General features: G+C 39.9%; 2 protein-coding genes across 2 annotated transcripts in view; one reads left to right on the top strand and one right to left on the bottom strand.

The window, feature by feature from the left end:
• Positions 1 to 19026: 19026 nt before the first annotated feature.
• LOC148502871 (cytochrome P450 2G1-like) lies at positions 19027 to 58249 on the bottom strand. The gene is made up of 9 exons (XM_088449319.1): positions 58070 to 58249; positions 50773 to 50935; positions 49443 to 49595; positions 39382 to 39542; positions 36481 to 36657; positions 33614 to 33755; positions 32834 to 33021; positions 21121 to 21262; positions 19027 to 19208 (listed from the first exon to the last, which is right to left on the bottom strand). The coding sequence occupies exons 1-9, from the start codon at positions 58247 to 58249 to the stop codon at positions 19027 to 19029; spliced, it is 1488 nt and encodes a 495-aa protein (XP_088305445.1).
• A 13788-nt stretch (positions 58250 to 72037) lies between these two features.
• The window catches only part of LOC148502870 (cytochrome P450 2B1-like), a 7901-nt gene continuing 7849 nt past the window's right edge, over positions 72038 to 72089 (top strand). The window contains exon 1 of the mRNA XM_088449311.1: positions 72038 to 72089. This exon is cut by the window's right edge and continues 39 nt beyond it. Coding sequence (XP_088305437.1) covers positions 72053 to 72089 — 37 coding nt within the window. The 5' untranslated portion in view covers positions 72038 to 72052.

Raw genomic sequence — 72089 nt, 5'->3', positions numbered from 1 at the left:
ATTATGCACACCCATAAAACGCCCATTTTGACCTTTAAGCACGCCTGCGTTCGGACCTCCACTCCCCGTTTTCAAGCACCTTCCCCTGTTACCACCCACATACGCCTCCTCCTGTCACTCAAAATAGCAGGCATTCGCTATTTAGCGAACAAACGATTTTAGGCCGCACTAACTGGTTCGCGCATGCGTATTAGGATCCGTACGCATGCGCAGTTGGGCAAACATCGCTCGGAACGAACGAGCGGCCGCTTACGAGTGGCTCTGAATCAGGCCCAGTGAGAGTCCACTGGGTGGGTGTATTGCCTCCAGTAGCATGAACAGCAGCAGCATCGAACAAACACCAGCTCATTCAGAGGCAGGCTACTCTCTGTATTACTGGATTCACTAAGAGGCATACCAGTGTTAAACACTTAGAAACACTTAAGCTGCATACACACACAACAATTTTTTTAATGAACGATTTTAGTAAACGATTTTTTCCCTTAAAAATATTTACTAAAATCGTTTACTAAAGTTGTTCATTTACTAAATGTCATGAACAATTTTTATGAACTACAAACGATTTTTGCATATTCCCTTAATGAAAATCGTTGAGTTGACAAGTCTGACTGAACTACAAACTACAAACGACAAACTACAAACATGAACGCGCATGAACGATAATCGTTCATCATTTGACTCAGAAAGGGAACGATTTTTGCAAACAATTATCGTTATACGATATCGTTTAGCGATAATCATTAAAAAAATCATTGTGTGTGTATGCAGCTTAAGAGATGTTTTGCTTACTTGGACTCTTCTTGGGATTTCTAATTTCTGACAACGCTACAAATATTGTGAGAGCTTTGCAGCTGGGTTATTTTGAACATGTTTTACTCACACAATCAATCTGGTGGTGGTGATTTTTTTAAAAATGACAGGGGTGTGCAGGAGATGCAGCCCGAGTAATGTCTGGACATTTTCGGCATTCACCAGCTGCATGTAGGAGAATGCAGCACCTGCAAGAAAACTTTAATTTGCCCTGCCACCAGCTAAAGCAAGAGTTAGTAACAAGGTGGAATTCCACCCTTTATATGCTGCAGCAGATGGAGGAACAGCAAACAGCTAGCCAAGGCTACACAACAAGCCATGATATAGGGAGAATATATCTTATTCAAGTGCAGTGGAGAAAACTTTCCGTGTTGTTCAAGGTGCTGTAACCCTTCAAAGTTTTCACCTGTGAAGTGAATTCAGACACAGGGTCTGATTCAGCAGTGCACTGCTTATTGCAGATTCCCGATTATAGAGAATCTGTGTGTGCGCAGGACCCATTCTGTGAGTGTGCAGAATAGGTCCTGCATAGTTGCACACAAACCCTTGAATGCCTCTGCCTGACTGACAAGTAGAGGCATTTAAGGGGCCATGTGGGGGCAGGGTGGGTCAGGGTTCCTGGAAACGGGGCAGTGTTTACCCCATTTTCTGGGAGTGGCCAGCCCAGGAACTGTGTTGGTCAGTGCAGTGTCCTAGGCTTGCAAGCCGGCCAGTCTAAGTAGGCAGAGGCTTACTCAGCTGGCCAGAGCCCTGGTGCTGTCCACCATCGCAAGCATCGACCACTGATGCTCTTGATGGTGATCCCAGCCTATAACCTCTACCGCAGTGCTAGGATTGCAAATGCAGCAGGGGGTGTTATACACCTCCTGCTGCATTTGCATAATAACAAGGATCGCAATTGTAAAGCTGCCTGAGATCCTTGCTGAATCAGGCCTACAGACATCTTAAGACAGGTAATTCCCTTAAATAGACTTTTGGAATAGTAGTTCGATAAACTGAAGGAGGAGCTGAAATTAAGTGATGCCGCTAAGTGTGTTGGACTTTTAGATCAAGTCCTTTATTCACTTTGTGATGATCCAGGGTTGACACAGATCTGAAGAGATGCTGTGCGCTGTTGGCAAGCAAGTTGTTCTGCTCAAGTGGAACGTGACACAGCAATGTCTTCTCCTTTAGTTTTTCCTGCAACTGCAGCTGCCACGAAAAAACTAAGCTTTCCTAAGAGACCCACTCATGATGCAGATGAGTCAACCCAACATTTTGACATCTGATCGGGTCTAAAGAATTGCCAAAAATTAGTGATAACTCTGCTGTGACTCAATTTGATATGATCATCATTCAAAGAATGGTTGAGGATTATTTTAAATGATAGCATCCAATTAGGCATGTCAGACAATCCCTTTGACTTCTGGGAGAAAAACAAGGCAATTTGGAGGTCCTTTCACAAACTGGCTTTCCTTTACTTAAACTGCCCAACCTCCAGTGTGTACTCAGAAATAACTTTCAGCACAGTCGGGAACCTTGTCAGTGATCGGCGTATAAGGCTATATCCTCAAAATGTGAAAAAGATGATATTCATCAAAATGAACTACAAATTCCATGAGGAAGGCATTTACCGGCAATTACATCAAAGTCCAGAGGCACCTGTAATGGTGGATTATAGTGGGGATGAATTAATATTGTGTAAAGATGATGTACACACTAATGAAGGTGAAGATGAAACTGATGGTGACATCTTGCCTCTCAGTTTGTACATAGAAATCATTGCCAGCAATATCAGCTGTCCATTGGTAGCTTGTTTTGTGGGGGCCCAAACAAAACAATCACTTTAGCCACAAGTCTCTGTCGTTGAAGTGATTGGTTTGTTATACAACATAAAGGTGTGTGGGAGGGCTCAAGGACAATTCCATTTTGCACCTCTTTTCTTTGCATTATGCGCTAATTGGGGCATTGCTGACTGACATTTTTATAGTTTATTAATCTGCCGCCCTGTCTGCCAATGCTGTATGGCAATGTTTCATAGATGTCCTATATTCTTTTAAACTGTGTGCATTTGTGCCTCTGCTCTGTCTCTTACATTAGCCAGCCAGCTAGCTGCAGCCTTGGCCTATATTAGTGAAAAGTAGAGATGTGCGCCGACCCCAGTGTTTTGGTTTTGGATCTGGATATCCCCTGGTTTTGGATCTGAATCTGGTTTTTGATTTTTTTCCTCCGTGTTTTGTTTTCGTGTTTTGGTTTTGGTTTTGGATCTGGATTTTTTCTTAAAAAATCATAAAAACAGCTAAAACCACATAATTTGGGCCTGTTTTTGTTCCTGTAATATTATTAACCCTAATAACAATGATTTTCAGGCACTTCTAGGCATTTTTAACCACCCCACAGCTCACAACATTGATTTCACTATTTTTCACATATATAGGCCAAAGGCTGCAGCGAGCTGGCTGGCTAAAGTAAGCAACAGAGCAGCGGCACAAACACACGGCAGTTTAAACATTGCCACACAGCAGTGGCAGACAGGATGGCAGTTTAATAAACTATAATAATGTCCGTCGGCAATGCCCCAAATTGTGCCAAATGTAAAGGAAAGAGGTGCAAGATGGAATTGCCCCTCCCACTCACTTTTATGTGGGCTATTAAAAAGGACATGCACAGTTTAACAAACCAAGCACTTTAGCCACTAGGACTGACACTTTCGTGGATGAACTCCTTGGTTTGTTTGGTCCCCACAAAACATTTTTTGGAAGGACTTCATTCAATTATTAAGGAGGAGGTTGATGATGAGGGTGTTGGTGGTGGAGATTGCATGTTATGGTCCAAACTGCTGGTACAGTAGCTGATACTGGACTACTTGTTATTAATTTACAAATTATAATTTTGTTAAACAACTTGCATGAACTCGCTGCAAATGACATAACAGGGTGATGGTTAATGTCCCTTCCTCTGCTAACTTTTGCTTTACAAAAGAAACAGATGCCTTCACAACTGTTGTCAGAATTTAGATTAAAATAATTCCACACCCAAGACGTTGCTTTTCTGGCTTTCTTTTTATCATTAGCACGAACTGCTGCCACTGGTGGCTGATTTAAACAAAGCACAGATCCTTATCATCAATATCCACATTAGCATCAGATAAGACACAAATTTCCCCCTTATCCTCCTTTTGCACTTCCACCACACTATCATCCTCATTTTTTATTATTTCATCATCTAATACTAGCACAGCTGTCATGGCGTCAGTGATCCTCTGTGAAACTGGGTGACAGCTGTTATACTAACTTCCTCTATCAAAGGACTGTTTAATAGTCAATTGTTTTTTTTAATTACTTCCAATCATGAATGAGGATGTAGGTGATGATGCAGGTGTTGGTGTTGGAGATCGAAGGTGCTTGGATCCCACAGAGAGGGAGCAGTTAGGTGACAATGAACTTGTTACGTTTTGAGTTGTGGAACTTGGCGACATACACTTTGATATTTGATGAATGTGCTCCAATTGATGCAACAAGGAGGAGGTTCCTATGTGGCTTAGGTCCCTCCCTCTACTCACTCTTGCATGGCAATGGGCACATATGGCTTGACAACTGTTGTCCGGATCAGGATGGAAATAAATCCACACGTGAGAAGTAGATTTTTTTGTCTTTTGTCCCGGCATGACAACAATGGGCTTTGGCTTTTTAAAACCATGGGCAACAGCTGTTGCCTTACTTACACAAAGGACATACTTGGCATCAACATCCTCATCACCAACACCAACATCTTCATCATCAATATCTTCATCATCCTTAGCGCCTTCATCCACCAAAATATCCTCCTCCTCCATGTGCAATTCCACAGAAGCATCCTCAATGACTACGTGTGCAAGATGTTGACTGGCCCTTCCCCACATTTACAGAAGGCACACAAATGTTAGAACTTGGAGGATCCTCCAGTACACTAGTATTTAAGTCGGGCTCACACATGGCAACCGTGGACACACTTACACTCTCCTCGGGGATTTGTGATTTCGATTTCTCAGGGCACACAGTTGTTTTTTCCGGAGGTGTCCTAACAACTTTCACATTTTTTTTTGGACCACCACCACTACTACTACAAGCAGAAGGGCTATCAGAATCAGCAGTCTTCTTTATAAAGTAAGAAGGCCAAGGCCTTATCCTTTCCTTGCCACTTTGTGTAGTGAATGGCATATTGCCAGTTTTTTGTTTATCTAAAGGCAAATATCCTTTAAAAATTTTTTTCTTAATTTCAGTAAACCTGCTTTACCATATCGATGGTGTGACTTAAGCCCTGGGGCATGGGCCTTCCTAGAGTTCGAGGAAGTTGACGGCCTTGCACTGCTGGTGGCAGCTAAAACATGTGGTTCTTTGCCTTGCTCTCCTGTCATGTGACAGCCCTCCATATTTTTTCTGCAGTCTACAAGCAGTGTCACAATCACCAATAGTGTAGCCAAGGTGTGGTTACAAAATTCACACATGTGCAGTTGTGCGCACACACAAAATTATTAGAAAAAAATGACAAATGATTATTTATAATTTTTGTCAGCTCCAGAAGAACTTGGCCACAGAGTAATGATTGATCACGACTGTAGTTGGGCAGCACAAGGTTGCAACTTGCGTTGCTGGCTGGCTCTTATGCACTACTGCGGTTAAGGCAAAAACCCACCCAAACAAACAAGAAAAAAATATAACACTTTTATTATTTATTTATTTTTTTAGAACGACTGAAGTCAGGCAGCACAAAGTTGCAACGTGCGTTACTGGCTGGATCTTGTGCACTACTGCGGTTATGGCGAAAACCCACCCACACAAACAAGAAAAAAATATGACACTATTATTTTTTTTTTTTTATGAATGCCTGTAGTCGGGGAGCACAAGGTTGCAACGTACATTGCTGGCTGGCTCTTGTGCGCTACTCTGGTTAAGCCTGTTAATGGCGCATGCACACACAGGAAAATATAAAAACTTTAAAGACACTTTGATTTATTTTTTTTGAGTCCAGAACTTGGGCCCAGAGCAGGACACAGCACAAGCCCAGGACACAGCAGACAGCCCAGGTGGATCTCTAGACAGCACAGTGACAGCACCGTGACCAGTGACCAGATTGGATCAGCACAGGCAGCACAGTGATAGTGACAGCACCGTGACCATAGACCAGAATGGATCAGCAGACAGCACAGTGACAGTGACAGCACTGTGACTAGAGACCAGAATGGATCAGCAGACAGCACAGTGACAGTGACAGCACCATGACCAGAGACCAGAATGGATCAGCAGTCACCAGCCCAGGACACAGCAGATAGCACCAGCACCTCTCCCAACCCTACACTACCCACCCTCCCTGTTCACTTTACACAGCCGAGTGGAAATGGCATCCGTCGCGTGGTCCTTTATATACTACATTGATCATAGAGATGAAAACTCGCAAACCGGGAGATTTCCGTCTCTATGGTTTTGCCTCGGTTTCGAGAACCGAGTAAGGCGGGAACCTCCGAGCCTGCTTGGATCCGACTCGGATATGCTAAATTCGGGTGGGTTCGGTTCTCTGGGAACCGAACCCGCTCATCTCTAGTGAAAAGTAGGGAAAATAATATTGTGAGCTGTGAGGTGCTCAAAATTGACTGGAAAGTACTGGAAATGAACATTATTGAGGTTGATAATACCGTAGGAACAAAAGTAGGCCCAAATTATGTGATTTTAGATGTTTCACCAAGTTTTGAAAAACCAACAGATCCAAAACCTAAACACACGAAGGCAGTTTTGGCCAAACCAAAACCCGTTGATGGATTAGAACCAAAATCAAAACACGGGGACCGGTGCACATCACTAATAAAGGGGAAATCTGAAGTTGTACCACTTGTCTGCACTGTAGGGCACAGTGTTAAAACAACAATCTAATTGGTTGCTAATTCTAGAAGGCTTGTACTTGTAGAGTGGATGTTAACTCTTAGGATTATATTTAATAAGAATCTTTTCTGGCCGAGATTGCGTTCTTGTGTGAGTTTCCCTTGATTTTGCAACTTGGAGATTTACTTAAAGCAAACACGAGTGCAAAAACACAATTCCGCACAAAAAATATGTCAAAACACGCAAATTGAAGTTAATAGACCATCGAACCAACATGTGAGTACTTTCCGTAGAGAGAAATACAACTCACGGATTTACAAAGAATCGTGTTTAAAAACAGAATAGAAGAAATGAATATAAGTGCATGTGAGCTGCGTGTTCTGCCGAAGCACTGCACATATCAGTGTGATCTGTGCAGTGCTTCTGTGTTTAAAAGGTTAAAAATCAGTAAAAAAAGAAGGGGACCAACCTCCTCCAGGGAGAAGGTAAGTATGTATTGTGGGTGTGCATGAATGTGTGATAAAAGCATAAATTATTCGGTGTGTGTGTACTGTGTTTTCTTTACAGTGAGGGTATAGGTGGTTCTACAAATGCCACAGGACAGGCTTGCTGAGACCTGTAGTACCACTGTAAAGAACAATATTATTTCTTTCTTTTACAAAATTTACCCCCACACCAACCGCTACCGGGGCTGGTTGATCCTCGGAAGGATGGACCCCATTTTATTTTTGAGGTCACCACTTTCCGAGGACTAACAGCTCTGGGCTGACCAGTTTGAGACTGGTCAAAGTTTTTGCAGAGGGACCACATGCTGTGTGTCTCCATGCTATGGCATTACCACTATGGCTGGTTCAGCCTAGTGCAGGGTATAGGAAACTAGGGGGAACCCCACACTGGTTTTCCTCACCCTCTTTTTTCTGTACTAGAACAGGATGAAAGGTCCAGGGCTGGTTATACTTTTGGGGGGACCCCATGCCATTTTTTTTTCTGTTTTTTAACCCTTTCTTTACACTACACACAAAGGCACTGCATAGATCACACTGATCTGTGCAGCGCTCAGTGGAGTATATTTAGAAGAGGCAAATACACTGAACTCGCAAATGATATAACACGATCATTATCACCATTGAATCGAAATAGACAGGCAAACACAATTCTTAGTAAAGTAAACCTGTTTGTTTGAACCTGAAAAATATAGTCAAGTCTGAGCGATGCCCATAGTGTTTTTTAATGACCAAGCACAAATCTTAGTAAATATACCCCTTAGTCTCTCACTTGGATGCTGATCCAGTGGCAGTTGTAGTTCTCACTGTGACACTGGTGATGGTTGTCTCTACTGTCGCTGCAGGCTCCTCTAAAGGTGCATATACATGTAAGGATTTTTTTAACGATTTAACTATAACGACGTCGTTATCGTTCAATCGTTCCAAAAAATGTTCAGTTCCTGAATTATAACAATGAACAAAAATCGTTCAAGCACGCTTTTGTAGTTTGTAGTTTGTAGCTCATTTCATACTGACCAACATAATGATTTTCATTAAGGGAAGGAACATTTTTCATTCTTTGTTGTAATAATCGTTCATTACACTTCAAAAAATCATTCACTTTTCAAGGAAAAATCTGACAGAAAATCTGACAGACAATCTAACAGATAAAAGTTGTTTACAAAATCGTGTATGCACCTTTACTCTGATGTTTTTAGTATTTATTTTTAGTTCTGTCTAGAGAATTCTAATTCTTACATAGGGAGGACATTAAATTAGCCACAATAATCCATTTTCACACTTTAAAGTGCATTAAAGAGAATTTCGGGAGAATTTTTTTTATTTGCACTATTCAATTAGCTCAGAATTAATGCACGATAATTCTTCATAGGATTTCACACAAAGTTCTTTTCACCACCTCCAGAACAGGTGAAAAGTTGGGAAAAATCCCTATTTTAAGGTAAAAATGTCGGGACTTGGTTCAGAATCACTGGGCCACCCTCCTTAATGAGTAATTAGGCAAAATATTTTTTGATTAGCTTAGGGGTGTATTTACTAAGCCTTGGATGGAGAGAAAGTGAACGGAGATAAAGAACCAACCAACCAGCTCCTAACTGTCATTTTCAATCACAGCCTGTGACATGTCAGTTAGGAGCTGATTGACTGGTACTTTATCTCCATTCACTTTATCTCCATCCATGGCTTAGAAAATAGACCCCTGTGCAAAGTGCAGTAAAATGGGTTAATTGATGTGGGACAGGTATATGAAGGTGCTGTATGAATGGGACAGGTGTTTTTAAGATTGCAGGTGGGTGTTAGAAGTGTATTTTGATTTTTTTTTAAAAGTGGCTAAAATTACACAAATATTTTTATGCACCCCTAATTTAAGTAGAACCTTTATTTTGCAAAAAAGACAATTTTTTCAATAATTTTTCACTATTTTATAAAAATGCTTATTACAGCCATTTGACATAATTTAAGAACCCCAAAAACTTTTATTATGGCTACTAATAGACGTCTATACTGTTATCTTATATGTTTGCCTTTTTTGGAGTACAGACAGATTTCCCCATTTTCACCTATACTTTTTGTAAAACCTCCAAGAATTATTGCGTGAATTTTGAAAGACAACTTTTGAAATTGAATTGGGTGAAAAACAAGAGTGCGCATACAGGCGAAAAGTGAAATCGTGGCGCGACAAGGTTAACACACTATACATTTATGTTTTATTGCGGCTATTTAAATTCCCCACATAATCTACCTATCTCTATTATCTACCCATATGATTGACAATAGTCCTATCTATGAATAGACCCCATAGTCAGAGGTGTTTGGGGCTTTTTATGGGATTTTATTTTCTGTTTTGGAACATAGTACATCTCTCTACCTGCCTCTACAGGTAACTGCATAGGTGTGTATTGCATTGACCTAATGGATTCTATAAGCCCTGAAAACCAGCTTACCACCTTTCCATTGCAATCTTAAGAGTTCATTGCCAATTATACTTGTTCTTCTTACAATGCAGTAGCATACCGTGCAATATAATGCTAGTCTCAGGGGTGTTTCTAGAGAGGAGCGGGCCCATGTGCAGTCTCCTCTCCACCCGGCGGCCGGCAACGCACTGAGCTGTGCATGGCCAGCGCCGGAGTTATAGACTCTGGGCACTAGAGTGTGCCCAGAGTCTATAATGAATGTACAGGTCACCGGTAAAATGGCCGCGGTGGCCATTTTCCCTGTACTGCGCATGGGCAAACTATGTGAAAATGGCCGCCGTGGCCATTTTCCCATCATTTTACAGCGCCGGACCCCCGCGCCGACGTGGGACTCCGGAGAGGTAAGTGATATTATGGGTGCAGGGTGTGCGGTGCGGGGCCCCCCTGGACCCAGGGGCCCGTATTCCCCGCACACCCTGCACCCATTATAGAAACGCACCTGGCTAGTCTGCCAGTAGTGCACAGTTAAATAATCTGAGACAGTGACTGGCACTTTGAGAACCATGTTTTAAAATCTTAAACTGTGTGGTAAATCCCTGCATTCAAATTGGTTCTTGTTATTTTTTTTTTATTACTGCTCATAATTGCAAAATTATTTACAAGCTCCAAAACATAGAAATTGAATTTTAAATCTTTATACATGGATTTGCTTATATGTAGTCAGATCCCTACCCAAAGTTAATGAACTAGAATTTTTTTTTTAACAAGTTCTACAACATGGTCAAATTAAACTTCAGGACAGTTCCAGTTTTATAAACAAAAATGTATCACACTTTGTCCTGTTCTTGCTGTTATTGAAGTTTTAGAGAGAGGATGAACTTCAAATAAAAGTTCATCTGCAAAATGTTTGTGCGTGTAATCTTGCCAAAACAAATGTGTTTTGCCTTTTGTAGTTAAACAAATAGGATAACACATGTGGTAGGCCCCTGAATTCTTGACATTAGATTATGAACACTAAAGACTCAGGGGGAAATGTTGAATATACCGACAGACGGGATCCAGGGCGTCGATATACTGATGCCGGATTCCCAACGCCCGGCATAATGCCTACGATGATATCCTGAAAGAGAATCAGGATGCCGATGTTGCCATTCTGAACCCCACCATCCCAAAGGTAAGAAGACAGGTAAGTATGCTACTTATCCCGGGGATGCGGGGTTAGGTTTAGGCACCCCTGGGGGAGATTAAGGTTAGGCACTCCCCCAGGAAGGGTTAGAGTTAAGCTACGATGAGTGGGGGTTAGGGGTAGGCACCATTGGGGGGAGGTTAGGGTTAGGCACCCACCAAGAAGGGTTAGGTTTAGGGTGCGGAAAGGGAGGGTTAGGCTAAGGCAACCCCCCCTGGGGGGTTAGGGTAAACATCACCAAGGGAGGGTTAGGGTTAAGGGGGGAGAGGGGGAGGGTTAGGCTACTTACTGCCCCTGTCGGGATTTCACTCCATAGGGCTTCTGGCATCGGGATTTCAACCAGCATATTATACCCAACCTGACTCGAGGCCAGATTCATAATGATCGCAACAGCGATTACACACGCAATCAGCCAATTGTGCAGTTCTGCACAAGAGTATACATCGCAGTGTGCGTGCGTCTCACTGCGATCACACTGCGAATGAGGTCACTGCACAGACCCATTGCAGTGTGATTGAGAGGAAGTGAGCATTTGGGGGTGGTGACAGGAGGGGGGTCAGCGAAATGCAGGCATGCCCATGCATTTGAAGACTATTTAAAAGGGGCATGCATAAATTACCCACTGCAATAGCATACGCAGCTTGAGCTACCACAGCGTACAATCATGTTAGCAATTTCTGAGTAAGGTCTGACCTTGTGCAAGTGTGCGTGAGGCTCCGATGTTACTCAGTGTTTCTGATGGTTTCACTGTTTTGCTAAGTATTAAGGATGTGAGTAAAGGGAAGTGGGTGTCCTTATGTTGTACTGAGATTGCCTTATGATTGCAATGATTAACATATATTCCCAGTGGCTCTGCGAGCGATTACGGAGCTGCGATCGCAGTTGCCATCCATACTGAATCAGGCTCAGACAACTTATTTAAGTCACATAGTAAAGTCACAAAAAGGTACATGATAAAACTTTCATAAATTCTAATATTATTGATCCAGAGAAGGTTAAAACAAACAATGCCTCCATCATGAGATGAAATTACCATTCCTGACCGAATAATTTAGAGATGTGCGCCGACCCCCATGTTTTAGTTTTGGTTCTAATTCATCATGGTTTTGGTTTTGGTCCCAATATAAGCCAAAGGCTGTGGCGAGCTAGCTGGCTAAACTAAGAGACAGTTTAACACATGACAGTTTAACACATGGCAGTTTAATATAGTATAGGACATCTATGAAACATTATCACACAGCAGTGGCAGACAGGATGGCAGTTTAATAAACTATACAAATGTTTTTCAACTATGCAAAAAGACAGTTAGCTATACCCCAAACAGCATGTAATACAAAGAAAAGAGGTGCAAGATGGAATTGTTCTTGGGACCTCCCACCCACCCTTATGTTGTATATTAAACAGGACATGCACAGATTAACAAACCAGTTACTTCAGCGACAGGAACTTTTGGTTGAAGTATTTGGTTTGTTTGGGCCCCCACAGAGCAAGTTACCAAAAGGGCAGCTGACATTGCTGGCAATGATCTCTACTTACAAACTGGCTCTAGAAAGGCAAGATTTTATCACCTCACCCTCATCAGTGTTTAGATATGTGTTCTCAAGTCACACCATACAGGCTTTTAAGTCGCAGCATGAAAATAGCTTAGTGAGGTGCAGTGATACTTGTCAGTATCTATGGCATGCATTACACTGCTTCCCCACTGGATGGCCACTGCTCCACTGATTAAAACTAAAGTGCTAAATAATACAGCAGTGGATGGACATGGCACTACAGAATACAATAGTACCGTAAGCCCTGACAGGTAGGCCAATCACGTGCAGTACTGCACAGTTTAAACAGTGTCTTTAATACAGTACACAGTACTGTAGTAATACAGCACGGTGGGCTATTTTATGAAAGACTGCCCATGCAATTTCTTGTGCTGTGCAAATTGTTCTGCAATTGCCTAGTGGCAATTTTGGCAGTGATGTGCTGCACAGTGATGGAATGCCTTAGAAATGAACAGCAAGGTTTGAAGGGTGCTGTATGAAATCATCACTAAACTACAAGGCTCAGCCCAGAAAGAGGTCTATTTGGATTACACACTGTGGGAGATTCAATTGTTCTGCCGGCAGCTTTTTTTTTAGACACCCGCCAGAGCAATTCAATTGTTGCTCTGTCGGGCGCGATAGCCGCCAGCGCTGGCATTTGAATCGCCCCCACTGACTGTGCATCTTCTACAGCAAACTTGCGGCAATTTCGGCAGTGCTGTGTGGCACTTACACAGTGATGACATGCCTTACAAAAGAATGGTGGTGTTGAGGGATGCTCTTTGACATCACTACTCAACTACACGTGTCAGCACAGTAAAAGGTCTGTTTAGATTAAACACTGCTTGTGCAGCTTGTGCTGCAGCAGTGTGAATACAGTATATAGGATGCGTCTACAGCATGTATCAATGTTCAGTACACATCATCTTCACACAATATTAATTTGTCCTGCCTGAATCCACCATTACAGGTGCCTCTGGACTTTGTCGTAAATGCTGGTAAAAGTCTTCCTCAGGGAATTTGTAGTTAATTTTGATAAACATCATCTTTTCCACATTTTGAGGAACCAGCCTCCTACACTGATTGCTAACAAAGTTCCTGACTGTGCTGCAAACTACACACTGGAGGGCGGGCAGCTTAAGTAATGCAAAGGCAGTTTGTGCAAGGGCCTCCAAAATTTTATTTTTTTCCTGCCTTAATCAAAAGGACTGTCTGACATGTCTGTTTGGATGCTATAATTAAAATAATCCTCAATAATTCTTTGAATGGTGGCCATATCAGATAGAGGTGTCACATTTTAGGCAATTCCTCTAGATCCTACCAGATGTCAAAATGTTGTGTTGACTCATCTGCATCACCAGTGGGTCTCGTAGGAAAGATGAGTTTTATAGCAGCCGCAGGAGAAAGTGAAGGAGGAGATATTGCCATGTCACATGACATTTGAGCTGACAACTTGCTCACAAAGAGCTCTTTGCATCTCTTGAGATATATGTCTATTGGAAAGAAAGTCACGCCTTGTGACTTAAATCTAGGATCAAGCATGGTTGCCAAAATGTATTGATCCAATCTTAAGATGCTGACAACCCTTGGATCCTGGTGAAGTGAATAAAAGACATACTTAGCAGAATTGATTCATTTTAATTCCTCCTTCAGTTTCTTGAGCTGCTTTTCCAAAAGTCTGATTGGGGGATTCGCCTGATTTAAGCTGGCAGTGTCTGAACACACATCACATGTGACTACTTTGAAAGGTTTAAACACCTTGCATAACACAGAAAGTTTTCTTCAGTGCGCAGGAGTAAAGTATATTTTCCCTATGTCATGGCTCATTGTGTAGCTTTGGGTGGCTTTTTCCTGTCCCTCCATCAACTAAAGAATATAAAGGGTGGAATTCCATCTTGTTACTACCTCTTGATTCAGCTGGTGACAGGGCAAATTAAATTGTTCTTGCAGGTGCTGTAATCTTTTACATGCAGCTGCTGATTGCCAAAAATGAACCAACATTTTTTGGGCAACAGACAGCATCTCCTGCAAGGTCCTGTCATTTTTTATAAAATTCTGTACCACCAAATTGATTCTGTGAGCTAAACATGGGATGTGTTTAAAATCACACAGCTATAATGCTCTCACAATATTTGTGGTCTTGTTAGAAATCACAAATCCCAAGGAGAGTCAAAGAGGGGTAAGCCATTTTGCAATGACATCCCTAAGAGGTTGACACTGGTATGCATCTTAGTGAAGCCAGTGATACAGAGAGTAGCCTGTCTAGGAATGAGCTGGCATGTGTTTGATGCAGCTGCTGTTCGTGCTGCTAAAGACAATACACCCACCCAGAGGGCTGTCACAGTAATGTAATTTTTGTTTGCCCTGTTCCACTTGTACACATATCTTTGGTTAAGTGGACAGTGGGTACAATGGCATTTTGGAGGCTACTAAGGTTTTTTTAATGTCCATGTACAGGTGGTTATCCTGGATTTATAATACAAAAGCACTTCGATGGTCCTGCCTTAGGGTCAGAAGCCACTGGGCATATGAGCTGTCCAGATTCATACTATATAAATATATCAAACAAAGGGGTTATGTGTCCAGCCCCCGCCTATATGTTGTGTGCCTGTTATCCTTAGAATATATATATATATATATATATATATTTATATAATCAATGAAATAAGAATCAAATGTTCTAAAACCATGTTTATTTTGATAAATAGCACTATTCTTGGAAACACAATGCTCCAGCCCAACCACTAATAGTATCAATATAGATAATGTCCTGAATCGTAGTTTGGGTTGGTTTCAGGTGAAGTCAGATGGCTCCTTCAGGGTGCCTCTTTCCATATAGCACAGTGTGCCCAGGTCTCCCTAAAACCCAACAGTTCTGTATAAAAGTCAATGTCCTCCTTACACCTTGCAGTTGCAGGTTACATCAGTAGTCTTTTTTAGGGTGCCTCTTGCCGTATAGCACTTAGTGCCTACATCTCCTTTTTAACACTGGTAAGTGACAACCTTGCTGGTGTGTCTATGAGTTGTAACTCCTTGTAGTCCCTACTATTGCTGGTAATATGAGCTGCCAGGGAAATGGGTGGACACAATTATCATTCACCCTCCGCTACAGTCCTGTGATGTTGGTTGTTCTCACAGTAGCATGCTCTGATCTTAATCCAGAACAGGGTGTTGGTCTGCCCTTGCTAAGTGGTGACCTACCATATGTGTAGCTATGAGATATGTCCCCCTCTCTGATCCTGTGTGAGTCAGTGGTGTAAGTGGGTGATAGGAGTGTGTGGTATGCAGTGGTGGCATCCAACACTGCTGCTCTTACTGGTCTGAGTATTCTGACTTTCTGAGTCACTGATTATCTGGCCTCCCATCTCCAACTGTGGCCAAAATCTTCTCCCCTATGGTCCGGGGGTGTCTCCTGCTGAGATGAGGGTGTCGGTCCATGAGATGGAAGTCTTAAGTGGGAGAAGGTTTGTTGTATGCTGTTGCATAGGTTCCTGCAGACGGCGGCAAAGTTAGAGAGAGTGCATCTGTTTTAAGTATTTATGTTATTTTTTTTGCATGTTTATACCATTTTGTTCACTCCATTATTGAATTATTGAATATATCAACTTTATATATATATGATTTGATGTGTTATGAAGGCAACATTCCTTATGTCTCCTCCCCCTGGATCATGTGATACTTTTGTAATTGATGCTTTGAGGATAAAAGGGAGGACTGGTTCAGTAACTGTCTCACTGTCCTGAGGAAAAGACCTGCGTCTCGAAATGTGTTGACAACAGTGTGACAGACATCATCATTTTTACCTTGGTGCAGATATCCAGTTGATCCAGAGGAAGTGGTCTCACTTTAAGGTATCCAGAAACCTCCAACGTTATTTCTAAATACCCATTATTTCTGGATTTCTGGTAAACCTCCACCTTGTATTATTTTATGTATTCATAAGTGTGGATTTACCCATCGATTTGGGTGTTTTATTATGTGTTTGTAAAAACAATAAATTTTTTGTCTTTTATTCTTTTATTCTTTTTTTCTCTACATATATTCTGAATACCACCTTACATTCTTCTGTGATTTGGGAGAACACCCACCCTACTGGGGCTAACACCATAAGGAGAGTATACCTGCTTTTTCTATCTATGAATATTTATGACACAGCATATTTGGCCATAAGCTTTAAGAAAAACAATGCCTTTTATATATAGCAGTTTTTACCAATTCAGTTGTTTATTATGATATATTTTAAAAAGTTATTTTAATTTTATAATTAGCTCATTTTTAATGGCTTAATAAAGACATCATCTTTCTGTGCATCTAGTTACATCTAGACCACAAGCACTTAAGAATCCAACTGACACATCGAAAGAAACACTAGACCATTAAGTGGAAGAAGGCTAGTCTCAAAGTGCAGAGGTGGTAACATTTGAGGCTAAAGCATGAATGGGGAAGGTCCTCGGTTGAGCTTGCAAAAGGAAGGGTGTAAGATGAATATAGTGGAATACAAACAGCTGAAAATTCTGGGAAACTATTAAATATAACAAACCACTTTGAGTGAGTTATCTGCATCATAAGGATGATGAATGCAGTTGGAGCTAACTGGAGGATAATGATTCTGCCAATCTAAGAGAGTTAGTAAGTTTGGTGTAAAACAATAATCATGACAACATTACATATACAAAAAATGAGCACAAGCGGAACAATATGAATACTTCCCTTTAAATGCAGGTACTTAGATTTGTGTCACAGATACAACAAAGTATAGGACAGCAGTTGTCTCTAGGCCTCTCAGCAGAGTCAAAATGATAAAGTGCGTTCATAAAGGGGAAGACAATGAGAATAAGGAAATCAAACAAACTCACAGATGGAATGAGTGAGATTGCAGAGCAGAATGTGGTTCAGTCAGTAGAAGACATAAGGCCTTCGAAAAGAACATAATAGGAAGATATAGCAAATTGTATCATATAATATTTCAAGTAGTATTTAAACATGGTGTAAGTCTGAAATCTTTAGACTTCTGTTTATTTGGGGGTGTTTTGGGGGGAGGGAAGTTTTATCATCTGCTTACCCTCCTATCTCAGTAGGCTCAACAGCAAATCTGGCTGTAGTGTTTAATCTTACCAATTCGGGATTGCAGTCTAATCAATCAAGGCCAAGGGCCAGGCAGAAGTCATCCAGATCAGAAGGTGACTGTAGGGCAACAAACTTCCCATTGTATGTGTCCTGGAGACTGAGAGGAATCTCCCAGACCCTAAGTGTGGAAATCAATCCGGCGCACATGGATACAGCACCCACAAGTGTCTGAGTTACAGACGTAGCCATGATCATCTATGCCTCGATGCATTGCGGCTTGGATAGCGCGACTACCATGCCCGTGGCTACAGCGTGTGTACACACACCATAGACTTCAAAGGGGTAATTGCCAGCTGCGAGTACTCACAGCCTGGCAATTGCTGTGCTATGCCACGATGCATGCACACGCATCACGGCAATGATGTAGATGGCTATGTCTGTACATTGCTCATGATTACAGCTGGGAACTGCAGAGCACACTTCAATGCAGAGAGAGGCAATTTTGGTGGGCATTTCTGGATGACAACAGGGGGACGGCTAGCAAGATGCAGGAGTGTTATGGACTTGTAGCACTGACATATGTGTCCATGTTCAGAGAGAGACTCTGCACATCCATATGGCAGGCACAATCTCCGATGGTGTGACTGATACGCAGCAGGTGGACTGGTCTCTGTTCTAAGTAGAGATGTGTAGGCTCGGATTGGTTCTGATTTTCCTGACAAGTTCTGATTTTTCCCGCCAAATTTAGGGTCTCAGAAAGAGGCAAAATGTAATCTTTCATGGACAAACATCATCTTTCATGGAAAAAAGTCTGTGAAAGATGATGTTTGTCCATGAAAGATAACAAGTTCTAATACCATTGGCTGCGACATTAACAGATAAATGCAGTTGCCCTGTGGCAAAATACGGAGTCATGGCTACAATTCCATGGACCTCTGGATCAGGCCCAGTGTGTGATTTAAACAACTGATTTCATTAAAAACAGCCACAAGTTTTTATTTTAAAATAGCAGGTTCAAAGGTATATTATTCAGAACAAAAATCTTTGAACAAACAAATTAAATGTTTTGTTTAGAGTACTGTAGCATTTTCACTATGACATTTTCAATAATAACAGAATAGCATGTACAGTATATTTCAAGGTTCTTTTCCATAATGATAACTCTTCAGAACTACTGTAAGTTAATCTTATATTTACAGAAATTTTAGAATGTTTAACAATAAGAGGTTTAATTATTTAAATAGTGCTTATCGATAAACTTTTATATGTTAGAACAGCTCTGGATAACAAAATGCTTCTATCAACTAACATACAGGTAGTTCTATGAAAATCTTTCATCAGTAGTCACAGTCTGTCTATTAATAAAAGTCAGTGACTACTGCTTATGGTGGATTCCAATTACAGTTATTTTACATGCTTCCATTTTTTTGGAGTTTAGTTGAATTTTTCCATTCTAAAATTACCCTCTATTTCCCTAAATACTTTGTTAGAGCATTACACCAACAAAATATAAAATGGAATGTGAGTAGTATATTAGAGTAAACTTTTAAAGCAACCAATGGAGAGTCTTACATGTACCATTGATCAAGGTGAAATATTATTGATAGGAGGTGGATTAGAAAGTCAATAGTGTGTTGTGAACTTGTTCAATGTACAGAACTCATAAATAAATCTAAATAGTTAACGAGGAATGAAAGAGATCTTGTAAGCTTTTGGATAATTTCCCAGTCCAGATATATCTGGTGTGATGTCCAATTTCTCTGGAGGAACAGGAGACTTCAAGTTAAAATTTTGCAAAACAGTAATTAAAAAAAGAAAGAGCTCCATTCGAACAAGGGCCTCTCCCAAGCAGATTCTTTTCCCTGGTGAAAAACAAAAATATACTGTATCACTAAATGGTACCAGTCACAATTTAAAGGACAACTTAACCCATTTACTATTTTCTTTATTGACATTGTTTATTTCTAATCTCTCAAAAGCTGTTTAGTTATTGGCTGTAAACAGTGGGATGTGTTTTTCCTATGAGGGAGGAATTACCAACTATTAGTTGTATATTTGCAATTTTTTTCTGTTCCATACTCAACTCAAGCTTTATATCTGTTTCTCCTAATATTTGAATTTGTTACAGTTGCAACTCTCATCCCAAGATCATAAAGGGTGGTGAGTCAATTGCTTTATCCCACCCGATCTCCCTTCAAAAGTGACAGGAGATTGGTGTCCTATAATAAAATGTTTTTGGGTGCCCATGCATTAGACAGGGTTTAGCCACATAATGTGGCAAAAACCATATAAAGTCCTGGTAAGGGCTCCCAAACTACCGTTTGGATGCCCAAATCACAAACTTATTACACATTTCTGATCGCCACCTCAGGAGACTGAGAACACAAATGTCGGCTCCGATGGCTATTGCGCCCGAATGGAGCAACAATTGAATTGCTCCATCGGGCACCCATCACTGACAGCCTCCGCGTGAGCAATTGAATTCACCCCTTAGTGTCTGCAGCAGGGGAGTTTTATTTCTAGTATGATATAGTCACATTATAATCCTAAAATATGTATCAATTTGTAGGATCATTTAATCAGTCTGGTTATTATCGGTACTGTTTATTGATTTTCATTCTACATTATTAAATCCATATGTATATTCTTGTTTTTAAATATAGTGTGTCCTGTTACTATTTAATCTGCCATATCAGATGTGGTGTTTTCATTTTAAAAAGCGCAGTTCCTCATCAGGTGTTACCCAACAGATTATGGATTAGAGTACTTGCAGTGGTTCTTGCATAATATTTTCTACTCCCCCTACTGCTGGAAAATATACAAGTAGGGCTGCATTAAGACAACTAATTCATATATATTGATATCTAGTAGAGATGTGCAAGTTTGGTTTCCTGCGTATGAACTAGAGATGAGCAGGTCTGGTTCGTAGAGAACCGACAACAACCAAATTTAAGGGTTCCAAGTTGAACCAAGTCCGAGTTTGGAATCACTTTGGAGTTCCGAGTTGAAACAGGTCCCGACTTCATTTTGCAGTCAGCTTGAACTAAGTTTTATAAACCGTACTCGGATTTTGGATTGCATATAAACAGGTCAAAATTAAATGATTTTACCTGTTTTTTTATAATTTTTAAAAAAAATCAGATCTAAAACCAAAACACTTGAGGGTGGTTTTGCAAAACCAAAACCAAAACATGAAGATTAATTCAGATCCAAAACCAAAACCAAAGCACATCTCTAATAGGAACACACCTGAATTTAGGGGTTCTAAGTCAAATCGAGTCCTGGCTCAGATCACTTTTGGGGTTCTGAATAGAATTGAGTCCCGACTCGGGTCTGTTGTAAGTTCTGAACTTGAAATCTCAGTTTTGGATTGCATGTAAATGGGTCCAAATTACATGATTTTAGCTGTTTCTTTCTATCAATTTTTAGCAATTTTAAAGAAATACAAAAACAAATCTGAACCAAAACACTGAGGGTGGTTTTGCCCAAACCAAAACCATAACATCTAAGATTGGTTTTGCCAAAACAAAAAAATCAGGAGTCCAGATACTTTTTTAATATAAACTGTATATATTGACTCTGGCACCTCCTATGTATACATATATAAATAGTAGAAATGAAGGCACTTTCTGCTGTGAGTGTAGTAATTTTTGTATAAATGTTTGAGAAATTTTGGATGGTGAAACTTACATTTTATTTTCTCATCTCCACAATGACCAGCAATTACTTCACATACTATTAGAAATAATTATTTATGTTTCTTAGTGTGTATACCTGCTGATAGAGGTATAAAGGCATCATTCGTTTTAAATGCACCATTTTCATCAAGAAAATTCTTGGGATTGAATTCATTTGGGTATGGGAAGCAGCTGGGGTCTTTCAGCACTGTGGTCAACATTGGAAACACATTGGTCTGCTGAAAAACATACAAGAATGAAGGTTAACCCTTTATGTGTATCCCTTGGATACATGCATCTTAATAAACTTTTGCTTAGTGTCCGTTTTTATTAGGGTTAACCTATTTATTTTCTACTGTACCACAATGTCATATACTATATTAATTTTTGGACTTTCTCTGGTAACATAATAGAATAAATATAATATAATAATATTTAAATTAGTAATTATCAAAAAATAAACCATAATGCCTCTTGACGAACTTCAACTATTGTGTCATACATTCTATTGGCTCCATAGTCAAGTTTGAGGGTGGGTAGAGCAATTATTTATTTTTCTAGTGTTTTACTCAATTAAGGAAAAGGGACATGATGTATAAAGAAAACATCCAACATGTTACATACAAGTAGAGGGAAGAAAATTATTACAATTACAGATAAGGTCATAGCAATATAATATATGGAAGACACTTCCAGTGTTATTTAGAGTGAAGTAACCAGTGCCCACACCCCTGCAGTAAACCATAAGACCTTAAACATAGACTAATGTAAAGGATACAATACAAGACAGAGACAAAAGCAAGGACACAAATGGGAACATACAACAAAATCTAAAATTGATTGTGAGTAGTAAGTTAGATTAAAATATTAATGCAACCAAAAGAGAGACTTACATGTAATGTTGTTCAAGGTTAAACTATAATTGATATGTGGTGGATTGTAAAGTCAATATAGTACATTTCAATGTATAGAACTAGTTAATGAGGAATGAAAGAGATCTTGTAAGCTATTTGATAAATCCCCAGTTCAGATATATTTTAGTGTGTAACACTACAATAAGCTCTGGAGGATTCCACCCACTGTGCTGATCATTTTTTTAATATTACCACTAAATGACAATAAAAAAAATAAATCCTCTCTGGTTCATATAGATGATAAAAGTTAGTAATAGTTTGATCCGCTCTGCCAAGTTTTTCATCAGTAACTTTTAATTGACATTTAAGTGAGAGATGGGCCTGTAGGAATTAGTTAGTCTGGGTCTCTGTATGGCATGGGGAGAATTTTGAGGATGGCATAATTAAAATATTTTGGAAATGTAGTATCAGTTCAGATAATGTTAAATACATTAGTAAGAGTATCATAGATTCTAGGCAATATATTCTTGTAAAACTCCCCTGTAAACCCATCGGGACTAGGAGTTTTAGCCAGTTTCAACTTTTGAATAACCAACCGCACCTCAGTAGAGGTGATTGGAGCACATAGCTGGTCTATAATGTCCTACTCTAACTGAGGTAAGTGAATTCCCCACCAGAAAGCAGCTTTAGCCTGTTTTTCTATAGGCGGCTGGGCATATATGGATTTGTAGAATGATCAAAGTACCTCAATTCTGTACTATTGTTTGTATAAGAATGATCATGTCTATGCAGATTGTTGATCAAGGAGGCAAGTTGTGATCTCCTCAGAAGGTTAAAGAGTAGACCTACTGATTTGTTACCAAATTAAAAAAAACTTGTGGTTTATATGGAAGGAGAAAAAGTCCCCCATTTTAGACAATATCTCATCAAATTGGGTTTTAGCTGTAGTGTAATCTGGTTCACTACTTAGTGAGGGTTGATGTTTTGAATAATTGTTATGCCCACATTAAAGAGGTTTGAACATGTTTATATAGCTCAAAAAACTCTTTACGACACTGGGAAGAAAGCACAATTATACAATGAACTGCCTTAGATGACTACAAAAAACAAGAGGGTCTTCCTGTTCGTGCTGAATAGTATTAAGTCCGAACTGCTCCCAATAAGCATCAACTTTGCTCCTACATCTCAAAAGTGAAGAAAGGTAAGTCGGAAACCTCCATAGCCTAAAGGTGCCTCTATCTGTTGTGGTGGTAAGAGCTATCCAGAATAGTGCATGATGTGAAGAACACATTGGTTTAATTTCTATAGCTACAGCCTTGGTTATTAATGCATCAGCCACTAAGATATATTCTAGGGCCTGATATAGAGATGGATGCTATTGCAATTGTATGCCATAACAATCCTTTGAACAATGTTACATGGGCATGCATAAATTAGCCACTGCGAGTGCATATGCAACTCTGCATGTCAGGAGAGCTCCCAAGGCTGGGGCTGGTCAGACCTTCCACATGGGCAAAATGGTGCCTTTGTGTGGCGATGTTACAAATATTTACATAGGTATGCATCGTCGCATGCAGGGAAGAAGGCAGCAGTGGGCATCTCTGTGCTTGAGTCATCTTTGCAGACAGTATATTTTTGCAGTTGTGTTCCTTGAAAAATCGCAGCTGCGATCTCATTAGCATCCATCTTTGATTCAGGCCCAGAATACCATGGGTGGTAGAGAGGATTGTGATCTCTTTATCTAGAGAATGTCTAGTTCTCCATACATTTGTCATGGCAAGAAATGAAACTCCTAACTTAGGAAGATGACCGCTTGGATCTTTATATCTAGGAGAGAATATTAAAGTCAACCCTTACATTTAGTGATGGTGGCATAAACTGAAACAGTTGGGTTAAAAGGGATTAAAAAACATTTTGGGAAAATGAATTTGGAGCATAAACTGTGCATAAAACATAATGGATATGTGCAACATTAGCTCAATCTGCAACTGATTTTTCACTAGAATCAGCACAGTTTTTGTGGTAGTAAATGGGCCTCCTGTAGAAAGACCAAATTAAAATGGAGCTTATTCAGTTATAGTAATATTTTATTTCATTTCATTGGTGAATTGATACTTCCCACACTCCGAGATCCTAATTTAATCAAATACATTTCCAATAATGATGGGCAGGCAAAACAATATAGAGTGAAGAAAACATAGTTGTGCTGTAATAAAGTTCTTCTGTAGCAACATATCAGAAGGACTATAGTGGAAAACACAACAGGGAATACACAACAGAGAGGGTGGACAAACAATTAGACAAAAACAACCAAAAGAAATGCTTAAAAATTAAACATGCTCCAGTAGACCTAATAGACCTCAGAGCAAAAAGGAAAACAATTGACTTCACAGTAAATCTTAAGATAAACATTCTCAGCAATCTGGAGTAAAGAAGTTTCAAGACCAACTTATCTATATTAAAACCTTATACAAATCAGCAGCATATGTAGCCAGAGAAAAAACGGGTAAATAAAGTTAAGTGAGAAAGTAGGATAGAAAAGAGAGAATTACAGGTTATTGGAATTACAAGAACAATCATAACATAAATAACACCTTTAAACATCATAATAAAACAAAACATATGCAGATGGAATAAGTAAGTGAGGCCCCATGGTAATAGACAGCAAGTCAGTTAGTATGTATGTCCAGGGCTGACAATAGGAGAAACTTGATTTGCAACAACATAGAAACTAAAGTCATCTATAGAATCAAAGAGCAGTTGCTGTTAGAAGCAAACCCAAACAGAGGAGAAAGGGTATAGACTACATGCCACAATTAAATCTTTCCAACATCATCTCACATCACAGGATTCAATAGCATCTCCCGTGAGTTATTATTATTATTAACCTTTCTTTATATCAGTGGTTTTCAACCGCAGTGCCGCAGCACACTAGTGTGCTGTGAGCGTTTTTCAGTTGTGCCGCTGGAGAAGAGGTATAGATCCCGGGCCCAGTGTAAAACCCCATAATTAATGGTCCGGGTAGCGCTGGCTTTTCTGGCTGGCTCAGCCGCTGTATGGGACGTGACCAATGGAGATGCGGTGGCGGTATGACATCATAGGTCACGACCACCGCTATGCCATCCCACCCACACAGTGCTCACTGCTGCGCAGTGAGAGGTCCTCCACCATGACAGGCTTCCACTGCACCTGCTTCCACGGCTGACGGGCAGGGAGCACCTTTATCTGACACACACAGACAGGTACGGCCCATATCAAATATTTTCGTTTCTGTAGAGACAAGTGTGGTTATGTTTTTTTTGGTATGTGGGAATAATGTATTGTTTTGCTTTCTTTGGGGACAATGGAGTGTGGGGGAAATGTGACTTTTTATGTGGGGACAATGTATTATTTTTCCTTTTGTGGGGACAATGTGTAATATGATGCTTTCTGTGGGGGCTAATGTATGTATGTTGCGTTCTGTGGAGACCAGAGTGATTTTTTTTTAAGTGGAGGCCAATGTGTTTTATGTTTGTTTTCTTTGGGGCCAATATGTTTATTTGGTTTTCAATGGATGCCAATGTGTTTTATTTTGATTTCTGTGGGGACCAATGTGATTGTTTTCTTCTGCGGGGGCCAGTGTATATGTCATCCCGTCCTGTCGCATCATGGGTCCCAATGTCCATGTTTTTCTCTGGGGGACCGATGGTGTGCCTTGGAATTATTAAAATAGAGTTCGGTGTGCCGCGCGTTGAAAAAGGTTGGAAATCACTGATTTATATAGTGTCAATAGGGTTCTGCAGCATCTTACAATGTACAAAAGCTGAGGAGAAAATGGCACAGTCATTGGGTAAAGGGGGCAAAACTTTTTTAAGTATATAAGCGAAAGGAGAAAAACAAAAGGTGGAAAAAAAGACTAAAGACAGAAAGAGGGAGTCTTATTGAAGGAGACAATGTGATAGCTGTCCATCTTAATAATTATTTTTGTTCAGTATTCACTACTGAGAGAGAGGGCAAGGGGCCACAGTTAAGTTGCAGGTGTAATCAGAAAAATGAGGTAGGAACAAGCACATTTACAGAGAAGATCCTAACAGAACTCTCAAAACTGAAAATGGATAAATCAATGGGGCCAGATGGGATACATCCAAGGATTCTAAAGAGCTTAAAGGGGTGCTGGTAACAGCTTTAACAGAATTTTTCAACCAGTCACTAGATACTGGAGTAGTTCCAGAGGACTGGAAAAAAGCAAACGTTGTCCCACTACACAAAAGTGGAAGCAAGGAAGAGGCAAACAACTACAGACCAGTGAGCCTTACATCAGTAGTAGGGAAATTGATGGAAAAACTCTTAAAAGAAAAAGTCGTAGATTATCTGAACTCCAACAATTTGCAGGATCGCAAACAGCATGGATTTACTTGGGGGAGATAATTTCAAACAAATCTTATTGACTTTTTTGACTGGGTGACTAAGGAAATAGATAAAGGGGGGGCATAGATATAGCTTATCTAGACTTTAGCAAGGCTTTTGACAATGTTTCACATCGCAGACTGTTAAATGAACTGGAAAGCATGGGATTGGATACAAAGATAGTTGAATGGATAAGATCATGGCTGCAGGATAGGAAACAGAGAGTTGTAGTAAACGGAGTGCAAACTCAAGAGGGAAATGTTACCAGTGGAGTACCTCAGGGATCTGTACTTGGACCAGTGCTTTTTAATATCTTTATTTGTGACATTGCAAATGGTACTGAAGGGAAACTTTGCCTTTTTGCAGATGACACAAAGGTATGCAACAGGATAGATACACCAGGAGGGGTAAAACAAATGATTGATGATCTAGGTAGACTAGAGGAATTGTCAGGAACGTGGCAACTACAGTTTAATGCCAAAAAATGCAAGATAATACACTTGGGTCTCAAAAATCCAAAGGCTAAATATAGTATTAATGGCACTATACTGGAAACTACTGAAGAGGAATGGAATCTAGGAGTCACTACTTCAGGTGACTTAAAAGCAAGCAAACATTGTAGCAAAGCAATGAGGAAGGCAAGTCAGATGCTTGGTTGCATAGGGAGAGGAATCAGTAGCAGAAAGAAAGAAGTGATAATACCACTGTATAGGTCATTGGTACGTCCTCATCTCAAATATTGTGTTCAGTTCTGGAAGCCATATCTCCAGAAGGATATTATTACATTAGAGACTGTACAAAGAAGGGCAACTAAAATGGTGCAAGATCTACACCACAAAACATACCAGGAAAGACTAAAAGATCTTGAAGATCTTAATATGTATAGTTTGGAGCAGAGAAGGGATAGTGTGGACATGATAGAAACTTTCAAATATACTGTGTAAAGGGTTTTAACAAGGTGGTAGAGGCTAAGACAGTAGAGCAATTTAAACATACATGGGATAGACATAAGGATATCCTTCAGAAGAAGTAAGGATCAATAAGGGTGGAGGTAATAATATGTTTAAAAATGGGGCAAACTAGATGGGCCAAGTGGTTCTTATCTGCCATCAAATTCTATGTTTCTATAAATATAAACAGTATGAACACAATAAAAAAACCATGACTTGCAGTATAGAACATTGCAGTACAGTCCAAGCTTTATAAACTTTGCTGCATCAGCAGTCATAAGACTCAAATCAGTAGCAGGATCTTCAATACTGAGCATTTCTGGTATCATAGATCACAAAAGTTAGTAAGGCACGGATCCATTCAAAGTTTCAGATAAATCCACAATTCTTAAATTATTACGGTGAGATCTATTTTCCAGATCATGCAATTTAGCACAGATCTGATAATAACAATTTCTGTAATATGGAAGCCTGGGATTTTAAAACAGTAACATCTTCTTGGAAAGTCTCTCCTAGTCTGTCTTCCACTATGGAGATCCTTAGTGCAAGTTGCTGGATCTGCCCCTTTATATCTGCTACCACCTATTGTAGCACTCAGGCCTGTCCTGTAGCCTGCTTTTTCAGCAAGGTACTAACAGTCTCTTTAATAGTGTGTACAATATCTTCTTAGGAGAGGGAGGTCACAGTACCGGTGCCTGGGGACAAAGGTGCCATGACTGGCAGGTCTGGTGGCTGCAAGTCTGGAGCTCTGAGGTCTCTGGAAACTGTGGCCATATTGGAGGTGGTGCAGCTATTCTCAGAGCGGGAAATATGTTGTTTAGCGGGCATCAGAGAGGCTAAATACTTCTCCATGCACTGCAATGTGGATGCCAATAGTCTGCTGAGGGAAGCTGGTAAGAGAAGTGGGGAGCTGAGCGGGCAATGGAGCTGAATGTAGATGTAGCTCACTCCATCAACACCAGAATCGGAAGATCCACTCCAATGGTCAATTGAGACAGGGCTAAACATATCTGCATTGTATCAGATGTAACAGCAGTTTATGTCTTTGTTATTGTAGATTTGAACTATACAGTAGTTAGCCAATCATCTTTCAACATTTTTGGTTATCTGGCAACACTATCTTCCCTTTTTCATTTTTCAAGTGTAAAAAATTCTATAGGAACATAGGAACTTTCCCATGCTTCATCTTGTCCATTCCAGAACATGCTAATTTTCTTATATTTTATTTTTCTGATTTAATAGAAAACTTTTATCTTCATCTTGCTTAATTTGAGTGATATTTCTTATATTTTTATCTCAGTAATTTGGTGTAATGTTTGAGTAACTCAAATGCTCTTGTTCATAACATACTTGCACATCAGTCACCAAAATCAAGGCATGAAGCCATGCATTGTTTTCAAGCTTACTGTATAGATAATGATTTTGTCCCTCCATGCAAGAGTTTTTCGTCTAATTCTAGGGTCTGGTTGCTTGAGGCCATAAAATCCTTTCTGAAGATTGGCCACTAAGTGCCTAATTTACAATTAGATACCAATCATTACCATGGCTTCCTGTCTCCTATAGAATCAAGTTCAAACTCTTAATCCTGACCTACAAATCCACTGCTCTTCACGCTAGATCTCCAACATAATTTCAACCTACACTCATTCCCACCCCACACCGACAATGACCACTTTATTGCTTCCACACTGATGACATCAACATACTCCTGTGCCCATATGCACCATACACTGTGCCCCCATTATAAATATGCCTATGAAGACTTCTGCATATTGTATTGTTAAATTGTTAAAAATAAATCAATAATATAAGAAAAACGTGTGTGCACCCCCCAAAAAATAAATAAATCTATAACCATCACCAAATCTATAATTTCTGGTTCCCACTAAAACAGGGAGACATTGGGGAAGCCAACATCAGGCTGTAAAGTATGGACTGGTCCCTAACATGTGTACTCCTGACATATTGGGAACCAAGCCCAGTCTCATCACCATGGTTCACAATCTTCCATGGGGAGGGGACCTGCAAACAAATTAGTGGACCCATTCCCCAAAAACTATAATCCTAATGCTGAACACAACTGGAACCATTCTTGTCATCATTGGGCTGTGACTGCTGAGGCAGTGATAAGATTCCCTGGAACCCCCACTTTTACAACTTTTAGAAAAGATCTTTTGGAAATAATTATGTAACTGCTGATTAGGAACATCCATCACTAAGGAAAGTGTCTCAATTGAAACCCAATACAATAGATTGACTAGAATTGAGGTTTCTGGGTCTGAAGTAGAATTGCTAAATCATGGTAGTTTCTCTACCAGCCATAAAAATGACTGTTCCAATACTGATAAAAATGGTTGTTTACCAGCTTTCACTAAGACATGCAGGCCCACCATAAAACTTCCTGGTAAAGGAAAGGCATTGTAAGATGATAAGGAAAAGTAACAAAGTAAATTTGGCTTGTGGTAATAGCAAATACTGTACAAAAAAACTCCTAGGGATAAATTTACTGAGAATCGAGTTTGGGCGGGTTTTGTTTTTCTTTACTCACTTTGACTCACTGAAACTCGGGTGAGTTTCCCATTTTTCAACTCACAAATTTACGAAGAAGTGACTTCAGCTGAAAGTGAGTTTTCCGATGGTGAAGTAGAATTAGTTTTTTCCCCCCAAATTGCGAGTTTAGATGAGATTACTTACCTGAGATTGCAGTGTTTTCTCTCTCCAAAACTAACCCAGGCAAGTAGCCTGCACACATCAGTGTATATATCAAGGCTGCTTGGGTTGTCTACATATAAAAAATAGGTTAAATGTTTTTTAAAAAGACTGATGTAGGGTCCCCCCCAAAAGCCTAACTAGCCCCAGACTTGCCAGTCAGTCCTGGTTCCTAAAATTACGGGAAACAAAATGAGTAGGGTTACACTGTAATTTAGGAACCAGCACCTGGCTGCAGAGCCAGTCTTGGTTTGAATTATAGGAGCCAAAAAATTGCATAGGGGTCCCCCTATAATTAAAACCAGATTCTTTTTTGCAGGGCCAGGCACACAGATCCTACTTGAGAAGGGGACATACACATCTGCAGCAGGCAAGTATGTGTGAATGGGTAGGTGTATGAAATAAAGTTTTACTAGGCACGGTGCGTGTGTTTTGTCTTATTTAACTATTTATTTTACAGTGGGGGTACGGGTGCCAGCCGTCTGCTGTAATTTTTGGTTCCACAAGTGCCAAAGGGCAGGCATGCGTGTACCTATAGTCCCATTTTAAAATACAATTGTTTCCTTATATTTCTCACTTTATTATCCACATACCCAATGCTCCTGGGGTGCAGGGAAGAGCCCCGGGCTTCAGATCAAGCCTGGGATTTCAGGGGGGGATCCGCATCTCCCCTGAGATCTCCGGCTTGGCCTGACTAGCTTGGGCTGATAATGCTGTGGCATTACAGCCCGGCTGTTTTGGGTCCGGTGCTGGTTTTAATTATAGGGGGACCCCTACACAATTTTTTTTGCCCCCTATAATTAAAACCAGGACTGCCCCTGCAGCCGGGTGCTGGTTCCTAAATTACTGTGGAACCCTACTCATTTTGTTTCCCGTAATTTTACGAACCAGGACTGGCTGGCAAGTCCTGGGCTGATTAGGCTTTTGGGGGGGCCCTACATATTTTTTTTTTATAAAAAAAAACCCACTTTATATTAGGTATTCAGGCAGAAACATACACCAATCACACAGATCTGTGTATGCTTCTGCCAAACTCGCAGCTCAGGAGGTGGTCTATTTGAAACATCAATTTATCAGTGAGTTTGCTACAAACTCACCCCAGATTGTAAACTCGATTCTTTGTAAATTTGCGAGTTTCGACTTTTTCATGTAAAGTACAGTACTTCCTAGTTTGGCCGATGGTGAGTTTAGTCAAGTTTGCAAACTTACATGAGTTTTAACAGTGAGAAGAGAAAACTCACTTCCAAACTCACACCTATTTGGTCTTAGTAAATTTGCGAGTTTGAAAAACAGGCTAAACTCACATGATTTTGCAAAATCACCCAAACTCGCCCAAACTTGATTCTCAGTAAATTTACCCCTTAGTTACAGTACAAGTCACAAGGGTGAAAAAACATGAATACATCTGCAAAACACGGGTGAAAAGACAAATAGAAGTCAGTACATCATAGGCCAAACTCACAATTACTTTCCATAGACAGGAATAGAACACCAGCATTTACCAAAACTTTTGTGTGTAAACACTATTGTAAATAGAGCAAGCTCAGCAAAATATAGAAGTTAAAAATAGACCCCTTCCTGAGTAGCATGTTGTGCAGAAGCATGCACAGACCAGTGTGATCTGTGCAGGCATCTGAGTGATATAAAGGCATTAAAGTGTTAAAAATTTTAAAATAAAGGATGTGGGGTCCCGTACTGATAGAGGAGAATCCAAAGTGGAGTTCCCCCTATTTTCTTCTAACCAGCAATAGGCTGAATGGCACAGAAGCAAACTGGTTAGCCCAGGGCTGTAAATCCTTGCAAAGTGCCCCCCCGCCCCAAAATGTATTTCCCTTCCCAAACATTAACAAGTCCTGGGCTCTTCCCTGCACCCCTGGCTGCTGGGTACAGAGGAATGGTATAAATAAATATTAGTATTGTTTTTCACAGTAGAACTACAGGTACCAACAAGCCTGTCCTGCGGCACTTTTACAACTAAAATTGCCAGAAGGCCACTTGCACGGGTACCCCCACTGTGGAAAAATGTAAATACTGACAGTACACACACAACTATTGTTTTATTATTTTATTACACATGCACTCACTCACATACGCTCACACTCACATTCACCCCCATACACACTACATACTTACCTACTCCCTGGCGCAGGTCTGTCCCCTGCACTCAAGCATGATTCTTAGTAAATTTGTGAGTTTGTTCATGTCCAAGTGAGTTCAATACGAGGCCAGACACGATTCTTAGCAAATTTACCCCTAATATGGAAACTCATATAAACAGTAATAGCTTTAGAAAGAGACCATGATAGCTGTAACTGTAGGTAGTGTAAATTAAAAATCATTGGTGCTGATTCAGAAGTGTATGCTGTTAGTATCGTTGCTTCTTTCTTAATGCTCTAGGAAGCATCAGGTGTAAATAGACACTTCCTGACAGCTTCGCAGATCTGAGTGCTGCATCCTAAGATGCAGCATCAGATCACCATTGCGACCATTGGTTGCCATGGTTGCACAAAGTTGTCAACTGAGTAAGCCTCAGTTTACTCAGAATGACTGGCGGAACTGCTCAGCTGGGGCCAGGAAGTCTCATCGGAAGACCTTGGCCTGACAATGCCTACAAAATGGTTGCAACATGCCCCCATTTTGTAGAATGGTCCTGGTCATTGGCCCCGCTCTGCCACCCAAATGCTACAGCAGGTCAATCATGCTTATCATTGGGGAACTATGAGCAATCTCACAGAGAGAGACCTGCACAGGAGCAGCACAGATCCTGTTCATGCACAGGTCTCTCACAATCAGTGAATCAACCCATTGTCTTTTAGTAAGATACCAAGGTTATATAATATCAATCATTCTGCAACTGCCTATATATTTTTACCAACAATAATGCTTCATCATTTCAGATTAGGACATCTACCTTTGGTATAGAGTACCCTCTATATGTGATGTCTCTTGTGGTTTTCCTTGGCACACCCATTGGGAGCAGGTCTATATATCGTTGTATTTCATGGATCACTGCATCTGTGAATGGCATCTGGTTTCTGTCTCCCACCTTGGGGCTCCGGTCTGGACCAATGACCTCATCAATCTCCTTGTGGACTTTGGCTATTTATCAAAAATTATAAAATAATATTTCATAATTTACCACAGCAACAAAGTTGAGCAATTATCGGTGGACTGTGCATGCATCACAGCTGCATTGTGTACAAATAGCAAATTAATTGTGAACGAGCTTGCTGTGAGCATTCACTCGCAATTGATTGACAAGAAGACACCATTTGTGGGTGGTTACGGGAAGTTTTGACCAAAACGTGGACATGTCGGGGCCATTTCCTTTGCATGTACTTGACAGCGTCTACGATTGCGCATGCAGTGAACAATGCTCCAGCGTCTCAGTTACTGTGGACATTCTGAATGACCATAGACTGACTCGAGGAGTCAATGTTTTCCGGATCTGCATCCAATGCTGACTTTGTGTACTCAGTTGTGAGCAGCTGCGTAGGCTCTGGTGGGCATCTCAATACAAATTCTGCCGACTGATGCATTAGCATGTTTTAGCAAATGCTAAGCGGCAAAATTAGTAAAAACATTTGCATTAGAGTACTACTCTGAATCAGAACCATAGCCTTTAAAAATCAGTATTCATTATGTCATATTCAGAAAAGACCAGATGCATTGATTATCTATCATTACATACCAAGGATATCTGGATATTTCAAAAGAATTAGGAGAGAATAAGTCAGAGTTGTGCTGATAGTTTCTACCCCAGCAAAGAAAATCTGTAAAGTGCTGTTCACCAAGTTGGTAAGGTGATATTCACTTCTGGGATTCATCTTTTCCTGGAGACACAGAAGACAAATAAACATTACCTATGTTTAGTGTTGTGGTCTCAGCAATGCTATACACTGTATTAAATTTTATAGAGCATTATTTGTAGTATTGTACTTTAAAATTATATCCTCGCTGATTACACAAATTCCCCATTACCCCTCTCTGACCATCACCTTCTCTCTTTTCACTTATCCCTCTATCCTTCTCCACCTCTACCTCCTAAGGCTGCTATCACTAAACTGAAAATTGAGGCTATCAACAGCACTTCCTGATCCTCTCTGCTTGACTCACTTCTGTCCCTTATCGTCTCTCTCTCCTGCCCTGAACAAGCAATCTCGCTATTCAATGCCTCCCTTGCTTCTGCTTTTGACGCTGTTGCTCTGGCAATCACTACTCACCCCAGGCATTCTAAATGCACCAGATACCCTCAAAAGTTTTCACGAACCATTGAAGGACAGTGGAGGAAATCACGCTCTAAGGCAGACTTCCTCCTCTTCAAATGTATGATCTCAACCTACAGTGCTGCCCTTTCCCTCTCTAAACAGTCATATTTCAAAAACCTCATCTCCTCCAAGTCCTCAAACCCCTGGCATCTTTTCACCACTCTCAACTTCCTCCTCTGCTCCCCCCTCCATTCCCTACCCTCATCACTCTCTGCCCTTGACTTTGACACCTACTTTACATCTAAAAGTGACTCCATGGGGTATATTTTCTAAAGTGAGAGTTTTTAAAAGTGGAGATGTTGCCCACAGCAACCAATCAGATTCTACTTAACATTTAACTAACACCTTCTAAGAAGATAATAGCTAGAATCTGATTTTGCTATGGGCAACATCTCCACTTCTAAAACATCTCATTTTAGTAAATATACCCCCATATGTCAGAACATCATATCCCACCAGACCCTCCACAACCCACACCCTCCTTTGCCAGCCTATCACTCCCCATTCATCTCACCAGCTCTGACTTTTTCCCCTATATCCGGAGATGAAGTTATAGCCCTCATCTGATCTTCACCCCCTCCACCTCCCCCCTATATTCCCTACCACATGTACACGCAGATACTTACACACTAAAGTTAATATTTGTTGGGAGCCAATTAACCTACCAGTATATTTTTGGAGTGTGGGAGGAAACCGGAGAACCCAGAGGAATCCCACTCAAGCACAGGGAGAATATACAAAATCCACACAGTTAGGGCCATGGTGGGAATTGAACCCACAACTTTACTGCTATGAGGCAGTACTACTAACCATTACACCATATGTGTATATATATATATATATATATATATATATATATATATAGTGATAACTTGAGGTAATTTAGCTTGATAGATGGGACAGTAATGCAGTGCCTTGGTGTTTAATAAGTGTCCACATGCAGCTTTTCAGGTTAAATGAAAATAAGTGGAGTTTTTCTGTCAGCATTCAGTAAAAAAAACAAAAAAACAAATTCCAAGCGCCCATCCAGGTCACTTATTCACTTCTTGAACCAGACTATTATGGGCAGCTAGACTGCAAATGTAACACAGTTTTAAAAATCTCAATCCTGTAACAGGTATAGACATGGCCTCCTGGCCTTCATACAAAGTCTCTCTTGTGGTCCTCCCTGCCTCCTGCAGGTGTGGACACTGGCCTTCTGGCCTTCTGTTTGGCTGCTACAGCATCACACAAACAGTCTTAGAGTTTGTGGTCCTCCCTGCCTGACTGCAGGTCTGGACACTGGCTTCCTGGTCCCCTCTGCCCTTCAGGCACACTGGGCTTTGTAGCTGCCATAGTCTTACTTGGACCCTCTTCTGGCAGCCTGACTGGTCTAACAATACTGGATAAGGTTACAAAAAATCCTCTTCAGTTCCAAATTACACCTTCAGATCATGCTGATAATTACAGAAGTCATAAGTCAAAAAAAAGAGGTAATATTTTGATCCATATGAAAAATGTATGCAATTCAATTCATTTCTATGATTCCAAAATGTGATAACTCATATACTACATCTGCAAAAAAAATCTAAATACTATAAATTAACAAAAATGTAATTTTATTGCAAATAAAATGTTGCTACATGTGTCCCTTTATCTGCTATCAGAGTCAGAGTAGTTTGGTTGTTTTTTACACTGGATGGAGGGTAATTGCAGCATACAATCTGCTATGTGTTAAAGCCATTGATAGCTAACAAGGCCAAGATCTGAAAAGTGAACCTTTTGGAGCTTGGTAAATGAGTCAGTTTCCATAGAAGACCTCATAAAGACAGGGACTGCAGAAGACATCACTGATGTCTGCTTCATTATCCCCTTTGGTAAATAACCTTGATGGTCAATAATAAGGCATGCCTCCAAAAACAACCATTTTCAGAGGCTTTACTGTATTTTTGGTCTTAATAAATAGACCCCTTAGTGAACGCCATGTTATAGCTAACATCTTTTATCTAAAAACACTCTTTAAAACCATCAGACATATCATAAAGAAATTAGTTATTGATCATTAAAACTTAGTTAATGCTTCATTAATACTTTGCTTACATTGGTAATGTCAATGTTAACAGTAGCAGGTTTTGGTAACATCACTTTTGATAAATAATATAACTATTTCTTTATCATTTTTATTATTGTGAACGCACATACTTACACACTAAAGTTAATATTTGTTGGGAGCCAATTAACCTACCAGTATATTTTTGGAGTGTGACTTGACCACTGACAATATATACACACTATAAATGACCGTGTTTACCTTCTCCATTTTAATGAGGAAAGCATCAACATAATTCCTCGGATTATTGGGGTCCAAATTCTTCTGGTTCATGTCAACCCTATTTTCCACATAGAGCAAAAGCTTTCTCATGTAAGTAAAAATCTTCTGGTGCCGCCCGGGGATGTACTTCATGATTTGGGGGAACATCTCATACAGCTAAAGGAAAAGTATTGGCCATTAAGTTAAACACTCCAAATACAAACAAAGATCAATGCACACAGTGGTCATGGTGCTGAGTTGAATGTATGTCTGCCTGCAGAATATAAACTATGCAATCAGTGTAATAAACATTTTAATCATATTTCTACTTTCTACTAAAAAGGTGAAAATACTGTAGGCTGTATGTTTTCATGAAGGCAAACTTCAATGAGTTTGCATTATTGCATCTGCAGGCAATTGCAGAGTTAGATTTATGCATAAATTCTGTTGTTTCCAATCGTAACATTTGCACCAAGTATTTGATGGTGCAGAATGTGGTCATAATCACGACATGCGGGATGCTGGCACTTAGAATATCAGCGTTTATAATGTATTGAAGGGTTGGGGAGAGGTTAGAGGTTAGGGTTAGGCACTAGGGGGAGGGTTAGGCACTAAGGGGGGAGGGTTAGGTTTAGGGTATGGGGCAGAGGTTAGGTTTAGGTACTAGGGGGAGGATATGTTTAGGCAGTGGGGAGAGAGGGTTAGGGTAAAAAGGTAGGGTTAGGATACTGATGACAGGTATCAGTATCCTAACCCTGTCAGGATACTGGCATTGGGTTTCTGACCGCTGGCATCCTGTACCCTACCTGGTGGTGAAAGAGCACACTGATGAAGATGACAAACAACAAACCAAGCATACAGATAGAGGGCAGGTACACAGCTATATACTACACTGCAGACAAGCAAATATAAGGAGTAATACATATGTCTGATTTTCATCTAATCATGCATCAGCCCCAATATGTGTGTAAAATATGTATGGCCTGGCATTTGTTTGGAGTAGAATCTGAAGGTCACATTGAAAGTCACGAAGGACAATTCTCTGTTTTAAAATGTTTAATGTATAATTAAGTTTCCAAAAATAAACTAAGCACATGACATCAACAGGGTCTATCAGTATATAATGGATAGTCATGTAGGGTGAAACAACCCAAATAATGCTGAAGCTACAGTAAATAAAGAGAGACAAACAGGAACCAAGATGAGAGGTTGAAGAGTCAAAGGGTAACCAGGTAAGTTGGGAGAAAGATGGAGGGAAGGCAGAGTGGGGGAGAGTTTGGGACTTTACATTTAAATAGGAGCAGTATATAAAGGCTGGTTCAGCATTCCATGCTAGTGCAATGCAGAACACAGATTCCCAATTATAAGGAATCTGCATGTGCAGAATGGGTCCTGTGTGATCACATTGATTGACAGGCAGAGGCAAATTCGGGGTGGTGTGGTCGCAGGGTTGGCTGGAAAAGGAGGTAAGGCCAGGACCTGCATCCATGGACATAGTTTCCTGGCCTTGCAAGCTGGCCAACCTGCGCAAGTGAGGCTTACTGAACTGACCGGCGCCATCCACCATCACAACCGATGGTCGCAATGGTTATCCCAGCCTGCAACCTTGGTCGCAGTGCTGGCTTCGCAAATTCAGCAGGGAGTGCATATTTGCAAGGATGGTATGGCAAAGCTGATTACTGTATGTGCGGGTTTGCCATACCGTCCTGTGCTGAATCATCCCATAGAGTTAAGTGGGAGGAGTCATATAGGCTACAATGAAGATTCTAAAACTAAAAAAAGAAAAAAAGAAAATGTGAATGAGGCCCATAGGGGCAGCAATGAGGCATTCCATGAAGGATGCAAAATAGAAAGATCAAATCTAAAAATAATGGTGTCCATATTCACGTAAAATGCCAATGTGGAAGCTTATATAGTGAGCACTTTGATCTCTACTTTTGCAGTACTTCAAGTACATAATGAGTAGAGATGTGCACTGGCCCTGACAGCATCATGCCCACATCAGGCTAGCCACCCCCTGTTACCGCCCAGAAACTCCTGGTAAAATTGCCTGTCTCTGCATCCATATTCATTCTGTGGCTTTCAGCGGTAACCATTAGGATGCGTGTACACTGCAAAACAGAAGCATGAGCAGACTGAAAACATCACCCGTTGGCGTGCCTCATTGACATAGCGTGCACCTCTGTATCAGGCCCACAGTATGCACCAAACAATTTTGGGTTCAAAATGCTTTCCTGTATATAGTGAATCAAAGAAAGTAATCTAAAAAGAAAAATCAAGGATCTACAAGAAATTGTATTTTACTCCCCAACAACCATGTGAAAATTTAACCAAACAACATTAAACCTCCTTTCCAATGTCATTGTCCCACTATAGGTGCACTTCAAGCAATCTAATGAAAGCCTTAAAACAACTAACGCCATGACGCCCTGATTCACCCATATGCCGTTTAGATTAAAACCAAAAGCAGTATATTTGGAGCAAAACAAAAAAGCTAAAATTAGTGAAGTTGGTGGTGATACTAAGGGGTATATTTACTAAAGTGTGGGTTTTTAGAAGTGGAGATGTTACCTACAGCAACCAATCAGATTCTACTTAACATTTTTCTAGCACCTTCTGGAATATATTAGCTAGACTCTGATTGGTTGCTATGGGTAACATCTCCACTTCTAAAAACCCACACTTTAGTAAATATTCCCCTAGTAGTCTGAACTATAGAGTGATATGTTTGTACTTTCCACCAATAGAACCATATGCAGATTTTTTTTTCTGATGTATTTTCAAGAGCCTGAAATATATGTTCAGCTGGAAATTAGGGGCTGCCATACAGGAATTATTTTTGCAGTTTGTAAATAAACTAGATTGATTTAATTGAGTCTTGATTCATTCTTTGAATTTTACCTGACCCCAGAATGAACTGACAATGACAAAGGTTTCATTTATGCAGGATATCACATCTAGTAGCTCTTCATCCTCATAATCATGGCGATGTCCAAACATGATGGTGAAAATAACATTGCAGGGGGCTTTGTTTAGGCATTGTCGAGGTTCAAAAAATAATTCTAGAACAAGCAGAGAAAAAAAGAAAATTTACATTATAGTTGTTAATTGAAAAACACAATGGCCTCTTTTAGAGCATATACTCAAACTCTACTGTTTTGGCAGACCTGTCCCAAGTTGAGGTAACTATGCCATCATACTGTGGGTCAGCCCATTTGTCACTACTCACAAGAAGTTGGGAGTCAGGGTCTCATTCAGACCCGCTCGCGAGCGCTGTATGCTCACAAGCGGGTCGATGGTGCCAAAATGCGCATGCGCATGCCGGAGGCTGCTCCGTCGTGCACATGCGCGTGACCCGGCGAGCGACGGGGAAGCCATCGCTCGGGGTCTCGCAGCAAAGGGGGCGTGCTGTTGATGGTGAGTGACAGCACGCCCCTTTTGGGGCTGCCCAGACGGAGGCGTTCCCATGGGAACGCCTACCATCTGGGTCCGCCCCCACTGACATCACTAGTGATGTCAGTGAGAGTGATTTTGGCTCTGATAGAGCCAAAATCACTCAAGGGCTTGCGGCCACGAGACCCTACCGCAAGGGTCTTGTCGCAAGCCCGTTGGTCGCGATGGTCTTGACCATTGCGACCATCATCATGGACGCTCGCATAAGCTGTGGGTGGTAACCCACAGCTATGCGAGCAACCAAAAGGCCACTCCAATATTAGGTAGGAGGGCCCTGATTCAGAGCGAGCGCTCTGGTCACAGTGTCTGGCTCTGAATCAGGCCCTTATTTCCCAGTAGTTCATTTATGGTAAGCTTGTAACCTGCTCAACAGTCATTACTTTAAAAGGAAAAGGTTGAGATATATGTAGGGGCAGCACAGACGGTGTAATGGTTAGCATTACTGCCACACAGAAATAAGGTCATGGGTTCAATTCCCACCATGGCCCTGTGTGGAGTTTGTATATTCTCCCTGTGCTTGCGTGGGTTTCCTCCGGGTACTCTGGTTTCCTCCCACATTCCAAAAATATACTGGTAGGTTAAATTGGCTCCCAACAAAATTAACCCAAGTGTGTATGTGTGTGTGGGCATGTGATAGTGAACATAGGCCCTCATTCAGAGCCGCTCGCTAGCGGCAGTACGCTCGTTACGAGCGATGTTCGCACATCTGCGCATGCGTACGGTTTTTAGTACGCATGCGCGAACCAGTCAGTGCGGCCGAAAATCTTTTGTACACTATATAGCGAGTGCCTGCTTTTTTGAGTGACAGAATGAGGCGTATGTGGGTGGTAACAGGGGAAGGTGCTTGAAAACGGGGAGTGGAGATCCGAACGCAGGCGTGCTTAAAGGTCAAAACGGGCGTTTTAAGGGACTGCATAATTAATACATCAGCGTCATTGACCACGTCCCTTGGTTTTTTTTAACTCAGAACTGCTCGCAAAATAGCAGTTGAAAACACCAACCACAAGAATAGCGAGCAGTTCATACGCTGTACGATGTACTCGATTAATCTAATAAATAGCGGACATGACGTATGGTGCGTGCGGCCAGGGGGCGTTTTTATCAAATAAACGAGCGTATGTTTTGCTCGCTCTTTCAGACTTAGAGGTGTGAACAGACTGCAATTTGCGAATGGATCATTTGAATAGCCACCCCTTGTTTTTGAACGAAGGACCGCAAATAGCGAACGGCTCTGAATCAGGCCCATAGATTATAAGCTCCACTGGGGTAGAGACTGATGTGAATGGCCAAATATTCACTCTGGAAAGCGGAATATGTGTGCGCTATATAAATTACTGGTAATAAATAAAATAAATAAATGTAGGGGAGCACACTTACTTATATCCCAGCATTTTCCTTTTTGTTGTGAAGTAGTTAACTTGGGATTGTGGGTTACATGGATACAATTAAATCCGTAATACATTACTACAAGTAGGCAATATAGCAACACAAATACAGGCACTAATTTGGTGCTTAGGAGTAGACAAAAAGCAAAACAGTAAAGATAATAAGAGTCAGGTTACCACTCAATGCTTCAAACATAAAGGAATGCCCTTTTCACTTTGACGGAGGGTATAAAAAGGCCACAAATTTGCACCCACTGCCCAACTGGATGATTTAGAAAATTTCATCAACATCCAAAAATTCACAATAAAAATGTACAACCTTTTTTATTTTGCCATGAAATATAATCAAAATACCAATTTAAGAGAAGATCTGGATTCTAAATTTAGAAAACAAGTCTAACTTCTGACACATGATAAGAAGGAAGGTTTTATATGTTTGCAAATAACTTTTATTAAGTACTGAAAAAAACACCATAAAAGGTGTCGGAAATTACTGTAGGTACATTTTAACATTTTTGGCTAGTAAAACCCAATATAAAACAACCAGCACTGTAGTGAAAAAGAAAGCAAAGATCATAAATCAAAAGTAAAAATGGAATGAATACATAAATTAAGGGGGTACAACAGGAGCAGAAGAGGGAAAGGGAGGGGAGAGGGAGGGATGCCTATGTGTTGGTGATCAATAAAGGATATTCTGGAGAATCCTTAAATTTCACTCTGTAAAAGCATATGAAAATAAATTCAGAATATTAATCAAAGGCTGAGAGGGTAATATCCTCCATAACCATATACAGATCAATATGGCAGAACCACTCTCGAATGGATAAGGCAAGAGGGGATTTCAAATGCATTGACATTACCACATTAACAGCATTATTTAGATGTTTGAGCAATGATTTTTTATATTTGCAAGGAAGGATGGACGTAGAAGTGAACTGCCAAAATCAGTAGTCCATAGGTATATCTGAACAACAAAGACTTCTGGAGATGAAGAAAATCCCCTGCCAAAATGCAGTGATCCCAGGGCACGTCCACCAGATATGGAATGGTGTACCAGAGTTAGCCCCACAGTGCAAGCAGAAATTAGGAACAGATGGGAACATACAGTAGCGTGCAACACAATAGGACTGTGGTATCACCTAGAGATAAATTTGTAGTGGGTTCCAATAACTCATGAGCTTTCAAAGCTAACATGAGTGAATTGGAAAAGTTTCTCACACTGGAAATGATCCATAAGGGGCTGACAATCTCAAATCAGGTAGATTTGGTTGTAGAGCAAAATATAGTAATTGGTATACTCGGGAGAGCAAAAGGGCCAAGCGCAACCCGGACCATCAGCTAACCAACCCACTGTGGACCAGGGAGCAAAGGAACCCTCTTATATGACTGGGCTAAACTGCAAATTATGCATCAGACAGGTAAGAGGAGAGATAGATGAGAGAATTTTGCAGGCAGAACCCTGCAATAAGTCTCTGCCAGCAGGCCAAGGTTGACCGCACTGTTAGGTGGGTGGAATGTGGGAAGACTGGATTCCAGAGCAAAATGTCTGCAGGGATATGAATCAAAGCACCCTCAATTTGGACCCACTGCTTGGTAGTGGACATGGTTGACCATGTAGCAATTCAGATTAAATGAGTTGCATAATAATATTGTTAAAAATCAGGCAGCTGGAGCCCACCATGAGACTTACGTCTGCATAGAACCTCCAATTTCAAATTTAGAGCCCATTGTTAAAAGCTGCGGTGGCCAACCCACGGTGTTTCACTACCTACTCAGGTCCTGCTGTTTGCTAGGAGGTTGGAAAGCCAGCGTCAGTAACGACTTTGCATGCCGGTCCCAGTCATTGCTAGGAGACCAGGACCCCAGTGTATGTGATCAGAGGATGCACAGACATGTATGCAGCTGGTGTTTAATTGCTGGGATAGTCATTAGTTGCTCTCCTATGTACAGCATCCCACCTGTAACATGCAGGGGGTTGGTCCTAATTGATATTTGGTGATTGGTCTGTGTGTGTTAAAAAGCAGCCAGGTTATCAACTCTTTGTCACTTTTAGCTTCATGCCTTGGTGTAAACTTGCTGATCTGAATGCCTGGTTAATACTCTGTACTGCTGGTATCCTGAATAATTTGACTGCTAATCCAGTTTGATCTATGGTGTCCTGCTCCCTGCATCACATATTGTTAAGTATCACCTTACTTATTATTTGAAAGTGTCATTTGTTTGCAGTTACCATTATCAAGCTACCAGATGTTATATAGCTCCTGCTGTTATTTAAAAAAAAACACAAGTTTAATTATAGAGTCTCATTGTACTCGCACATTGTAATCTACTAATCCAGCATTATGATCACCTGATTATTGTATAATCCTCTGCTATCCTGAGTTAAATACCTGGCGGAATCTCAGTATCAGTGTTAGCGTCTCTCTCGATGGGAAATGGGCAGTAGTTATAGGCAGAAGACCTCTGCAGTGTGGTTCTAGATGTTTTATTGTTCAGGTGTATCATAACACCCATCAGGTTCCTTAAATAACTTTGGAGGGCTTTAGATCAGGATTGTTGAAGAAGATATAGCACTTTCGGCAGGGTGTTCATTATTTTGATCTGTCTAAACCAGGGCACCTGCAAAGCCTTCCACTCCCAAAGATCACATCTAACATCTGAAGAATAGGAAGAAGGTTTAGTTTGAAATAGAGATGTGTGCAGACCCCTCTCTTTTGGTTATGATTCTAATTTATCATTATGTTTTAGCCAAGACCACCCTCAAGTGTTTTGGTTCAGATTAAGTTTTGGTTCAGTTTTGGATTCCTTTAAAATAAATATATAAAAAAATCAGTAAAACCAGCTAAAATCATGTAATTTTGACCTGCTTACATGCAATCCAAAATCCAAGTTTGGTTTTTAAATCTGATTTCTGAATTGACAGCAGATCCAAGCAGGGATTCAGTTCCACTTGGAACAAGAAAGCGATTCTGAACAGGGACTCAATTTGACTCGGAACCTTTAAGTTCTGGTGTGTTCCTATTTCAGGAAAACCAGACAACACATCTCTAGTGGGGAGTTCAAAGATTTAAGACAGTCAGTTTGGTGAAATTTATCTTAAAGTTTGAGAGGGTATTACTTTTGTGGAATTCACTGGTAAGATTATGGAGGGAAACCAATGGGTTTGAAACTATTGCTAACAAGTCATCAGCAAATAGTGCCAAATTATATTCCGAGTTCCCAATAAAAAAGTCTAAAACATCAGGGTTGGCCCTAATCACCCTTGCTAAGACTTCCATGGAAAGGATAAAATTAATGGGAGAGAGCGGGCAATCCTGTATAGTTCCATTGGAGATATTGAAGCAGTCAGAATGAATCACATTCATCTTGACCCTAGCCCAGTGGTTCCCAAACTGGGTGCCGTGGCACCCTGAGGTGTCTCAGCACTCTTACAGGGGTGCCTCGGGTTGGTGGTCCAGTTCCAACTAAAATTATATTTACAGTCGTCAGTGTGATAGGTAAAACCAGTGCTTTTGGCTGCCAATCAAAAAATGTGTGGACAGAAATAAACACAGCCCTGTCATCCTCCACATAACAGATCCTAAGGGTGACATAAAAGCATAATTGACTTCATGTATTTGTTGCTGAATTTCTCAATTAGAAACTTTTGGCCCAGGGGTGCTGTGATTCGAAAAACTTTGGGAGCCACTGCCCTAGCCAAAGGGTGAGTATAAAGCACCAACAATGCAGGCACAAAACAAATCTCCCAAACCCAAATGCTCCAGTAGCCCTGTGAGAAAGCTCCAACCTAGTCAGTCAAATGCAATTTCAATGTCAGTTGACAGCAAAACCATGTGGGACTTTAGCCTTTTGCAAAGGACTTGATTACCTCAGCAACCTAGCTTTCCTTAAAGGTACTCTCCTGTGAAGTGATAGCTTCCTCTGGAAACATTAGGAAATTAATATACTCTAGATAGGACTGAATTTGAATGGAAAGACAGGACCTGTCAGGTGATTTGGAGAGAAGGGTAAAGTTGTAAAGCTTGTTATAGTACTTATGGAACAATGAGGCAATCTGCTCGGGGCAGTGTGCAATTGCTCTCTGTTCTGTCTTCATATTAGAGAGAAAGAGAGCAGAGCATTGTTTCCTCAGAGCTTGTGCCAGAAACTTACTGGGTTTGTTCCTCAAACAAAAGCACTTGTACGTATCTTAGTCTCCTAAAGACCATTAAAATATGAGAGGCCTTTTGTTTCTTAATTTTAGATCCCAAATAGATGAGTTTGTTTCTCAACACACATTTATGAGCTTCCCAAATAGAAGTCTTTGAGACATCTGAGGTATCTATGAAAGGGTCCATTGATCAGTTTAAATTTCCATCCTGAATCAAAATACCCAATTGCAAAATAGTTATATTTTCTTACAGCTGGGTGAAAAAGAGGTTTACCTGCATTTGGGGGCATAAGGGGAAACCAAAGTAAAATCTTGAGAGAATATTTGACAATTAACCAAAAGACATCTCCCTATGTTGAGTTGAGATGTGTAACCCTATAAAAGGGGATGTCTGTGAGGATAGCAACTCCTTTTGACTTAGCCTCACCTCACTAATGTTGCTATACAAAATGGTAACATAGTAATAGTTGGAATTGTTAGGGGCAGAATCTAAAATACATGTGTCTCTTCAACAAAAACTATATCTGTTCATTCAGAATAAAGAAAAAAACAGTGACTTAGAGCACTCATCAGGACTAAAGACTAACAGAGAGGCATCAAGAGAAAAGTGAAGAAGGGGGAGGAAAGGGAGAATAAACCAACAAAAAATAAGAGCTAACATTATATGCAATGATATGCTGATCAAACACAATTAAACTATTAAACAGACATACTGGGCAACTGGATCAGGCATATGAGAGAGCAAGGTCCTACATAACACTAGCAGCAACATAACCCCACTAGGGGGTCACCACACAGCCCAAATTTAAACCCACTCACAGCCACCAAAAATAAATAATACAGCCATCACAACATACAGCAATAGCATAAACATTAAAAGGATAAAGATGAATCTTGTCATGCAAAATACATTTCTAAATGTAAAAGGAGAGTTTACACTCTATACACAGAATGAACATTAAGGTTTGCTGAAGTAAGGTACCTTGGAAATTATCAGCAGATCCAAAATAATAAAAAATGCACTATGTAACATGCTAGAAATATAAAAGTTAGCACAGAAATACTGAAAAATTCACCCTGGGTCAGTTGAGCCCAAGTGGCTGATCAAGGTGTGACATGATTCTCATGATGTTGCTGTCTGGAAATAATGCAAAATAGGGGCATCTAGATGGGAGTAAATTACTGACCAGTCCAGGAGATGTACTGTCTGGACATTATGGACAGAACAAAGTCCTTTAGCTCAGATGATGATTTCAACAAATGGAGCGTTCCATCCTTTTGCACATTGATGCTGAATGGAAAACCTCATCTATACTTGATATTCTTTTTCAGGAGTTTAGACAAAGTGGGTTTAAGGAAACATCTCTGCTGCTAAGTGTGCCAGCAAACATCTTGAAATATTTGAATCCTGCTACCTTCAATCCAGCTGATGCACTTTTTAAGTATCTCTTCTATCAGGGTATAATATTGAAGCTGGCAGATTGCGCCCCAAGGTCTTCAGAAACCTTGGCTCCATGCTTTGAAGTGCTGGTTATCCTCCATCAGCAAGGTAAATGGTAAAGTAGAGAAGACTCACCCAAGCTCTAGATCTATTAGGACAGTCACTGCATCAGTCTTGGAGGCTGTCAGGCTGTCAGTCGGTTGGGCTAAATGAATTGTTAAATGCTTGGCATCCCCATGGGTGGCTTTAGAGGATTTGGGGATCACTGATGTAATGTTGGGCAGCATGTACTTGTGGACTGGCAGCTGTGAGAGAGAAGCTGTGATAGAGGATATTTTCCAAAACCAGGTGGTGTGGCTCCATGGAATGTTGCCATGCTTAGAATATCCAGGTGTGACTTTAGTGGCTTCAAGTGTTCCCATGAGATGTAGCAGGAGACCACTCCATACAGCCCCACATGGAGCGCTATTCCCAGAAAATGAATGATCCAGAACTGGATGAATAAGCTTGGAGGGCAGCCACCACACTCAGGGACCCACATGCAACAACAGCCATTCTCCCTGGGTTGCAGACATGCCACACTGGCTGAAATCCATCACAGGAAGTCTTATTGACAGTTTTAAAAAATCTGTAGTTAAGGGTTTGGAAATAATTAGTGAATAGAAACTCCATCAAATTAAATTTATATACAAAAGAAAGACATGCCATTAAAGATTTTATCCAAGATGACAACATAGTCATAAAGCCATGTGATAAAGAAGGAGCAGTTGTAATCATGAATAAATAAAACTATAAAAAATAAATCTATTGACAACTATCAGATATTACCTACCAAAAACAAGGAGAGTGTTTCCTCCAAATAATGGGGACAGTCATGTGAACTAAATTTGCCATAAGCTATGCCAATATATTTATAGCCTTTTGGGAAACCACAACATATGGATCAACGTAGCTTGGTGCTCAGAACTAAGGCCCTGATTCAGAGCTGGACGCTCTGAAAATGCGCTCGCTCTGAATCAGGGCATTTTTTTTTAATTTTTGGAGCGGTCTCCTGGCCGTTTGCATAGCTGTGGGTGACCACCCACAGCTATAGCGAGCGGCCATGATGATGGTCGCGATGGTCATCAGGCTTGCGACGAGACCCTTGTGGTTCATTAAAGAAGGTCATATTTTCAAAATATACATTCTCATTTCTGTCTCTAAACTCATGCAGTTGAACAATTATTAAAATCAATACAGACTAGACTCTAAGTAGTCTTAATTTATGAATAGCAGTTTCACTACTGGCAAGAGGCTAGGTATTCCTAATGACTAAACTGAACATACAACACAAAGGCACCAGATGATGAGAGCAGCATGTAATACTTAATATAGCCAGAGGGCACAGTCCAGCAGTAAAATACAACATTGACAGAGCCAATTCAGAGTTAAACCAAATGAGATGTGATAAATGAACAAGGTGAGTAGTGGCAATAAATAATTCAATGACTAAAGTAAAGTTGCAGTTATAAGCAGTGGTCAGTCTAGGTGGCATACAATTAAATGAGTTTAGGTTGCAGGAACTAATCAGTCAAGATGTCATTCAGAAAGTAGAGACCATTCCAGGCAGCATTTAAATACCAGAGTTGGAATACACAGATAACAGTAATTCCACGTAACAAACAATTAGTGCATACTGTACAATTGTCACAGACAGTGGTCAGGATCAAAGTCACAAGAGAAGAAACAAAGAGGGTGAGAATGCTAATGTGAAATGCTACAAATTGCAAGGAACTCCCACTGAAGCTATTACTTAAAACAGCTAGTACCAATCAACACAAAGTATGAGACCATTCTCCAGATGAGCAGAGAGCATATAAAGGCATGTAAATGCAAACAACCAGAATACTCAGCTATACAATAATAAATACTGCAGCTGGTCATGAGCAACGATAGACAGCCTAATATGCCCCAAGAACAATCCAAGAAATGATGTTCCTAAATATTTATGTAATTTTTTTTCCATGTTCCTTTTATTTAGTTAATTTTTTATGGCAGGTGCTTAAATATATAAATCAAATTCATCACATAATATCTGCAGGCATGTGTGTGTAGATATACATAAAGTTTGGAAAGAGCTCTTGCACCAGGGCTAGGGCTACCATAAATGTGAATTGATAGTAATGATGGTTGCTTTCAAAAGTGGATATAAAGGAGTGGCACAGCCATATAAATGTGACCAATTGTAATTTTGGATGAAGATCCACATTTACAGTATTTCAATGCAAGCAATACTGCTTGTATGCAACTCTGAATCAGGAATATATATATATATATATATATATATATTCATTCCACACACTTTTTGATTTTTTTAGTCACAAAATAGGCAATGTGCATATTGAGGTTATAAATCATTTACATGTGTCTTCTCTGTATTGCACAATTTTTGAAATATGTAATTTTTTTTCAAAAATGTTTGATGTTGGGTCATGAATTTTTATTGTGTATATGAGGATTATTTGATTAATAACACATGATTTTCTATACCAACCTTGTGTATTCTTTAATTCTGCCACCAGACACTGAGCTTCCTCCTGAATATGTTCTTCCGTATTCTTCTTTCCCATGCCAAAATCCCGCATTGTGGAAAGGGAAAAATTGCGAAGTTCCCGCCATCTCTCCATGTTGCTTGTAAATGCAATTCCTGAATTGTGAAATACAAATGCAGTATGAATTGTATCTAACTTATTTTCATTATTATAGTTGTGTGCAGTAAACACTGCTATGGGTTGGCCACTGTTGACCTTGGTGGAAGTGCAGCTGCAATGAATTTTGTGTTAAAGATGGAGACTGCCCTATGTTGTAGTTTTTTTTTATCCAGAGATCATGTTGCAGCCCTGTTTCTCATTACTTTTAATCTATAAATGCTAACAGAAATTTGACATAAAACATTAATTAATTCATTTATTTGTTCATTCCTTCTTTTCATGCTTCCCAAAACTCAGAGCATCTGTCAGCAAAGGCAAGTTCAGTTTTAGACTTTTAGACAGGAGGTACAGTAGAAGGATGTTGCAACAAACAGAAATGAGTACTATAATATAAATACATATAATGTATATCAAATATTGATCATGGTGGATCATGAATCATTGTGAATTAGCGAATTGGAGATCTGGCTTTAAGGATCTAGAAAGTGTTACAGGAATGGTCTCTATTTTTATACAAAGTATGCATAAATTTGACACAACTGTTTTATTTAAGTGTGAATTGGTTATACTGTTCATGTTATACTATGAGCGGTCTCACCCTATTATTTGTAGAAAGTGTGCAGTACTGATCTGTAGCAAATAGATTGGAGGAAGAGCGGATGCAAGAAATCTTTGTTTTGAAATATTTTAAATAAGCAATCACTGTGAGCACTGAAATCTGGAGAAAACATATATACAGTATATACAGTATATGTGCAGAAAGGAATGGCACACTAGATACAGTGTGAAAGCTAATCTACTCTACTTGCATTTATTTTGTGCAAGAAACAGCAACATTTCTGGTCTACTCAGGACTCTTTATCAAGCGATAGGGGCGGCACTTTGGTGTGTGTAATTTTTATATAATAAATAATAATTACATCTCTACTTATATTTCCTTTCAATATATTATTGTTCATTATAAATGTAAATGCTGTTTTTACCTAATTAGGTTTATTTCTGTTTTTGATGTCTTTAGGATAAATGGGTTTGATTACCATAATAATTATAATTTATACTTTAGTTTAATATTATATTTATATATCTTGCTGGTTTTGAGAAATTTCTGGCTACATAGTATTCATTATCTTTAAATTGCATTTATTACATTTTATATAAAGACAGATTACTCACCATAATTCTTGTAGCAATAATCAAAAGAAAGCATGTCTCCTCGAGCTAGGAAATCATCACCTCTATCCACAAAGACTTCTTTCACAGATTTATATCCAGTGACCACTATGACCAGACGGGACCCAAGATAAACCGTAAACACCTCACCGTATTTCTCACTTAACTGAATTCAAATTGTGAATATTGTCAGGTCAATGTGTATGGTTTATCCCATTAAAACATTTGCTTCATTTAAAAGTACATGGAAACATGACTTCTTTATATAACCATGTTTATTTTACAATACGTAACACATTTTGATAATGCATTTAATCTCAATGAATTAGATTCCTTTGGAGATTCATATTACAGTATGGTCAAACTGATTCAAACATTTCAGCAAGTGTTTACACCTTCTATCATATTACTTAATTATGCTGCAATGAATTAGTCATTGATATATGACTGTGCCATATATATTGTACTGGGTAATAATTACTATGAAGCCATACTATACTCTCTCTCATACAAAGAAGTACATCAAGATGCTAGATTCTTGTATGTAACTATAATACATCATGGTTACAACTGCATCCAGAAAGAGAAGAGGCAAGTCCTCCAAAATATATACAAACAAAAAGAGATGAGTGATGCAATAAAAAACCAAGATGTATTGCTGTGATAATAGTAAAATAAAAACCAAATAAATCTACATTGGTATTTATAAAACATATGTAATTAACATTAAAATACAATATACAGGTCCACCATCTTCAATACAGCTAATATAGTCCACTTGCATTTGATAAACAGTGTAGGATCATAATACTAAGTAACCAGAGTATGCTTTCATTATTAATATATATTCCTCTGATGAAACCAGGTCTCAACTCAGAAAGGAATACATTTTTTAACAGAGCCACTTGGTTACTTTCGTCCGTCAAGAATTTTTTCTTTTTATCTGCTTCTACTCTTTATCTGAAATTAGATTTATTTTTTAAGTGGATGCCTTTCATGAAAATACTGGTGCTGTTTTGTCTCAATCACTGATTCCAAATTGTACCCTTGTACATTTCTTTAAAATATTCTCTTCTCCCTCAGCTATTATGTGGGTTACCAGGAGTTACTTGCTATAATGAGGGCATTTGAAGAATGGAGACATTGACTAGAGACAGCTGAACATTCAATTAGTATATATACTTATTACTAGAACCTTTAATATACTATATAGAGGAAGTAAAATACTAAACCTCAGAGAGGCACCCTGAATCTTATTCTTCTGTTATTTAGTTATCAAATATAATGCCTTATCCAGAAGCTTTCTGCAAAAATACCCTGATACTTTCTTCAATACTTCCATCTTTTCTTTAAAAACCATGACTGTCATTGTCTGTCATCAGTGAAGGCCTGTGGGCTGCAGTGCAACTGTGACTATGTGATTAAAGGATGTGGGCAACTGTTTGTCACACTCAGTGTCATCATCATTTGTGAAGGGCTGTGGTCTGCACCACTGTGACTGTGTCAGTGTTAGGCAAACCATCATATTTAAAAAAAATAAAATGTGTGTTCAGTACAGGTTCAGGCACTGTACTTAAAAATAAGATTCAGTAGGTGCCACTGTTACTAATAGTGCTATGAATCACAGTGTTTAAAAAATGTGTGTGTGTTCTTTAGGCACTGTGCTTAAAAAATAACATTCAGTAGGTGCCACCAGTATACTAATAGCATTGTGAATTGCAGTGTGTAAAAAACATAAAAGTGTGTATTGTTCAAGCACTGTACTTAAAAATAACATTCAGTAGGTGCCATCATTACTAGTAGAGCTAAGAATCTCAGTGTTTAAAAAAATTAAAGTGTGTGTTGTTCAGGCACTGTAAAAAAATAATGATCAGTAGGTGCCACTGTTAGTATTAGAACTGTGAATTGCAGTGTGAAGTTGTCATTTGTTAAAAATAGAAAACACTGTTGTTTTCTAAAATGTGTGTGTGTTCAGGGGCAAGGAAGTGGCACTGTGTTAAACAATAGTGTTTAGTAGGTGCAGTGCCATAGTTACTGGAAGCGTTGTGAGTCGATATGGATCACGATCAGTCGATAGAAAAGTAGGAGCAGCAACTAGTACTAATGCTGCAGCTGCTGCCACTCATGACAATACTAGTACTTCAACATCTACTAAAGCCAGTGCTCAAGGGCATAGAGGGTTTAAGACAGAGCACCTGAAATCAAAACAATATTTCACATTGTTAAAGAAAAAAATATCACCTCTAATAATAAAGGGAAAGTTTCCAGCCAAAAAACATAAAATTGCCAACTGGCCATACACCACATGCAGTGACAAGGAAAGGCTGAGGCCTTGGCCTTGGCCTTTATTTTACTCGTGGTACTAGAACTGATATCAGTCAGGCATCTTCTTCTGCCTCACATGACCTTCTTACTTTGAATCTTGAAGAGGTGTCAAAAAATATAATTCAGTAAAATCAAGGCAGTAGAACAAACTGTGTTTTCAGAATTGTTACAAATCCCTGAGGAGAGTCTAAGGGTATCCACAAGTGCTATGTGTGAGCCTGACCTTTCTGATACAGGACTTGTAGAGAAGCCTCCATCCACCAATTCTGTACCATCTGCAAATGTTGGGATTAGCAGTACTAGTAAAAATGTTGACATAGAAATTGTGGATGCTAAAAAGGAAGTACAACAGGACGAGGGGGATATTTATGTAGCTGGTGCCGTTAATGAGGATGTTGATGTTGAGGATGTTATTTGTGTAAAAATAAGTCTGCCACCAGTGGCAGCAGTTCTTGCAAGTGATAAGAAACCATTGTCATGTCTGAGTATAAGACCAAAAAATCCACATTTTATATGTGGAATTATATTTACCCAAATTCTGATAATGTTTTTGAAGCCATCTGTAGTGTTTGTAAAGCTCTAGGAACCTCCTCCCTGTTAAGTCATTTGCATTGAGATGATGCAAAGTATTTGAGAAAATCTGGTCAAATAATAACAAGCAGTCCAGCATCAGCTAGCTTCTATCTCTCAGCTAAATTCCAGCTCAGGCAATCTCCACCACCAACACCTTCATCATCCATCTCCTCATTAGTGATCAGAGGAAGTTCTTTTGCATTAAATTTGCAAATGCTAATTGATCGTCCCCTATCCAGGATTCATCAGAAAATTCTGTCCATGATAGGGCTGCTGCTGGGGGTGAATCTTCATCCCAGAAGGGGACCAAGAATACTAGTAGTACTAGTTTCAAACAACAACTGACTTCAAAACAATCCTTTGCCAGAGGAAACAAGTATGAAAGCTGCCATCCAGTTGCACAGCGGATCATTTAAGCCATGACAGCTAAACTAATATTAGATCTTCGTCCAATATCCACCATTAATGCATCTGGTTTTAGACAGTTAATTGAGGCCTGAGTCCCCACTACCAAATTCCATCTTGATTCCATTTTACCAGTAAAGCAATTCCTCATCTGTACTAGGACATTAAAAAAAACTATTCAGTGGTCTACAAAATGCCTTTGTACCAAATATCCACTTAATCATAGATATGTGGACAGTGGTACTGGTCAAACTAAAGATTACATGACTGTGAAAGCCCACTGGGTGGCTGTACTACCTTCAACAGCAGCAGTATCTAACACACAACACCAGCTCATTCACAAGCAGGTTACTCTCTGTATCACCGGATTCATTAAGAGTCATACCAGTTTTTACCTGTGTGAAAAACAAAGGGATGTCATAGCAAAATGGCTTATCCTGCTTGGGTTTTCTTTAGGATTTGTCATTTCCCCTAACACAACTAATATTGTAAGATAACTACAACTGGTTGAAATTGAACACATCCCATGTTCTGTGCACACAATCAACTTGGTGTTTCAGAATTGTATTTTAAAAAATGACAGGGGCATGAAAGAGATGCTGTCTGTGGCCCAAAAAAATTCTGGACATTTTTGGCATTCAGCAACTGAATGAAGAATATTGCAGTGGCTGCAAGTACAGTACATTCACACCTGCACACCAACCAATGACACAGTGGGGAATACTTTCCATTTTATGCAAGCTATTGAAACAATTTGAAATAGTAACCTATGAAGTGAAGTAAAGCAGTCCCAGTCTGGGTCAGGTAATTCTTTTAGTTAAACTACTGGAAAAGCAGCTTGAGAAACTGAAGGAGGAGATGAAATTAAGCAATTCCACTAAGTTTGTTGGCCTTGTAGATGAAATTCTTAATCCACATTATCAGGATCAAAGGGTCAACAATAACTTTAAATTGTATCAATACGTAATGTATTTCTTTCCAAATGACACAGATCAGATATGCAAAGAGCTCCTTGTGAGCAAGTTGTCAGCTCAAATGGCAGATGACTCTCAATGTCTCCTGCTTCAGTTTCTCCTGCAACTGCTGCTGGGAAAAAAACCCTAAGCATTCTTAAGAGATGCACTGGCGATGAGGATGAGTCAACTCAGAGTACAGAGTGAATCTGGTCAGGCCTAACAGAATTGCCAAAAATTAATTACACCTCTACTGTGACTCAATCTAATACAGTAATCATCCATAGAATGGTAGAGGATTATTTAAATGACAGTGTTACAAATAAGAATGTCAGACAGTCCCATTGAATACTGGGAGGAAAATAAAACAAATTGAAGACACTTATAGAAAGTTGCTTTACTTTAATTAAGCTGCCACTGTGCAGCGTGTACTGAGAAAGATTGTTCAGCATAGGTGAGTGTTCAGCATGTGAGCAATCAGTGTTGGAGGCTACATCCTCAAATTGTAGAAAAGATGATGATAAAAATTAACCACAAATTCCATGAGGAAGACCTTTGCCACCAATTTTGTCAAACTACAGAGACTTCTTTTATGGTTGATTCCAGCAGAGATTAGTTAATATTGTGTGGTGGTGATGATGATGATGATGATGTAAACACTGATGAGGGTGAAGAGTAGGATGATAATGACATAATCTTGCTATTGTAGAGATTACCAACATTGTTAGCTGCCTTAAGCCCATTCATAGCTTGTTTTGAGGGGTCCAAACAAACCAAGCACTTCAGACACAAAAGTGGCAGTACCTGAAGTGCTTGGTTTGTTAAAATATGCATGTCCTTTCTAATATACAATATCATCCCAAAGACAATTCCATTTTACACCACATTTTTCATTATGGCTGTATTTTGGGGGGGCATTGGGATGGTATTTTTGCAAAGACAAACATTTTTATTGGTTATTGTTATAATAAATTACTAATTTGCAACACATTTTAACCAGAATAGAATACAATGTTAATAGCCAAGGATTCCTGACAAGGGTTGCAAAGCTAAGAAAATTAATAGTTTATCTGCAGAGCTGCAAAATCAAAATTAATCAACATATCTTATTTTTTTCAATCAATCAATCAAATTAATCAATCCATTACCTGCTTTTCACTACATACATAATTCACTTCCAATTCCTTGTACTGCCCTTGGGTCTCTGATCTATTTCTTGATTAATGAAAATATTCTTGGTTTCTAACATTCTATTGGTTCATATAGTTTATTAAACTGCCATCCTATCTGCCACTGCTGTGTGGCAATGTTTCATAGATGTGCTATAATCTTTTAAACTGCTGTATGTTTGTGCCACTGCTCGGTAGCTTTGTATAGTCAGCCAGCTCACTGTAACCTTTGGCTAATATTTGTGAACAATATTGTGAACAGTGAGGTGGTCAAAATTGACTAGAAATGACTGGAAATTAATGTAATTGAATTTAATAACACTGTAGGAACATAAAACAGGTCCACATTACATGGTTTAAGTGTTTTTAACAATTATAAAAAATATATTGATCCAAAATCAAAACCAAAACACGTGAGGGTGGTTTTGCAAAATCAAAACACAAAGAATAATCCAGATCCAAAGCCAAAAGATGGGGGTATTATGGTTACTGTATATGCCAGACTCACAGTACCTCCAGCCTTGTGGATTTTTGTTTGCATATACAGTATATATGATTATGCATATATAAAATTTGTGCATAATTATACAACATTCAATTTACCCTGGAGCAAGCAGCTGTAGTCTTATGCAAGGACTTGACTGACCTGATTTCTGTTTACATTTTCTTAATTCCACTGTGATCAATTAAATACTGTGGGTGAACTAATGTTGTCACTGATATTTTGGTATAGGACATGTGATTAGAGAAGTCATACATACTAAATGGATTCAGAATGGGACACCTTGTCTAAGGTGCTCAGAACTCATCATATGTAAAGAGAATTGATCCAAAAAATTATCTTCTGTACTTGGTTTTATATAGTTAACATCACCAAATTCCCATTTGTTGCATAATGGGAGTTTAAGAAGATCGTGAACTGATAGAGCTGCCTAAAATTGTTGGGGGTTATCTATCAAAGCTGGGAGAGAGATGAAATTGTAAAAAATTGACCAACCAATTAGCTTCTAACTATCATTTTATAACCACAGGCTGCAAAATGTAAATTTGAAGCTGATTTGTAAGAACTTTATCTCTCACAATTTTATGTCTCTCCCAGCTTTGATAAATACCCCTCTTAGACTTAAAACAGTGGTTCTCAACCTCAACCCTCAAGTTTTGCCAACAAGCCATGTTTTGAGGACTTCTGTCTGTGGAAGCAGGTGGGATAATTACTGACCAAGCAAAATACATGTAGATTTACTCATCTGTGCATGATTAAATAAATCCCAAAAAACTTTTGGTGGTACTTGGGGACTGAAGCTGAGAACTACTGACGTAAATTATAACTTTTTAATTCTGTAAGTATGTTTAATTGGGGTTCAATTCCCATTAAAGAAATAGGTATTGAAGAATTTTTTGTGAATTTGATTTGTTATCAATATTATACAATATTAATTATTTTATTTTGCTTGTTCCTGCAAAAAAGTCCCACAAACATAGATTAGGAGGAAATTGCATTCATTCAATAAATAAATCTAAAATATTTATCAAAGTATTTCCCAAAGTCAAGCAGGAAATATTTCACAGATTTGGCAGTTACAAGAAATGAAAACATTCATAGATAACTTTATCACTCTCAGCATCTAGATTGTAAGCACTTGTGCCCGGAAGTCTCATCTTCTATTGTATTAAAGTTTTGCAGTTGCTTTGAGCTCTTGTATGTGTTCTCTATTTTGTACAGCACTGCGGAAAGGCATAGTAATACAATAACTATGTTTATAATAAAATGGCAAGCTACTAAAATTTAGAATCAGTAAGATGACAAGTCTATGAATATGTTGCTCCCAATCAGCAATATACCCAATACAATGTAGTACCCCAATGTACACTTACTTTCAGCAGAGATTTTACAATGTCACCTTTGTTTAGCTGTAGAAAATTACCCAATATAGGCAGAGGGGTAGGTCCTGGTGGTAGATTCCGTCTTCTCCAGATTAGTTTACAACTCATAACTAGGATAAGAAAAGATATGGAGAAAGTAAGGAGGAGAGTGACATCTTCTGAGAGATTCATTCTTGTTCAAAGAATTGTCAGGTGAATCTAGATGTTGTTTATGCCTTAATGCAGTGCTTTTTCAATACAGGAAGGAAAATAAATGTGTGGGTGTGGTTTAATTGTGCAATAAAGAAAAAAATCCATTAGATCTCTATTATATACATACCTATCTACTATGATTGTGCATGTTTATGACATATGTTTTGAATATAAGCGAGACAATTTATGTTAAATTTTGGGAATGGAAGAATTTTTAATAAATACTTATAGTTTATACTCAGTATGTAACTCATCGAAAGGAATTCTCAGTGAATATTAGGATATATAGTATTTTTCATATTTATGTCACCTAACAAGTATGCATCTATAAGGCTGCAAAATATAGAACACAATGACAGAATAAAACAAAAGAAGGAGTTAAATTAAAGAGCCCAGTGCGATGTTTCAAGTGGACAATTATTACAGCATAATAGGCAATTATTTACAGTGAGTTGTTTAGAGCCTGATGGGGCACTCTGCCCAGCAAACCCTGTACTGCACTGTATAGCTCCTGCTGGTGAGATCACTGCATTACTACTGTTTAACCCCTTCATCAGATAGGTGGTGTGGCGGGTTACTCCAACTGCTCCTGAGGGGGCAACCTTCAGCGATTTAGGGACGCCAAAATGATATCTTGGCCTAAAATCTAAAATCTTTCTGCCACCCCTGATTTTACTATACAATGTAAGGATACCAGAAGGCTGATTTTAAGCCTGAGAAGATTGGAGCAAATTTGTTAAAATAAATGGCAGTTTATTTATAGGTAGGGGCTCACCTAGAGCAGTGTAGACCACTAAACAGATTGTGCACTTCTGAAAGACATTTTTCAGGGCAGAAATTCCCGCTTTATTGTTACCCAGGGATCTGAGATAAGCCTGTCCATTTCGGATATTCCGTATGGGCTTTAAAATCATAAAACTTTTTGCAGTAATACACTATGATGTGCGTTTATATTAGGGTACATGCATCTCCATGAAGGTCTGTGATGATAGTGCCCCTGTAATTTGATTGGTAGGAATATATAGGGAAACTACTTGCAAGTGTTTCATTATCTTGTTTTATGTGTTAAAGTATGCAGTTATAAATCTATCTAATATACTGTCATTGCTAGGATATGTTACATTATTTTATCCTTTTTGAAGGTTTATTCACTTAGGTTAAAGATCATCAACAAGATCATGAACATCCACATTAATCATAATGTTCTTGTATGTGCATACAGTGTCAGGGCCATAGGGAGGGGTGTGCGAGCAGGCCCATCACCCAGGGTGCAGGGCCATGGAGGTGACATCGTCGCTGCTCCACAGCTCCTACATCTGACTAGCTGGATGCCTTTGGCCAGTAGTGTAACTTAAATGCTGCTCGGAGTGTCCAAAGGATGCACCCGGCATGCATCTGCAGTGTGTAGAGCCACCTGGAGGAACCAGTCAGCTCTCCACACTTCTGCTGGCGGCCCCACCCATGATGTCATGGATTTTTGAGGTGGGACTGGTACAGGGTATATAGGAGCTTTGCTCCAGAGCTGTAAAAAATATATATCTCCCAAAGTTTTCTTTTAGATTATGTGTAATGCACTACTGTAAGTTTGCACTGGCGTCACTAGGGGGGTGCGGGCCACACTGGGTGACACCATCCGAGGGGGTGACACCAAAATAGCAGAGATGCTCTGCTATTTTGGTGTCACCCGTGGGATGGTGTCACCATGACACGGAGAGAGGCAGGGAGAGGTGTGGGTTGCCCCAGCAGCTACAGGAGCACTGGTGAAACCCACTGTGTGCTGAGAATGGGAGGTGGTAACGCCCCCAAGATCGGTACACATAAGGGGGCATGGCTTTGTGAAACGAGGCCACAGCCATTTCTAAGAAGCCATGCCCCCTTTCGGGCACACGCGCCAGCGGCGCACAATACAGCTACTCCTGCCACACCGGGTGCCATGGAGGTAAGTGACACCTCTGTAAGTTTATCACCCCCTGTTTTCATTTATAAATTTCCAGATTGTAATCTGCATACTGTACTTGTATATTAAAAAAATGGGTTCTAGTGAACCCATCTACTGTTTCTATCAGTTTCCAGAATATATGGTAAAGATTCACAGACTTTACAGCATATTTAACAAAAAAAATGAGTGAAATACTTGGCAGCTAAACAATTTATTAAACATTAAATAGTACAAATAATTCAAAGTAAATCAAGGCTTATCTGAAAAAGTACAAATCTCTGTTGATCACCCAAATCCGGACTTGAAATTACATATAACTAGAGATATGTACTAACCCCCGTGTTTTGGATCTGCATTAACTTTCATGTTTTGGTGTTGGTTCTGGTTTTGCAAAACTACCCTCACATGTTTTGGTTTTATTTTTTTGTTTTTTTCTTAACAAATTATAAAATAGCTAAAATTATGTAATTTGAGCCTGGGTTTATTCCTATAGTATTACTGACCCCACTAACATTGATTTCCATTCATTTCCAGTCAATATTTACCACCTCACAGCTTATAATATTGTTCACCAATGATGGCCAATAGCCAGCTAGCTAAACTAAGCAACAAAGCAGAGGCACAAACACGCGGCAGTTTAAAAGAAAATTGCACATCTATGAACCATTGCCACATAGCACTGGCAGTAAAGAGAAGTGGTGTACTATGGAATTGTCATTGGACCCTTCCACCCACCCTTATGTTGCATATTAAAAAGGACATGCACAGTTTAACAAACAAAGCACTTCAGTGACAGAGATTCTACAACACATGCAAGGATGGTAGTTCTATAGGACTGACCCATTTTCCCCACCATGACTGTTTCACAAACTCGTAAGCTGCAAATGATGCATACAAGTCACATGAAAATATTCTCAACACCCTTTAAGTAGAGATGTGCGCCGACCCTCGTGTTTTGGTTTTGGACCTGGATCTCCCCTTGTTTTGGATCTGGATTGGTTTTGCCAAAACCTAACCTCCTTTTTTTTTTTGTTGTTTTTGGTTTTGGATCTAGATTTTTTCTTAAAAAATCATAAAAATAGCTAAAATCACATAAAATGGGCCTGTTTTGTTCCTACAGTATTAATAACCTCAATAACATTTATTTCCACTCGTTTCCAGTCAATTTTGACCACCTCATAACTCATAATATTGTTTTCATCCAGTTTAGGCCCAACATTTGCACCAAGCTAGCTGGCTGACTAAGCTAAGCGGCAGCAGTGGGCAACACAAACACATGGCAGTTCAACTTCCAACATGGCACATCAGGAAACAAATGTTTTTATTATTCAAGAGAGGCCTGAGGGAGTTGGAGTATGTATGTAGTTGAATGCAGGGACAGGAAGGGTTTGGTAGTAAATTTAATTTAATTTTTTTATTCCAAAGTAAATTTATGAGGGAGAAGGGGAGGGGAGGAGGCATTTACAAAAAAAATATTTTACTCATACACATCAATCCTTGCCCCAGAAGAATCCTTGAGCACCATGCCTGCTGCTGCTGGGAGTCGATTTTCTCATCCCAGAAGGGGACCAGGAAGACTTTTAGTAGTGCTTTCCATATGAAAAAGCATTTCCCAACCTGTACAGGGACATTAAAAAAAACATAGTTAGTGGCCTCAAAGTGCCACTTAACCAGCACAGATATGTGGACAAGTGTAAGATCTATGATTTCAGGCAGGAGAAGCCAAACCTGGTCCTCGAGAGTTACCAACAGTGCATGCTTTCCAGGTCTCCTCACAAAATATAGTGAGAAATAATTAAATGTTTTGGTGAGTAATGAATACACCTGTGCACCAGCTAGGTGGTCTGTTAGTAGCTCTCAAGGACTGAGGTTGGCTACCCCTGATTTAAGGCCTTACATTGTGTCTTTCTTGAAAATCCTGTACCTGCTTCTGTCACTTTAAGTGGATTTTCATCCCAGAAGGGGACCAGGAAGGGTGCTTTCCAAAAACAATTGACTTAAATAATCCTTTGCAAATCTTCTGTAAAGGCATTTCCCAACCTGTATAGGGACATAAAAGTTAGTTAGTGGCCTTCAAACTGCCATTGTTCCCACTGTCCAATTAACCATATCAGATATGTGAACAAGCAGAACAGAGCATTAAATCCAACATATCAGATTTAAGATTTAAGTCTTACATTATGTATTTCTTGGGAATTCTTGAGCGCCATGCCTGCTTGCTGGGAGTGAATTTTCATCCCATGTAAACATTGTGTTTTCTTCCCAACGGACACAGGTCTGAAGAGAAAGAGATACATGTAACTAACTGCTGGCAGGAAAAAGAGGGAATTTGTTGCTATGGGCAACATGAACACTTTTCATATTTAGAAACTTTATTAAATAAATATACCCCTTGAAGGCCCTAACACAAAAAAAATTCCTTTGCTTTACTTGAAATGCCAACCTTCCAGTGAGTACTTAGAGAGAGTTTTCAGCACAGCTGGGAACCTTGTCAGTAATCGGCCTGAGACTACTTCCCCGAAATGTTGAAAAGACAATGGGTCTCATTCAGACCCGGTCGCAAGTGCTGAGCGCTCGCAACCGGGTCGATGTTTCCACCCTGTGCACGCACAGCGGCTGCACTGCACATGCGCAAGCCCCGGAGTGAGAGAGATAATCTCTCGCTCTGGAGCTCACAACAAAAGGGGCGGCTGTCGATGTTGATTGACAGCTCACCCCGTTTTGTAGGCGGGGCAGGGGGTTGGCTACACAAATGGAGGCATTCCTTATGGAACGCTTGCCATTTTGTGGGCAGCTGCACTGACATCACCATTGATGTCAGTGGGGAGCTTCCTGCTCGATCAGAGCAGGAAGCTCCCTACGGCTTGCGGTTACCGAGACCCAACCTTAGGGTCTCATCGCAAGCCCCAATGGTCGCGATGGTCTTGACCATTGCGACCATCACCCTGGTCGGTCGCTAAAGCTGTTGGTGGTAACCCACAGCTTAGCTAGTGACCAGGAGGCCGCACTTCAAAAGGGAAGTGGCCGCCCTCATTCAGAGCGAGCGGTTGCTTCTTGCGACCGCCTCTGAATGAGGGCCAATGTCCATAAAAATGAAATACAAATTGCAAAAATTACAGAGTCACCTGTAATGGTGGATTCCAGCATGGACAAATTAATATTATGTGAAGAAGATGATGTATACATCACCCCAGATTATACCATCACCCAAGCCTACATTGTCATCCCATCTTGTGTTGTGTATAAATTACAGCTGTGCTCCCTGTTAGACTGGGGATTCATTGTCCACTTTAGTGGATGTGAGCTCTATTTTAGTCCATATCATCACCATACCCCCTACACATCTTCTAACCTGGGCTCCAGGACATGCAGCTGCACTCAGGAATTTGGTTGCATGGAGTTGCCCCTCTGACTCACTGAAAGTTAGGTAGAGGGGCCATGGGTAGGGAGTAGGGACATACTATAATCAGAGAACACAGTTTTGGCTGCTTTATTCCAATTTTTTAACCATATCCTCTATTTTCACCTTTGAAAATGTTTATGCAAATCTCAGCAGAGGCATTTGTGATGCCATGGCTAACGCGCACACACACAGAAAAAAAAAACACATTGATTGATTGAATACATTTTTTTTGGCACTCGGGAGGGAGAGCACCCGAACAAGGAGCCACCTCTTCATAAACGACACAGGCAACACCCCTGATACACACACAAAAAAAGATTTATTGATTGATTTCATTAATTTTTGGGGGGCACTTGGGTGAGCTTCCAAATGAGGCAGCTGCCTCTTGATAAATGGCACAGGCAGCACAGCACCCCTGCGCACCTACGTTGCTGACAAGTGTGGCTAACACGCACACAGAATTTTTTTTCTTCACACTGGGGGTGAATAGCATCCCTAAAAGAGGCAGAATTCATTTGACAGACAGAAGCACAGCACCCCTGCGCACCTATGTTGATGACAGGTGTGGTTAACATGCACCCAGAAATTATTTTTTTTTCCACACTGGGGGTGAAGAGCACCCCTGAAAGAGGCAGCAGCCCTTTGACAGAAAGCAGCACAGCACCCCTGCACACCTACGTTGCTGACAAGTGTGGCTAACACGCACACAGAAATGTTTTATATTTTTCAAACTGGGGATGAAGAGCACCCCTTATAGGCAGAGCACCCCCTGGACAACACAGTAGAACAGCCAGCCCCTCTGGACAACAGCCAGGCCCTATGGACAGGACAACAGCCAGCCAACCCCTATATATGGACAACAGACAGCCAGCCCCTGTGGATGGACAGGACAAACTCAGCCACTACAACAGTCTGCCAGCCCCTATATGGATAACAGTCAGCCCCTATAGACATTAAGCAACACAACTGTAGCCAGCCCCTATGTACAGCAGCACAGCACAGCTCCCATCTCCCTCCTTCTTCACTTCCCACAGCCGAAATGAAAAATGGCAGCGATCGTGGGACCTTTATAGAATCCAAAACCCGCGAGAATCTGACAGCGGGATGATGATGTTTGCCTTGTTTTCAGTTCCAAGTTAGGCAACTCGGTTCTGACTTGGATCCCCTAAGTTTGGGTGGGTTCGGTTCTCAGGGAACCGAACCCGCTTATCTCTACCTATAAGTAAAACATTGATCATTATTGCCAAGATTCTTCGCTAAATCTTCACCTGATAGCAGTATATGCCAGTGTTTTTGGAAAAATATTTGATAAGCCTTCATTCTTGGTCAAAGTTTACTACGGATATCATTTCTTCTTTTTCATTTTTCCCATTAGCAATGATTCCCTTTTTATCTTAAACATTGTTGATTTAGATTTTTTAATTTACAGTAGTTTCCAGTCCACTGTATACCGTTTCCTTCACCTGTCTGCAAGTTCATTGCTTTTTTGTCTGAAGATTTTATCATCTGAGCAGTTTTGGTGTAGTCTGAGGAATTCTCCTTTGGGGATGTTTTCTATAGTTGGGGGGAAATGGGAACTCATCTATAATGCAGTATGCTATTCCTAGCAGTGTTTTTCCTGTATATTTCAGTAGCCAGTATTCCATTGTCATCTTTATAAACATTGAGATCAAGGAAAGAGATCTCTCTTTAACTAATTTTGTGGGTGATCCTTACATTAACGTTGTTGTCATTGAGTGATTTTATAAATTCAGTCTTTTGGCTCTTCTCTCCATCCCAGATGATAAGGATATCATCAATATAGCAATACCAGGTTGGTGAATATTGCCATCTTGGAAAGTCTATTTCTGCTTCCAAGACTGAACAGATTAGTGTAGGACAGGGCATATGCTGCTCCCATAGTTGTGCCCCTTACCTGCAGATAAAATTGTCTTAAAATTTAAGTAGATTTTACTGAAGGCAAAAGGTAAAAGTTCAAGCAAAAGATCTTGTAACTCACTATGTTTTTCCATACTAAGAAAGTATTTAACAGCAGATAATGCCTTCATTTTTTCCCTTGTTGATCAGTCTCTTATACAGGGATTTAAACTTGTCATTACACAAAATATGTTGATAACAGTTAGGATTTTGTAGCTGTTTGCTTCACAAATGTATTACAAATGTATTACTAATTTGGCACATTTCCCTTTGTGTCAGAGGGTTTGTTAACCCCATCCTGCTAGCCCCTGTAGTTTAAGAGAGCATCTCTCTCTACTCTACTCAGGTTACCAGTAGTTTTGTGATGGTGTTTGTTAATGGGAAGTGTATCCAGGTCTTTAGATATCCAATTTATAAACAATCTTACCTCTGGACAAATAGTTTCTGGGAGAAGAAAATTGATTTATTTTTGCATGCTGGTCCTTTTTTATGTGTGGCCATTGTTTCCTCTGATACTTGTTGTAAATCCACTAACACAGAACAAGCTATTTTTCTTCTATAATTTCCAGTTGGGAGGTTGGATCAGAATTTTCTTTTTTTTAGAGGAAAAATATTTTGTCAAGAGTAGTGTATGGTTAAAAAGCCTCAAGTCTTTCTCCCGCTGGAATCATTTGACTTTGGTAGTGGGGGAGAGTGAGAGTCTTCTAAGCATATAAATTTCATGTTCTATTAATAAGTGGTAAGAGTAAGTTGGCAATCCTCAGTTTATCTGTTATTGTCCCCCCTGGTATGTGATGTGGATGGAGATTCCCATCTTGCTTGGCCTCTTCTTAATGGCCCTCCTTGTTGTCATCTTATGTTTTGTTGAACACTTCTGGTGCCTCTCAGATTCCTTAAAAAAGGGGCTGAGATTTTGTATCTTCTCAGGTTGTTAAATGTGTTCATATCAGTATTATTATCACTCCAAGACCTGCTACTAAAGATGTGTTTATATCGTTGTACTTCCTGGTACAGTATATTCCCTTTCACTAATCTTATTCAATTTTAAAGTTTTTCACCATATAATTATTTTTCTTACATCCCATAATCACCTTTTCATAGTTCTCAAAAACTTTCTTTTTTGTACAAAACATCTTTGAAAATGGGGATCTGGTTCCCATTATTTTAAACTCTTTCATAGAGAATCGATTTTTTCACATTCTTCTATGAGGTGGTTATGTTTTAGCAGGAATACTCATAATTTCCATAGGTAAGGGAAGTGCAGTTCTATTTTTAATAGATCCCATCCTACTTGTAATTGTGTTTCCAATGTATATTTTAGTTTTTGAGAGTAATACTTTCAGTTGGAGTTAATTTCTCTATGTGTGACTTGGGAAAATTTGATCTAAATATTCATTTGTCTTGTTTATCTTGTACAGTATTTTGGGGATGAGGACACCCCAACGTGTGAACACTAGCTGCACCCCATTTACACATAAAACACCTTGTGTTCATTTTTCTTTTCTATGGTCAATAATGAACATGTCAACATAATAAATGTTGATATTGTGCATGCCTAACAAATATACTAAACGCCTTCGGTTGGTTATCAATTTGCAGAGATCCACAATACCATTTTTTTGCATGTCTTTAGCACACAAAAGAAAGCCCACACAGATCACAGGGATCTGTCCAGTGCTTTCTAATAGTAATTTGTTTGGGTGGGTTTGTCTCCATATTTTTATTTATTTTTTGTTTCCAAAGCCATCACTTAGCAAATATGGGGTTTCTATTCTTCTAATGAGATAAACATTGATGGTTATTCGAAATTCTATTCTAAAGCATGGTTCCTAAACAGCTTTTTGTAAATCTGTGGGCTGCAGTACTGCCGGTAAACCTCTGCAAAACTGCTTAGTAAGTTTAGCCATTAGACTCTAAATACTTCCTGGATCATTTATATTATCTGGAAGTTTATATAAAAATCAGTGCACTTAACTTCATTGCTGTAAAATGCCTTAAATGGATAGATTTGAAACCTTATCTTTGCGGTAATAAACTCACCATATATAGTAATATATTCTGTATCTTCTTATATCACCTTTCATAACCCAGTGTAAATAAAGATCAGCCAATCACACTGTGATGTCATTCTGTCTCATACAAGCTCTTGTACATTGTACTCACAAGAACACAAATAATAGGTTGGAGATAGCATTTCATATCACTGTAGCTGTTACTGTGTATATATAAAGAGTCCTGTGTTCAGCATGTTAGTCTGAGTGCTTCCTGTATTCAGGCTGTTATTCTAGAGTCACTGGAGATGGAGATAGGTCTAACAGGGACTCTAATCCTGACAGTGTGTGTAAGCCTCATCCTGTACTTCTTCAAATGGAGGAGTAAGCTGAGAAGTAAATATTTGCCCCCTGGACCACCCACATTGCCAGTGTTAGGTACTGTCCTTCATGTGAGCACTACTGAAATGCCCCAGTCTTTGGTGAAGGTAAGTACTGGTCAGCTTACTCAGACAATAATAAGTTATAAAGTCAGTGCTATATTTTTTCTCACTAACTCACAGCAACATAAAGAGCTGGCCCTCCATAATGACATATTATTGTAATGTATTAAAACTGTTTATTGATGCCACACTGTACAAAATTACAATAAACATAGGTATATTATGTAAACAATTATATATCTACTTTATGAATTGTGTATTTTGCAAACCACTACAACTATCAAAATCTTACACTTAATGAATTATAATTGCAAGGGAGTTAGTGAAATGAGTGAGTAAATCTTGCAAATACAACAGACATGTATCCTTTGTGTATATACCTGGAAAGTGTTGAGTAGGAAAAATATACCTTTGAGATTTCCTGTTGCAGCATTGGATATTTACAAAAGTTTCAATGGGTGGAGACTTGGAGGTTGAACTGTAGTGAGATTTAATACAGCCAGGTGTTAGCTGGCTACACACTATATAAAACTCACTAAAGATATAATGTAATAAACTATTTTTCCTCACAGGGAAACATCCAATATTGTGCATACACACTATACAATTGTTCCATGCAATTGTTAGAATGTATCTGTCCTTATGATTGGAAGAAATAGAAATTTACATCCACAGCTATTGGAAGATCTATCAGCAAGTCGATCTTCAGACCATACACACTGTAAATCTGAGTATTTTTTCATGTTTTTTTTGTGTACAGTAGAAACTGTAGTTTCTACATAATTTTCTGAATTGGTGCAATGTTCCAATAGCACAATGCAGAAGATTTCACATACCCCTTTCACATCGTAATGCCGGGTGGCACCCGGAATTTTGTTCATGGGTCCAACCGGGGTGCGACCCGGCTCAGACCCCTTTCAGACTGGCATCCCGAGCAGGCTTATTGCCGGGTAATGACACTACCCCCATCGTGTGCTGAGCTGGGGTAATACCGATTGGTGCATTCTAATACTCCACCATCGGTTGCACTATCAAAACTTGCACTAGCACTATGGCAGGTGCAGTGTTTTTGTCTGTCCATGGCCTCATATGCTTGTTGCTGTGTGTTTGTGAATACAGATGGTTGCATTGACACGCCCACAACACTGCAGTTGACACACTGGCACCAGGATTCTGACAGGTGTCTGGATTCCAGTGCCGGCATTCTAAGCGCCAGCATCCCTAACTGTCGGGATTTTTACCGGATCTGTTTTGCACCTTTTTCTGACTGCTAATGCAATAAAAACACAAAGTACAAGTACACTGTGCACCACTAGTGGATTTGCATGCTATAGTAGTGCGACAAGGATGCTAACATGAGTAAAAAGAATGTGGGCCAATATGACTGAGCTTTGTCATGTGTCCAGCCATGCAATATCATGCAAATTTACATTGCCACAATTGTGAGAAAAATGCTAATTCTGTTTCTAGACTGCACCTAGGTAACAATACTTTTTCTGTCATTCCAGCTTAGTAAGCAGTATGGACCAGTGTTTACTATTTACATAGGTAATGCCCCGATGGTGGTCTTAATGATTATGAATGTGTGAGGGAAGCCTTAGTGGACCACAGTGATGTTTTCACTGCAAGAGGAAACACTTTTTTTATCCAAGCAGTTTTCAAAGATTATGGTAAGTTTTACTGTGTACATATACTGTATGGGGTAGATGTGTGAAGCCTCCTAAAGAGTGAACAGTATGCAGTCGAGAAGCCGGCGGACCTAATCCCGACAACCGGCTTCCCAACTGCTTAATCCTGGCGAGGGTTAAATGACAGGCGTCTAAATCTAGACACCTGTCATTTTATCGACGCCGGGAGACCGGCACCCGGCTTCCTGATCGAAGGGATGCCAGGCGCCGAGTGTGGATAGCTGCGGGGGGAGGGTTAAGTTTAGGGTTCCTGCCGGGGACTTAGGGTTACGCACCCCCCCTGGTGAGGTTAGGGTTAGGCTAGGGGAAGGGTTGGTTAGGGTTAGGCACCCCCGGCAGGGACTTAGGTTTAGGTGGTGGGGAAAGGGGGGTTAGGTTTAGGCACTTCGAGGGGGGATTAGGGTTAGGCACTGGGGGGGAAGGTTAGGGTTAGGCATCCCTAAGGGAGTGGTAGGGGGTAGAATTAGGTTAGACAATACTTACCTTGGATGATTGGGATTTCCTCCTCTGCTGGGATGCCGCTGTCAGGATTCCAACCACTGGGCATGGGTCCGGCGGTTAATCATACAGATTCCAGAGTGAACAAGTGGAGAAGTTGGCCAATGCAACCGATCAACTTCTACCTATCATTTAATAGAAAAGACGGTTAGGCAAAGTGTGGCACTCCAGCTGCTGTGAAACTACACATTCCAACAAGCCTGCAACAGTTTACTGTTAGGTCCTGCTAAAAGTGTGCAAGGCATGCTGGGATGTGTACTGTAGTTCCTCAGCAGCTGGAGTGTAGGGTTTTCCTACCTCTGTAATCAGGGGCAGTTTAAGAGAGGAGGGGGCCTGTGTGCAGCCTCCGTTCAGCCCTCCTCCTCTCTGTCAGTCCACTGAGGGCTTTATTTAGACACGGTCGTTAAGCTGCGCTCCCTCGCTAGGGGCGATAATCGCACATCTGCACATGCATATGATTCGCAGTGTGCATGCGCAAGCCAGTCACAGCGATCAGGAAGTGGGAGCTCATTGTACACAGACTGAGCGCTACTTTGAGTGACAGATAGCGCCAATTGGGGGTGTGAACGGGGGAGTGGTGGTGCGAATGCAGGTGTGTCTGAGCTTCTAAATGGAGTTTAATGGGAGTGCATAATTAGCAAAGTAGCATCATTTATCACGACACTTGGTTGTTTTATTCCCTGAATCGATCACAGTGCTTGCGGTGGGGTAGGGTGTACCTCAAAGGATGCAAGCTGCTCAGATGGCTCTCGATGTTACCGATGATTCATACACTTCCTGGAGATGACGTGGGTTAAGAATGAAAAGTGGGCGTCTTTAAACACCAGCGTACGGTCACTGCCGTCACTGTCTAAGACATAGAGGGCGTCCTTAAGCCAGACAATGCAATCACGGGATTTGCATACCCAGCCCCTTTTGGCAGTTATTGAGTGCAGCTAGCAACTGGGTATGAATCGCCCTGAGTGCGGTAGATTCTGGCTTCATGCCTATTTTCCCGGGGACATCTTTTCTGCACATGCGCAGGTCACCAGGAAAATGGCCAACGCCATTTTCCCAGTGATTTTTTTTACCTGCTCTTTAGCACCGGTTCGGCGCTGCAGAGCAGCAATTCGGAATCTGCGGAGAGGAAAGTATTTATTGACTATGGGTGCAGGGTGTGCGGTGTGGGCCCCCCTGGTCTCAGGGACCCGTGTGCCCCGCATATCTTGCACCCATTATAAAGACGCCTATGCCTGTAATAGAATGTTCTATATAAATGCTAGCTAGAAGCTGTTTTGTTGCTTTGGGTAACCTCTCCACTTGTCCACTCACTTCTCCCCTCTTTGTTAGATGTGATACATTTTATCCATTGCTAGTTTTATTAATAGAAGTAATTTATTTTTAGCAACAATGATGCTTGATGCTGGGAGGTGGTTTTCCTATGCTCCATCTTTCAAATGCTACCACTACAGTTTTCATCTACCAAAAATTAACTTACTATGTATTAGATACGAGTGGTTCAGTTACATTTGGATATGAAAAATGGCATCTTATTGGTTATCCGGCTCTCTTGTGTTTTGGATAGCCAATAAGATAAATCTGAATTTGTGCTAATTTGGCAAAAAGAACTGAGTAGAACCAAACTGTTCATCTCTAAAGTATATCTGTGTTATTCTTTTTTATATATATATATATATATATATATATATATATATGTAATGCATGAAAAGATTATCATGCAAACTCTCACTGACAAATATTCAATTTTATATTTAATTACATTTATACTCTAACAATTGTACTTTTGCTTGTATCTCACTTATAAACTTATTTTTGCATACAATTGAAAGGAATTGTACTGAGCAATGGGGAGCACTGGAAACAATTACGTCGCTTCTCTATCACCACCCTAAGAAATTTTGGGATGGGGAAGAAAGACATTGGTGAGAGAATCCAGGAAG

This window comes from Taudactylus pleione, unplaced genomic scaffold (genome assembly GCF_031769625.1).
Source record: "Taudactylus pleione unplaced genomic scaffold, aTauple2 ptg000481l, whole genome shotgun sequence".
NCBI classification, from domain to species: Eukaryota; Metazoa; Chordata; class Amphibia; order Anura; family Myobatrachidae; genus Taudactylus; species Taudactylus pleione.
This window is presented reverse-complemented; position numbering and strand designations above follow the sequence as displayed.

What these genes read in the sequence shown, in the direction of transcription:
- LOC148502871 (XM_088449319.1), bottom strand. Translation starts at nt 58,249, where the DNA reads ATGAATCTCTCAGAAGATGTCACTCTCCTCCTTACTTTCTCCATATCT. An exon ending in TCCTCATTAAAATGGAGAAG is followed by an intron (nt 33,756 to 36,480) that starts GTAAACACGGTC and finishes CTGTGTCTCCAG; the next exon opens with GAAAAGATGAATCCCAGAAG. An exon ending in GAGGGTACTCTATACCAAAG is followed by an intron (nt 21,263 to 32,833) that starts GTAGATGTCCTA and finishes TATGTTTTTCAG; the next exon opens with CAGACCAATGTGTTTCCAAT.